The sequence below is a fragment of the Panthera leo genome, chromosome A1, assembly GCF_018350215.1.
Source record: "Panthera leo isolate Ple1 chromosome A1, P.leo_Ple1_pat1.1, whole genome shotgun sequence".
NCBI lineage: Eukaryota > Metazoa > Chordata > Mammalia > Carnivora > Felidae > Panthera > Panthera leo.
Window position 1 is genome coordinate 89,292,318 of NC_056679.1, and position 72,089 is coordinate 89,364,406.

Sequence of the window (72,089 nt, forward strand, 5' to 3'; positions counted from 1 at the left end):
CAGGACCTGGGTGCTTCAGGGAGTGCTTCCAGTGTGTGCTGTATGGACTCTGATCTTGTGTTTTGGTAGCTCTATCCTTCTGGCCAGTCATCTGCAGAGAATCTCTTTGCCTACTGTGGGCAGTGTTTTGTCCCTGGCCTGAATGTAGTGAGTTTTAGCTAGGTATGTTCTTGTCTGCTTATGAAATGAGACTTGTCAGTACTGCCACCAGAACTGAGGCCCTACCAAACTCTCTGATCAGTAGATGTGGCGTGGGCATAGGTTTGTGGTGGTCTTCTGGGACTGAGGAAAGCATGACTGAGAAAGGGCTCCCATTGGAGCACAGGGTGTTGGGGCTTGGTGTAAGCACATTATGCAGCCAGTGCTATCAGTGCACTGCTTCCCACAGGTGGTTCTATGTTGAGTGGTGGGGGAGGAAAATGGTGCTGGCCAGCTCCTTTGTTCCTGGAGAAGCATCTCCATGAATACTTCATTTCAGGGACATTCTCTGAAGAGAGCAAATAATCTCTCCCCTATGTGCCCAGGAATTCTTCAGATCACTTTTCTGTGTTTTCTTCCCTGATGTTGTTTGCCTGTCTTCTCTCCAGGAGCAGTGTAATGCCCTCAATACTTTATCCCAGCCAAGCCCATTGACCTTTAAAACTCCATGCTTTAAGCCATGATGGTTGCAAGAATTCACATATTCAACCCCTCTCATTTTCCAAGCCAGTGGCTTTCGGAAATGTTATCCTCGTGCATTCCCCTGATTGCTTCTCTCTCTCTCTTTCTCTGTAACCACAGCTGCAAACACTGTGATCCAAACACAGGTGATTTTCCAAACACCTGTGATCCATTTCTCCCCCAAACCACATCCCCATACTTCTTACCTTCTTCAAAATGGCCTCTTCTCTCCCTTTAGTTGAGAAGTTTGTTCTGTCAGCTTTCAGGTTGATTTCTAGGATGTTAAGGATGATTTGATAGTTATCTAGTTGTGTTCATGGAACGAGGCAAGCCTAGTGTCCACTTTGCTGCATCTCCCCTTCTCCTAAATCAGTATTTGTGTCTTTCCTGATTATGCTAAATGTTGTTACTTTGGAGGTATTTTGTTTTAAATGTCCTTTAAGCACAAAAAAATAGGAAGCGCCTGGGTGGCTTAGTCTGTTAAGTGTCTGGCTTCAGCTCAGGTCATGATCTCATGGTTTGTGAGTTCGAGCCCCACCCCCATACATCTCTGGGTTTTTTTGGTTTTGTTTTTAATTTTTTTAACGTTTATTTATTTTTGAGAGAGACAGAGAATGAGTTGGGGAGGGGCAGAGAGAGACACACACACAGAATCTGAAGCAGGTTTCAGGCTCTGAGCTGTCAGCACATAGCCCGACGCAGGGCTCAAACCCGTGAGCCATGAGATCACTATCTGAGCCAAAGTTGGCTGCCTAACCAACTGAGGCACCCAGGTGCCCCAAGCCCCCCATACATCTCTGTGATGACAGCTGGGAGCCTGGAGCCTGTTTTGGATTCTCTGTCTCCATGACATTGCAAACTGCAGGATTTCATTTTTTGATGATGAGTATATATGAATATTCTATATTCATATATATATACACACACATACACATTATTTATATTTACACACACATTATATACACATGTACCACATCTGCTTTATCCATTCATCAGTCTATGGACACTTGGGCCATCTCTATAGTTTGGCTAGTGTTGATAATGCTGCTACATACATTGGTGTGCATGTATCCCTTCAAGTCTGTATTTTTGTATCATTTGGGTAAATACCTAATAGTGCAATTGCTGGATCATTGGGTAGTTCTGTTTTTAGTTTTTTGAGGAACCTCCATACTGTTCTCCAAAGTCGCTGCACCAGTTTGCATTCCCACCAACAATACAAAAGTGTTTCCTTTTGTCTGCATCCTCGCCAACATCTGTTGTTTCTTGTGTTGTTAATTTTAGCCATTCTGACAGGTGTGAGGTTTTGCTTTGTTATTTCCCTGATAATGAATGATGGCATTTTTTTTTTCACGTGTCTGTTTACCATTTGGATGTCTTCTTTGGAAAAGTGTCTATTTATGTCTTTTGCCCATTTCTTAATGAGGTTGTTTGGTTTTGGGGTGTTGAGTTTGATAAGTTCTTTATAGAACTTTATAGAACTAACCCTTTATCAAATGTCATTTCAAACATCTTCTCACATTCGGAAGTCTGCTTTTTTTATTTTTTAAATGTTTTTTATTTATTTTTGAGAGAGAGGCAGAGATAGAGCAAAAGCAGGGAAGGGGCACAGAGAGAGAAAACGGGGCTTGAACTCATGAATCATGAGATCATGACTTGAGCTGAAGTTGGAGGCTTAACCAACTGAGCCACCCAGGTGCCCCTGAAGACTGCTTTTTAGTTTATTGACTATTTACTTCAATGTGCAGAAGGTCCCAATAGTTTATTTTTGCTTTTGTTTCCCTTGCCTCAGGAAACACGTCTAGAAAGAAGTTGCTGTGGTTGATGTCAAAGAGGTTACTGCCTGTATTCTCCTCTAGGATTTTGATGGTTTTCTGTCTCACATTTAGTTCTTTAATCCATTTCAAATTTATTTTTGTAAATGGTGTAAGAAAGTGGTCCAGTTTCATTCTTCTGCATGTCACTATACAGTTTCCTAACACCATTTGCTGAAGACATTGTCTTTTTTTTTCCATTGGATATTCTTTCCTGCTTTATCAAAGATGGGTTGGCCATATAGTTGTGGGTCCATTTCTGAGTTTTCTATTCTGTTCCATTGATCAATGGGTCTGTTTTTGTGCCAGTACCATACTATCTTGATGACTACAGCTTTGTAATATAACTGGAAATACGGAATCATGACACCTCCAGTTTTGTTTTTCTTTTTCATGATTGCTTTGTATATTCAGGGTCTTTGGTTCCACACAAATTTTAGGATTTTTTGATCTAGCTCTGTGAATAATGCTCGTGGTATTTGATATGGATTGCATTAAATGTGTAGATTGCTTTGGGTAATATAGACATTTTGACAAAGTTTTTTCTTCTACTCTATGAGAATGGAATGTTTTTCCATTTCTTTGTGTCCTCTTCATTATCTTTCATAAGTCTTCTATAGTTTTCAGAGTACAAATCTTTTACCTCTTTAGTTAGGTTTATTTTTAAGCATCTTATTGTTTTTAGTACAATTGTAAATGGGATTGATTCTTTAATTTCTTTTTCTATTGTTTCATTATTGGTTTACAGAAATACAACACATTTCTGCACATTGGTTTTATATCCTATGATTTTGCTGAATTCCTATATCAGTTCTAGCAGTTTTCTGGTAGTCTTTTGGTTTTTTACATAAAGTATCATGTCATCTGCAAATAGTGAAAAGTTGAATTCTTCCTTGACAATTTCTATGCTTATTTCTTTTTGTTGTCTGATTACTGAGGCTAAGACTTCCAGTACTATGTTAAATGGTAATGGTGAGAGTGAACATCCTTGTATTGTTCCTGACTGTAGGGGAAAGGCTCTCAGCTTTTCCCCATGAGGATGATATTAGCTGTCGGTCTTTCATTATGTCCTTTATGATGTTGAGATATGTTCTATCTATCCCTACTTTGTTGAGGATTTTTAACAAGAATGATGCTGTATTTTGTCAAATGTTATTTCTACATCTATTGACAAGATCATATGGTTCTTATCTTTTATTAATGTGATGTATCATGTTGAGTGAGTTGTGAATACTGAACCACCCCTGCAGCCCAAGAATAAATCCCATAATTCTTTTGTTTACTGTTGAATGATTTCCTATTATCTTTTTGAGAATTTCTGCATACAGATTCATCAGGGATGTTGGCCTCTAGTTCTATTTTCAGTTGGGTCTTTGGTTTAAATCAATTTACTCTTCAACTAGCTCCAGTCTGGACTTTATCCCAACTATGGCATTTTTAATTTTTTTTTCAAATTTTTTCAAACTCTAGTTGGTTAACATATAGTGTAATATTGGCTTCATAAAACTGTGCCATTTTGATATAGAAGTCAGATGGCTTCATCTTTTCGAAATTCATCATTCAACTCCACTCCACCCACCTCCATGAGAATTTCTACCCTTCCCCTTCTACCAGGGTCAAAAATTGGTACAAAGTACCTCTACTATCTTTCTGCCCAGCCCATGCTGCTAACCCTCAGTCCATGACAGAGGTTGGCTGTGGCCTGAAGAGATTCAAGACAGTGAGAGAGGCAAGGGGAAGACACTAAGCTTTGCCCAACTCTCATTCCATGGTACAGAAATCACAATAGGAGGAACCCTTTTGGTGTAAAAGCTGATGAATACCAAAACAAATTCACATTTAAATATAATTTTCCATGAGAAATAAAACCTTGTCACCATCTTGCAAAAGCACCACTCAGGATTTATCAAGAGTGATAACATTTCTGTTTAAGATGATTTCTGATTAGAGATGCCTGGATGGCTCAGTTGGTTGGGCATTGGACTTCAATTCAGTAGTTCATGAGTTTGAACCCCACTTTGAGCTCTCTTCTGTCAGTGCAGAGCCTGCTTGGGATCCTCTGTCTCTCTGTCCCTCTGTCTGTCTGTCTCTCTCTGTGTGTGTCTCTGCCCCTCCCCTGCTTGTGCTTTCTCTCTTTCAAAAATAAGTAAACATTTTAAAAAATAATAATAAAAAAAGAGGGACACCTGGGTGGCCCAGTCAGTTAAGCATCCAACTTCAGCTCAGGTCATATTCTCATGGTTCAAGCCCCGCATTGGGCTTTGTGCTGACAGCTCAGAGCCTGGAGCCTGCTTCAGATTCTGTGTCTCACTCTCTCTCTGCCCCTCTCCCACTTTCACTCTGTCTGTCTCTCTCTCAAAAATAAACATTAAAAAAGAAATTTAAATAAATAAAATAAAATAAAATAAAAAATAAAGATGCTTTCTGATTAACTAGGGTGTTATCTCAAATTCAACACTGGGTGAATAAAAGGAAATGAGTAACATATGAACATAAGCCAGCTTATTTGACTGTCGCTCAAGTAAAAAAAAAATCTTGATTTTCCAGTGCAAGCTAAGCCTGAAACTATGCTCCATGTATTATTGGCTGTTCTGAATTCACAGTCTTCTGTAAGCACCCTGGAAATAGACTCCAGGCACACTTAGAGGTCTTGTGGCACATACCCATTTCCATGTTATGTCTTCCTCTGTCTCATATTCCTAGCCTTAGAAACACCACCAAGAACTATAAAAGATAGGTTTGAAGATGTAAGTAATGTCTATAAGTTTGATATGAAGTTCATATCTGGAAGAGGGGAGGAGCTTGGGAAGATGGCCGAGACCCTGAGTTCACCCCACCCCAGGTTTTCAACCAGATATCATCCACATCCAAGTCAATAACTGAGAGAGTGATCTGAAGACTGGAGGAACAAACTCCACAACTCAATATAGAGAGGAAGCTGCACGTGAGAGCTTTAGGAAGGTCTGAAAGGTGGAGGAAGGCTGTCCACAGGAGGGAGAGAGCTCCGCCCATGGAGAGGGTAGAAAAATGGTTCCTCACACCAGGGAGCTCACCCAGGGAAGAGTAATCCCCATAATGTTTGGTTTTGAAAACCAGATAGGCTGAAATCCATGACTTTGTATAACCAGTGGGACTTGGAGTTTGGAGCATCAGAGGTCAGCACTCAGCACTGGGTGAGCTAGGAGGGCAAGTGATACCTGGGTCACTTCCCTTAAAGAGACAGCAGCTTGCACAGAGAGGCAACATAAAAACAGCAGTTTACATGACACCAGGCACAAATGGGAGACAAATCTGTTCATCTGATTTTGGAGAATGTTGAAGAACTTCACTGAAAATGATGGAGCAGAAAAGAACCATTTTTCTCCCCTGTCCCAGCATAAATACACAGCTACCAGCAGGAAGCAGAAATGCACATAAAGCTATTGCCTGGCCTGTTGGCAGTGCACCATGCCCACAAGTTAAGGACTAGCCCACTCCAAGATTGTTGGCCTCAGCCCTGGGTTCAGGCCAAATTTTGTTAAAGCTGCATATGCACCCTGAATAGCCACCCTGTGCACACCTTGTGCACACCCCACCCTCACACACCATCCCCAGCCACCAGGTGCCCAACTGCCACTGCACACTGTGCCCAGTCACTGTACCTCACCCAACTGCATGCCCCCAGCCACCATCATACTTCAGCCCTAGTCCTATCCAGCCATCTTCATGCACCTCACCTATTTGTGCCCAGCCTTGTGCCCCCAGCAGCCCTAGCACACAACACCCAGCCACCACAGCACTTCAGGGTATCTGGCATAGGACTAGTGACCCAGAACAAATTTTGATACCTAGGAATAAGCCTAACCAAAAAGGTAAAAGACCTGTATTCTGAAAACTATAAAGCACTGATGAAAAAAATGGAAGATGACACAAGGAAATGGAAAGACATTCAGTTCTCATGGATTGGAAGAACAAATATTGTTAAAATGTCTATACTACCCAAAGCCATCTACACATTTAAGGCAATCCCTATCAAAATACCAACAGCATTTTTTGCAATCCTAAAATTGGTATGGAATCACAGAAGACTTCAAATAGGTAAAGCAGTCTTGAAAGGAAAAGTAAAATTGGAGGTATCATGATTCCAGGCTTCAAGTTATGTTATAAAGATGTAGTAATGAAAACAGTATGGTACTGTCACAAAATAGGTTTTTAGATCAAGGGAACAGAATAGAAAACCCAGAAATGAACCCACAATTTTATGGTCAGTTAATCTTCAACAAAGCAGGAAAGAATATCCAATGGAAAAAAAAAAAAACGTTTTCAACAAATAGTTTTGGGAAAACTGGACAGCAACATGTAAAAGAATGAAAGTGGACCACTTTCTTACACCATACCCAAAAATAAATTTAAAATAGATTAAATACCTAAATGTGAGACAGGAAACCATCAAAATCCTAGAGGAGAACACAGGCAGTAACCTCTTTGATATCGGTGACAGCAACTTCTTTCTAGATATGTCTCCTGAGTCAAGGGAAACAAAAGCAAAAACAAACTATTGGGACTTCACCAAAATACAAAACTTCTGCACAGCAAAGGAAACAATCAGCAAAACTAAAAGACAATCTACAGAATGGGAGATCATATTTCAAATGACATATCTTATAAAGGGTTAGTATCCAAAATACATTTAAAAACTAACACAACCCAACACCCCAAAACCAAATAATCCAATTAAAAACTGGGCAGAAAAATATACGTTTCTCCAAAGAGGACATCCAAATGGCCAACAGACACCTGAGAAGATGCTCAACATCACTCATCATCAGGGAAATGCAAACTAAAACTACGATGAGATATCATCTCACACCTGTCAAAATGGCTAAAGGCAACAACACAAGAAACAACAGATGTTGGTGAGGATGTGGAGAAAGGAGAACCCTCCTCCACTGTTGGTGGGAATGCAAACTGGTGCAGCTACTCTGGAAAAACATTAAAGAGTTTCCTCAAAAAGTTAAAAATAGAACTACCTTATGATCCAACAATTACATGACTAGGTATTTAACCAACGAATACAAGAACGCTCTACCCCTATTTTATAGCAGCATTATTTACAATAGCCAAGATACAGAAGCAACATGTGTCCATCAATTGAGTAATGCATAAAGAAGATACAGTAGAAAATTATTCATCCATAAAAACGAATGAAATCTTGGGGTGCCTGGGTGGCTCAGTCGGTTGAGCGGCTGACTTCGGCTCAGGTCATGATCTTGCGGTCCGTGAGTTCGAGCCCCGCGTCGGGCTCTGTGCTGACAGCTCAGAGCCTGGAGCCTGTTTCGGATTCTGTGTCTCCCTCTCTCTGACCCTCCCCCGTTCATGCTCTGTCTCTCTCTGTCTCAAAAATAAATAAACATTAAAAAAAATTTAAAAACGAATGAAATCTTTACATTTGCAATAACATGGATAGAGCTAGAGAGCACAATGGTATGTGAAATAATTGGAGAAGACATGCCGTATGTTTCACTCATATGTGGAATTTAAGAAACAAAACAAATGAGAAAAGGGGGGAAATGAGAGAAAGAGAGAGAGAGAAAGAGAACTCAAAAAAAAAAAAAAGACTCTTAATGAGAACTGGCGGTTACCAGAGGAGAGGTGGGGCGGACAGGTTAAATAAGTGGTGGGTATTACGAAGTGCACTTGTCATGATGAATACAGAATGATGTATGGAAATGTTGAAGCACTATATTGTATGTCTGAAACTAATATGACATTATGTCAACCAAGTAGAATTAAAATAAAAACTTAAAAATATATTTTAAGTTCATATCCACAATATTTTCTTTTCTCAAATGTAGGATTATTCAGATTATAATCATTCTTCAGGTCTTTCAATTTAAAACAACTGCGGAGAATGAGTGATTCTACCAAAATTTTATCTTGTTATTTTGTTATTTTCTTTCTCTAGTGGAAATATAAGGAAGGCAAAGGTAGTAGAAAAGTTTTTGCTAGGTCCCACCTAACTCTTTCCATGTTTCTTCCCGTTAAAGAATTTATCACATCCTTACCCCACAGCTGAGTCAGTGCTATACGGATACAGGAGATCTCAAGAACAACATTCCTTCAACCATGAGATGTCCTTCTCAGTTTTCACTTCTCAGTACCTTCCTACTGGGTCAGGGTTGAAATATATGACACAGTAAAACTCACAGGAGCAGAAAATTCTATTGGGGCACAGAACTCTAAAGAGGTTTCCTAGAGCTGTCTTTGAGTTCAGGACAGAGATAGGAATCTGAGAGTCATCTTAGTGGACCTCATGGAGAGGTTGGGCATATGTCAGACCCCTTCTTTTGCTGTCAGGAATTCTGCTCTGCATACCATCCTCTTCTCTTCTTTCTCCTGCCCACTGTTTAGTGCTATCTTCTAAGTCAACTGTGAAGCCATCCATGGGTGCACCTCCAGCTCCCATCCAACTTTCACTTTATCTTTTTCCCAAAGCTCAAACATTCTGTGTGGAGCAGAGCAGCCAAGTGGCTTTAGCTGAGGAGCATGTGTCCCTTCCACACCTATCCCCACAAGATCGCTCTCCTCATTGACACCACCTGTCTGGACCTATGGGCATTTGTGTTTGCAACCCCTGCATTAAACTTGTCTTAGGGGTCTTCAGGAAAGACAAGCAACAAAGCCTCTCAGTGCCCACATTGTATTTTGACTGCATGTACATGAACATATTTAGCAAATTTGACTTTAACTTACTAGCATTCCTTCATCTCCATGTGCCATAGGTTAGGTTTCCTGGAATCAGACGGAAACAGGTTTTGCATGCAGGTTTATTGGAGAGTGCTTTGAGGATTGAACTACATAGTCGGGGAAAGGAGTTAAGGAAGCCAAATTGGATACAGGGAGAAGTAGCCTGTGTTGCTTCAGATCTTACAGGGAGCTCTGGAAAGGGGATGGCCCTTCAGAGTCAAACTAAGGCAAGAGGAACCAAACGTTTATATCCTACATTGGCCAGTCATGGGATTCAGGCAGACTTCCAAAGAGAAGCACATTGAGCAAGGTGTTTTCTTCAGCTGTTGGTAATTCCTGGCAAGGAAAATAGCTGAAACCTGTTACTTGCTGACACTGAGATATATGCTTTGTGTCTTCTATTCTTTGTAACCACATCGACCCAGCCCTCCTTCCACACTATCCACACTCAACATGGACATGATGAACTGAATTGATGTATTAATCTGATTAACTCTGGTAAAAGAATGACTTTTATTTTCAGTATGGCACATTTGTTTCTCTTCCAATAAAACTACAGAGGCTAATCCAAGTTCCCAGGCCCCAGAACCCCCATCTGCAGGTGCTAATGTCAACCTAGGCCTGACCCCCACCACAGGGACACCTCCCAAGGAGTTTTCTGAGTGCCTCAGCCACTTCCTTGTTCCTCAGGCTGTATATGAGTGGATTGAGCATAGGGGTGATCATGGTGTAGAAGGCCGAGACCACCTTGTCCTGCTTGGAGGAGTGGTAGGCCTGGGGTCGCATGTAGGTGATCATAGCAGCCCCATAGAAGAGGGAGACCACTGCCATGTGAGAGGAGCAGGTAGCAAAGGCCTTCTGCCGACCTTCAGCAGAACGCATATGGAGCACAGCCGCCAGGATCTGCAGGTAGGAAGCAGAGATGACAGAGAAGGGCAGGAGCAGCATTAGGATGCAACAGACATAGATCATGGTCTCATAGAGGGAGGTGTCAGCACAGGCCAGCTTCAGTATGGCAGGGACCTCACAGAAGAAGTGATCAACCTCCTGGGAGCCACAGTAGGGGAAGTGCAGGGTGAAGATGGCCTGGATAAGTCCATCCACCAGGCCAAAGAGCCAGGACACTGTCACCATGAGCCAGCAGACACGGCGGCTCATGACCACTGAGTACCTCAGTGGGTTGCTGATGGCTACATAGCGGTCATAGGCCATGAAGGCCAGCAGAAAGCACTCATCCCCCAAGAGAGTGAGGAAGAAGAGGATCTGAAGCCCACAGCCTGTGAAGGAGATGGCGCCATGGCCCAGGAGGAAGTCAGTGGCCATCCGTGGCACAATGGTAGAGATGAGCATGAGATCCATGAGTGACAGCCAGCTGAGGAAGAAGTACATGGGGTTGTGCAGGCGAGAATCGACATTGATGAGGAGGATCATGAGCCCATTTCCAGAGAGGGCCACCAGGAACATGACCATGATGATGGAAAAGAGGAAGAAGTGCAGTGGTGACTGGGTGAAAAGGCCCAGGAGGATGAAGTGGGAGATGAGAGTCTGGTTTCCCACCCAGGCCATTGTTCCTGCAGAGGGACGTGCCAAAGTCTTGAGATCTGGAAGCAGGAGGTGTATGTTTAGTGCTACAATATTGAGACATCAAAACTTTGCCCAATGTGCTGTCCTCTTTAAATGTTACTGAGTTTAGAATAAACTCTTTAAATTTCTGTTTAAAAAGAAAAAGAATCTCTAACAAAGATACAGGATTTCACTGTGGAAAATAGTATGGAGTTTTGTCAATAGTTAAAAACAGAACTACCATATGATCCAGTAATCACATTATTGTGTATTTACCCAAAAATTACATGCACACGTATGTTTTTAGTATCATTATTTACAATAACTAAATTATGGAAGCAGCCCAAGTATTCATTGATTGATAAATAAAGAAGTGATATATACGAAGTGGTTTATATATAAATATTATTCAACCATAAAAAAGAATGAAATCTTGCCCTTTGCAATGACATTGATGGATCTAGAGAGTATTATGCTAAGTGAAATAAGTCAGAGAAAGACAAAAACCATATGATTTCACTCATGTGGAAATTCAGAAACAAAACAAATGAACAAAGGAAAAAAAGAGAGACAAATTAAGAAACAGATTCTTAACTATAAAGAACAAACTGATGTTTACCAGAGGGGATGTGGATGTGGGGATGGGTTAAATAGGTGATGGGGATTAAGAAGTGCACTTGTCATGATGAGCACTGGGTGATATATAGAAGTATTGAATCATTACATTGTACACCTGAACATAATATAACAATGTATGTTAAGTATACTGGAATTAAGATACAATTTTTTAAAAACAGGAAAAACTTTTAAGGAAAGAAGCAAGCTGTTGCTAATGACATTGTTTTAACTCCTAGGACTTTCTTCACATAACTGAGAAGCAAATTTAGAGCTATTTATTGCTGAAGTGATCATTGCTTCTGTCTCTGCTAGGAATTGGTTGTTCTTCAGTCTTTATAGTTGCCTCTCCTACAAAGGCCAGCTTCACTTAAGGATTTGCTTTTTCAGGAAAAAGTACTAAAACAACAAGGGCATCTGTCAACTTTGTGAACTGAGCACTTATGCAAAATTTTGAACCTCAGCTTCCTTATCCCAGATAAGGTTAACAGTATCATATAGAGTTATATTAAAGATTCAAGGTGATAACATAAGCAATGCCTAGTAGTTTAGAAGTGACAAAAGCTGGCATTACTTGACCATTTCTTATGTGCCAGGTCTTAAAATGAACACTCTGCCACATCCTCACATTTAATCCACATAACTGCCCTAGAAGCTTCATCATTATCCTCTTAAGTAGGAAAACTGAGATAGAGAGGGTTTTTATTTTCAAGATGTAAAATCTTAAAGTATTTTCTAAGAAACTTTGTAAATGTGGGGCGCCTAGGTGGCTCAGTCGGTTAAGTGTCCAACTTCAGTGTAGGTCATGATCTCGCAGTCCATGAGTTCAAGCCCCGCGTCGGGCTCTGTGCTGACAGCTCAGAGCCTAAAGTCTGCTTTGGATTCGTGTCTCCCTCTCTCTCTCTGCCCCTCCCCTGCTCGCACTGTCTCTCTCTCTCTCTCAAAAATAAGTAAACATTTAAAAATTAAAAGAAAAGAATACGAGCAACAACTATACATAAATTACTAAAGGACACAGAGTATGATAACAATAATTACCTTGGAGAAAGGGTTAGAATTGGGTGGGGATTAGGGTCAAAAAAAGGACTCTAGTTTGACCTGCAATATTTCAATTTTTGACAAGAATTTCTTTGTGTATTCCTTGAATGTAAGCGAAGATTGTCATATAAGCAGGTAAGTAATGTATCTGGCATATCTTGTCTTTTTAAGCTTGCTTTGTAGCATAATATTTTAAAAACTTGTACAAGAAACAACTAGGGATTTTTCAAGTAAAAGTAAGAAATTCATAGTTAACTTTTTTTACAGAGAAAGTAACACTGTATACTATTCTTGATGTCACATCTAGGGTGTTGTATGGGATCTCTGTTGTCAGAGCTACCTGGCCATACACACTACAGTCATACACTTAGAGCAGATTGAGAGTCCTGTCTTAGGGCATGCCAGTATGCCTCACAGAGTGACAGCACAGAATGCAGTGAGTCATGAGAGAAAGGATGAGGAGTTAAAGGGAGAGCAACAGTAACAGTAGACCAAAGGAAGACGGGAGAGATGAAAGGAGTAATGAGAAAATGTCAAGCTAAAGGAGACAAGATACAGGAGAAAAATACAGAAAATGTTAGACCATCAGAAATGTTATCTCCCAGAAGAGACCAAAAAAAATAAGAAAACAGAGACAATGTAATAGAGGGCAGGGAACATAGACTTAGTGAGAAAGAGAGAACACAGATGCTAAGAGGGAAGGATCAGGGGGAAAGCAAAAACACAAGTGGGATGAGGAACAGAAACAGAAGGAGCACCTAAGTGAAGTGGGAAGCCAGGCATAGGGGCAGAACTCTCCTATTAATGCCACAATGAGCTCTCTGACTTCTGGGACTCTGGGGGCTGTGAGAGCCCAGCATCATGGACTTTTTCATCCTGTTGGGAAAGTGGAGCATACCACTTTGCCTGCAACCTTTCTGCCTCTCATTGAAGTCCTTCCCCATCAAAGTCTTCTCATAGCAGCTCCTGGCCCTTCAGGCAGAAACAGGTGCTTCCAATATGAGCAGAGTCAATAGTCATGGCCTGACACTTCCTAGTCTCCTCCACTGAGATGCAAATTTCTCTCTGTAAAGTCTTACCAAGAGGCCATAATACATATTGTTTCAGTTGGGCAATGTTGGGGATATTTAATAGTAAGAAGGCAGTCCTGCACCCCTCAGATCAGACATGTCAAAGCCCTACGCTATGTGTAAGAGACTCATAAAGAGGTTCACTGGGAATTGTGTTGGGGAGATCTGCATCAGAAAGTAGTCAGATTCATGACACAGCTATGAAATGAAAGGAAACTGCAGGTAGGACAGGGAGCAAAAACACCAAAGCATGTTTGTAAAAATAGCAGGCCACTGAGTTCCTTCAAGAAGAAGGGGTATAGGAGAAAATATCCAAACAGAAAAATATATACAAGGTGCGGAGGAGCAGCAAGCAGAAACTTTTCCCCAAGAGTTAGAAATATAGGCATTTGTAGGTGGGTCAGCAGGAGACGACTTCAACACTCTCATCCAAATCTAATAGCCAGATGTCATCAGGAAAATATAGCTTTCCCAGTGCCCTAGAGGGAACCATTGTCACATCCTCTCTAGACTTGCAAAGACAAAACAGTCCCCACCCTTCCTAAAACCTGTTGGAAGACCCTGAGGAATTCACTTCCTCTCCTGGGTGACAGTCTCCCAAGCAGTAATATGACAGGTTAGATGAAACAACCCTCAGGTCATCTCTAGTTCTACCCACAGAATAAAGAATTAGGAGGCAAAAAAAAAAAATCAAGAAACAAATTCTAACCACACAAGAGGTCTCTACTTCAAGAGAAGTAGTAAGCAGGTGAATGGCAAAGGTAGTGGTGGGGTGAACAAACATTTTAAGCATTTGATAACAGAAAGAGGAAATACAAGACACATAGAGGAAGAATCTTACCTTGAAATGATGTAATCAATGACGCCAGGAAGGATCTGGGAGTGAGGAGGGCAGATCAGGAGTCTGGAGTCCTATGTCCTTGGAAAACAGACTTCACCAAGGGATGGCTGCCCTAATCAGTTGCGTCTGCAGCAGAGTCTCTCCCTGGAAGCCAGGGGACCTCCATGTCCTTGGAAGGAAATGTAACTAAAATTGAAGCAGAAGGGAGTTAAGGTAGAGAAGAAAATTTCCAGAAGAAAGACTTGTGTGGTCAGAACTCCTCTAGAATCTCCTCCTATTCTGAGAAAATGAAGTTAACTGAGGTGCTTGGGCCACTCTCCATCCACAGGAAGGAAATGCCTGATGCCTTCTAGAGGGCTGTGGAAAAGTTTTGAAAAAATGCATTAAGACTGGTAAAAATGGGAATAAAATGGGTTCTGAAAGAAAGAATACAAAAAAATATAGAAGACTAAGCTTCATGCTAAAACCCTGGCAGAATTTTTGGCGTTAAGAAAAAGATTTCCAGAACAATTATAATACAGAGAGATCATATAACCCTCATCCATAGGAGCAGGAGGGAGAGGTCTGGACCAGGAAGGGAAGAGACAATGGGGACTAGCAAGGAGCCTCTCACCTTTGCAAGAGACCCTTTGCTGAGCCAGGTCGAGTGCCAAGCTAATAGGTTTTATTCCCTCACTCCTCACTGCTACCCATTGTTCTCCCCTTTTCTGTGACTAAGGAAAATTGCTTCTATTTTCACAAATCCTTGGAGATTCATCTTCTGTCATATCTCTGTCCCTAGTCTCTGGCAATTAAACTTCACAAGGAAGGGAGCTTCCTGCAAAGTTCTCTGCTCATCTCAGCTACACCAACAAACAAAATCTCTCCCAGGAGAAGGAGAGGAAAATTGGGGAAGGTTTTCTACGGGTCAACCTAATTGGCTCTTCTTCCATTCCAAAAAGGAATGGAAAACATTGGTTTTTGTTCTGTGTTATGTCCCACTTTAAAAATGTCCACTAAATACTGTATGTAAGCAAAGGGAATTTTCCAGAGATTTCCAGAGTGTCACTCCTCTACATTTTTCTGCCTCCTCCCAATACCTCAGCCTAACGATAAGGCAATCATCAAAGATCACATTGACTCTTCTGATCTCAGAGCTCAATTACACTGGAATTCAAAGCAGTCAAGGATTCAACAAACACTCTGCTAAGAGTTCATCTGTCCCTGACACTGACCACCTCCTACTACTCTCCTGTCAGCTCCTACCCACTTGACTTCTCTTCTACTAAGAAATTCACACAAATAAAGGTAGCATAGCACAGACACTTGACCTTGAAGTCAGACAGAGCTGGGTGGGAATCTTATGTAGGCTTGACCTTGGGCAAGGGACTAATCTGAACCCCAGTTTCCTCATGTGTAACCAGAATGATGATGTTTACTACAAAATATTTGTTGTGAGCATTAAATTGAATAAAATATCTAAAGTGTTCTCCCTATTTCAGGTTCTAAGAATAGTAGTTACTAGTGTCACTGCCCTCCCATCTCTCTAAAGCTCAAAAGCAGATAAAAAAAAAAAGACTTTACAAAAATAGATAAAGCTCACTAAACAAATAACTAAAGCCTAAAGACTGATTAATTAATTAATAAATTAATTAACTATATATAAAGCAAAAAAAATTCTAAGATAGAGGAAATCTGATTTATAAGATTACCACATAATATTCAAAATGTTCAGGGTTTTGTGAAAAACTATAAAGCACAAAAAGGAATTAAAAAGTGTAAGAAAAAAGTCAACAGTTAATTATAGGTCAATTCAGAGTATCAGGTGTAAGGAGCAAAAGAAAAAATAAGTATATGGCAATGAGAAAGAATGAAATCTTGCCATTTGCAGCAATGTGGATGGAACTGGAGAGTATTATGCTAAGTGAAGTAAGTCAGTCAGAGAAAGACAGATATATGTTTTCACTCATATGTGGAACTTAGACTTAACAGAAGGAGGAAGGGAAGGGAAAAAAATAGTTACAGAGAGGGAGGGAAGCAACCAGTAAGAGACTCTTAAATACATAGAACAAACTGAGGGTTGATTGGGGAGGAGTGTGGGGGAGGGGGGAAATGGGTGATGGGCACTGAGGAGGGCAATTGGGATGAGCACTGGGTGTTGTGTGTAATCAGTGAATCATGGGAACCTACCCCCAAAACCAAGAACACACTGTATACACTGTATGTTAGCCAGCTTGACAATAAATTATATTTTAAAAAAGAAGTAAGTATAATGAATACAGCCTAAGAGAACTGTGGGATACTATCAAGTATAGCAACATAGGTATCTGAAAATTTAAGAAAGACACAACAGGTTCAATAAGGATATTTTAAAAGATAATTGTTGCTCTCAAAGAAGTGCTGAAGCCAAAGGATTTTGAACCCCAGAGTCTGGGAGGAAAAGAGAATGAATCTACCAGGAAGAAAATGGGACACCTTGAGAAAAGATTGGTGGGTGATTGCGAACTGGGGGAGATAAAAACAGGCCACATAGGCATGGAGGGGAGGGATCCCCTTCTGTGGAGAGACAAAGGAAAGAGAAAGAGCAGCTTAGGAAGTGTAGGACCGTATCTGGACAGGAGAAAGACCTCGGACTGGGACTGAGAGGGATCCTATCTCTAACTGCAGGGCTTTCTTTGGACTGGGGCTGGCTCCCTGTTCACGCATCTGGGGAAGACAGGAGCCTGCCCTGGGTTAGGTGCTAGGTCAGGGGCACAGTCCACAGTGAGAAAAAGCAGTCCCCTCCCTGGAGGGCTGGGTGATAGTACAAAGCCTCCACCACCCCCAGGCTCAGTGGCTGGGCCAAAGGCTCATTCCGCAGTAGGAGAAAGTGGCCCTCTCCCTGGAGTGCTGTGGGACAGAACAAAGCCTGCCTGCGTCCACCACCCTGGGGCTCAGTGGCTGGTTGAGGGTGCAGTCTGCAGTAGAAGAAAGTGATCCCCTCCCTGGAGGGCAGAGGAACAGAACAAAGCCTGCCTGTGTCCAACACCCCCAGGCTCAGTGACAAGGTCAAGGGTGCAGTCTGCAGTAGGAGAAGGTGGCCCCCTCCCTGGAGTGCTGTGGGAAAAGAGAAAGCCTGCCTGCGTCTGTCACCCCCAGGGCTCAGTGGGGAGGTGGGCAGGGCAGTCCACAGTAGGAGAAGGCAGTCCTCCCTGAAGAGTAGCAGCATGGACAAAGCCAGCCAGGACCACATACTGGACCACACTGAGAGGCACTTCCCCAGTGTCAGAGTGCATGGAGCAGGACTTTGAATCCTAGCCAAGCACAGGGTCAGGGGAGTTGGCAGAGAAGGACCATGCCATCTGTGCCTGAGGCACAGTGAGGACGACTCAAATAGAGTCCACTGAGTCCAGGTCTGGGTCCGGTCCATGGAGAAGAGACTGGGGGATCGCCATTCCCCACCCCTCCGACCAAGACAGGGCCTCTGGGATCAGTCCCAGGGCCCATAGTGAAGGTGGGACCAGACTACACAAAACCACACACCTCCACACCTGGTAACTGCATATCTACTGGAGCTGAATAGACCCTGCTTAACCTCTAGACCAGCGCTGCAGCATTGCCTGGATTAACTCTGGGTCAATTCTGGATATATAGATATATTCTCCCCATTTCTCCTCCTTATCTTTTCCATCTTCCAGGCGGGTTACTCTGGTTATTGGTTTGTTTAAACAGACATATTGAATCCATTCTCTTCATACATGTTCTACACCTCCTTCTTTACTTTCCTTCCTCTCTCTGGAATAATCAAGCCGTATAGTTTTGGGTAACTTTATTTTCTTTTCTTCCTCCATGCCTCCTTCTTTATTTTCTTTTCTCTCTCTCTCTCTCTTCTCTCCCTGGATTAAGCCTTTTAGTCCCTCTGCCTAGTCAATGTTTATTTTTTCTTCTTCCACGTTCCTGTCATTCCTCTCTTTGTATGTACTCTTCCATCAGCACCACCTCCACCCTGTTCTTTACCTGTAGTCAGTGTTTTTTGTTTTTTGTTTTTAGCTTTCCTTTTTTTTTTATTTTTTATTTTTTAAAATTTACATCCAAATTAGCATATAGTGAAACAATGATTTCAGGAGTAGATTCCTTAATGCCCCTTACCCATTTAGCCCATCCCCCCTCCCACAACCCCTCCAACAACCCTCAGTTTGTTCTCCATATTTATGAGTCTTTTTTGTTTTGTCCCCCTCTCTGTTTTCATATTATTTTTGTTTCCCTTCCCTTATGCTTATCTGTTTTGTCTCTGAAAGTCCTCATATGAGTGAGTCATAGTTTTTTGCTTTTCTTAATTTTTTTTTGTTTTCTTTGGGTGCTATGTGTTTTTGTCTGCTTGTTTTACTTTACAGAGCTACTCCAAGGAACAAATCAAAGCACACCTGGTGGTGGGTCTAAACTATCACTATGAGTAGGGAAATAAAATAACCAAAATCACAACAGAGAGCAAATAACACTCTCCAAAAGAAACTCTTGAAGGGCCAGGCCCTGGTCAGTATATGACACCCCTTTAATATAGCAGTGCTCAAAGGGGCAGAACACACAACAAGTTTTAAAACTCATAAGGGACAGAAAACTAGAAAATTATGAAATGGAAGAATTCTCAAAAAAAAAATTCCCGGAAGCTAACTAATTGATCAAAACTGATTTAAGCAATGTAACTGAACAGGAATTTAGAGTAATAGCCATAAAATTAATTGCTGGGCTTGAAAGAAGCATAGAGGAGAGCAGAGAATATTGCTACAGACAAGAAGGGACTAAACAATAGTCATCATTAATTTTAAAAAGCTATAAATGAGGTGCAAAATAAAGTGAAGGGAGCAACAGCACGGATTGAACAGGCAGAGGGGAGAATAGGTGAGTTACAAGACAAAATTATGGAAAAAGAGGAAGCTGAGAAAAAGAGAGATAAAAAAATTCAGGAGTATGAGGGGAGAATTAGAGAACTAAGTGATGCAATAAAAGGGAACAATATCTGTATCATAGGAATTCCAGAAGAAGAGAGAGAGAAAGGGGCTGAAGGTGCACTTGAACAAATCATGGCTGAGAACTTCCCCGATCTGGGCAAAGAAACAGACATTCAAGTCCAACAGGCACAGAGAACTCCCTTCAGATGTAACTTGAATCGATCATCTGCACAACATATCACGGTGAAACTGGCAAAATACAAGAATAAAGAGAGAATTCTGAAAGCAGCTAGGAATAAACGGGCCTTAACATACAAAGGTAGACACATAAGGGTAGTAGCGGATCTATCTACTGAAAGTTGGCAGGCCATAAAAATGGCAGAAAATCTTCAATGTGATGAAGAGGAAAAATATGCAGCCAAGAATACTTTATCCAGCAAGCCTGTCACTCAGAATAGAAGGAGAATAAAGGTTTTCCCAAACAAAAATTGAAGGAATTCATCACCACTAAACCAGCCCTACAAGAGACCCTAAGGGGGACTATGTGAGTGAAATGTTGCAAGGACCACAAGGTACCAGTGACAACACTACAAGCATGAAAGGCACAGTTAACACAATGATTCTAAACCCATATCTTTCATAATAACACTGAATATGAATGGACTAAATACTCCAACCAAAAGACATAGGGTATCAGAATAGATATAAAGAAAAATAAGACCTATCTATTTGCTGTCTACAAGAGATTCATTGTAGACCTGAGGACACCTTCAGACTTAAAGTGAGGGGATGGAGAACTATCTATCAAGCCACTGGGAGTCACAAGAAACTGAGGTAGCCATACTTATATCAGACAAACTAGACTTTAAATTAAAGGCTGTAACAAGAGATGAAGAAGGGCATAATAATTATAGAGTCTATCCATCAGGAAGAGCTAAAAAATTGTCAATGTCTATGTGCCAAATACGGGAGCCCCCAAATATATAAAACAATTAATCACAAACATAAGCAACCCTATTGATATGAATGGGGTAATTGCAGGGGACTTTAATACTCCACTTACAACAATGGATAGATCATCTAGACACAGGATCAATAAAGAAACAAGGGCCCTCAATGATACATTGGACCAGATGGACTTGACAGATATATTTAGAACTCTGCATCCCAAAGCAGCAGAATATACTTCTTCTTGAGTGGACATGGACATTCTCCAAGATAGGTCACATAATGGGTCACAAACCAGCCCTCCATAAATATAAAAGAATTGAGATCATACCATGCACACTTTCAGATCACAATGCTGTGAAACTTGAAATCAACCACAGGGAAAAGTCTGGAAAACCTCCAAGAGCATGGAGGTTAAATAACATCCTACTATGAAACAGATGGGTCAACCAGGCAATTAGGGAAGTATTAAAAAATATATGGAAACAAATGAAAATGAAAATACAACAATCCAAACGCTTTGGGATGCAGCAAAGGCAGTCCTGAGAGGAAAATACATTGCAATCCAGGCCTATCTCAAGAAACAAGAAAAATCCCAAATACAAAATCTAACAGCACACCTAAAGGAACTGGAAGCAGAACATCAAAGACACCCCAAACCCAGCAGAAGAAAGCATATAATGAAGATCAGAGCAAAAATAAACACTATACAATTTAAAAAAAAAAACAAAAACAAAAAACAGTAGAGCAGACCAATGAAACCAAGAGGTGGTTTTTTGAAAAAATAAACAAAATTGGGGCACCTGGGTGGCTCAGTCGGTTAAGCCTCTGACTTCAGCTCATGTCACGATGTCACAGTTCATGAGTTCGAGCCCTGCGTCAGGCTCTGTACTGACAGCTCAGAGCCTGGAGCCTGCTTCAGTTTCTGTGTCTCCCTCCCTCTCTGCCCCTCCCCTCCTTGTGTTCTCTCTCTCTCTCTCTCTCTCTCTCTCTCTCTCTCAAAAATAAATGGACATTAAAAATTTTTTTAAATAAAAAAATAAACAAAATTGATACACCTCTGGTCAGTCTTCTCCAAAAGAAAAGAGAGAGGACCTAAATAGATAAAATCATGGATGAAAATGGATTTATCACAACCAATCCCTGAGAAATACAAGCAATTATCAGGGAATACTGTGAGAAATTATATGCCAACAAACTGGACAACCTGGAAGAAATGGACAGATTCCTAAACACCCACACACTACCAAAACTCAAACAGGAAGAAATAGAAAATTTGAACAGACCCATAACTAGTGAAGAAATTGAATCAGTTATCAAAAATCTCCCAACAAATAATAGTCCTGGACCAGATGTCGTCCCTGGGGAATTCTACCAGACATTTAAAGCAGAGTTAATACCTATCCTTCTCAAGCTGTTATAAAAAATAGAAAGGGAAGGAAAACTTCCAGACTCATTTTATGAAGCCAGCATTACTTTGATTCCCAAACCAGACAAAGGCCCAGCAAAAAAGAGAACTACAGGCCAATATCCCTGATGAATATGGAAGCAAAAATTCTCAATAAGATACTAGCGAATCGAATTCAACAGCATATAAAAAGAATTATTCACCATGATCAAGTGGGATTCACTCCTTGGCTGCAGGGCTAGTTCAACATTCACAAACCAATCACTGTGATACATCACATTAATAAAAGATAGGATAAGAACCATATAATACTGTCACTAGATGCAGAAAAAGCATTTGACAAAATACAGCGTCCTTTCTTAATAAAATCCCTTGAGAAAGTTGGAACATACAGAAACCTCATAGAAGCCATTTATGAAAAGCCCACAGCTAATATCATCCTCAATGGGGAAAAACTGAGAGCTTTCCCCCTGAGATATGGAGCACGACAGGGATGTCCACTCTTGCCACTGTTGTTTAACATAGTGTTGGAAGTTCTAGCATCAGCAATCAGACAACAAAATGAAATCAAAGGCATCAAATTTGGCAAAGATGAAGTCAAGCTTTCGCTTTTTGCAGATGACATGTTACTCTACATGGAAAACCCGACAGACTCCACCAAAAGTCTGCTAGAACTGCTACATGAATTCAGCAAAGTTGCAGGATACAAAATCAATGTACAGAAATCAGTTGCATTCTTATACACTAATAATGAAGCAAAAGAAAGACAAATAAAGAAACTGATCCCATTCACAATTGCACCAAGAAGCAGAAAATACCTAGGAATAAACCTAACCAAAGTTGTAAAAGATCTGTATGCTGAAAACTATAGAAAGCTTATGAAGGAAATTGAAGAAGATATAAAGAAATGGAAAAACATTCCGTGCTCATGGGTTGGAAGAATAAATTTGTCAAAAGGTCAATACTACTCAAAGCTATATACACATTCAATGCAATCCCAATCAAAATTGCACCAGCATTCTTCTCGAAGCTAAAACAAGCAATCCTAAAATTCATATGGAACCACAAAAGGCCCTGAATAGCCAAAGTAATTTTGAAGAAGAAGACCAAAGCGGGAGGCATCACAATCCCAGACTTTAGCCTCTACTACAAAGCTGTAATCATCAAGACAGCATGGTATTGGCACAAAAACAGACACATAGACCAATGGAATAGAATAGAAACCCCAGAACTAGACCCACAAACGTATGGCCAACTCATCTTTGACAAAGAAGGAAAGAATATCCAATAGAAAAAAGACAGTCTCTTTAACAAATGGTGCTGGGAGAACTGGACAGCAACATGCAGAAGGATGAAACTAGACCACTTTCTCACACCATTCACAAAAATAAACTCAAAATGGATGAAGGACCTGACTGTGAGACAGGAAACCATCAAAACCCTAGAGGAGAATACAGGAAAAGACCTCTCTGGCCTCACCGCAGCAATTTCTTACTTGACACATCCCCAAAGGCAAGGGAATTAAAAGCAAAAATGAACTATTGGGACCTCATGAAGATAAAAAGCTTCTTCACAGCAAAGGAAACAACCAACAAAACTAAAAGGCAACCAATGGAATGGGAAAAGATATTTGCAAATGACATATAGGACAAAGGGCTAGTATCCAAAATCTATAAAGAGCTCACCAAACTCCACACCCGAAAAACAAATAACCCAGTGAAGAAATGGGCAGAAAACATGAATAGACACTTTTCCAAAGAAGACATCCGGATGGCCAACAGACACATGAAAAGATGCTCAACGTCGCTCCTCATCAGGGAAATACAAATCAAAACCACACTCAGATATCACCTCACGCCAGTCAGAGTGGCCAAAATGAACAAATCAGGAGACTATAGATGCTGGAGAGGATGTGGAGAAACGGGAACCCTCTTGCACTGTTGGTGGGAATGCAAACTGGTGCAGCCGCTCTGGAAAACAGTGTGGAGGTTCCTCAAAAGATTAAAAATAGACCTACCCTATGACCCAGCAATAGCACTGCTAGGAATTTACCCAAGGGATACAGGAGTACTGATGCATAGGGGCACTTGTACCCCGATGTTTATAGCAGCACTCTCAACAATAGCCAAATTATGTAAAGAGCCTAAATGTCCATCAACTGATGAATGGATAAAGAAATTGTGGTTTATATACACAATGGAGTACTACAGGGCAATGAGAAAGAATGAAATATGGCCCTTTGTAGCAACGTGGATGGAACTGGAGAGTGTGATGTTAAGTGAAATAAGCCATACAGAGAAAGACAGATACCATATGTTTTCACTCTTATGTGGATCCTGAGAAACTTAACAGAAACCCATGGGGGAGGGGAAGGAAAAAAAAAAGAGGTTAGAGTAGGAGAGAGCCAAAGCATAAGAGAGTCTTAAAAACTGAGAACAAAAAATAAGAAAACAAAAACAATGTAGTAGAGGACAGGGAAAATATGGTGAGAAAGAGAGAACACAGATGCTAAGAGGGAAGGGTCAAGGGAAAGGAAACAACACGAATGGGATGAGGAACAGAAACAGAAGGAGCACCTGAGTGAAGTGGGAAGCCAGCCATAGGGACAGAGTTCTCCTATTATCAATGCCACAGTGAGATCTCTGACTTCTGGGACTCTGGGGGCTGTGAGAGCCCAGCATCACAGACTCTTTTATCCTGATGGGAAAGATAGTGGAATAGACCACGTTGCCTGAAAACCCCTCTAGCACTCTTTGGAAGTCCTGCCATGTCAAGGTCTTCCCATAGCAGTCCCTGGCCTTTTAGTAACCAGAAACATCTTCCCCCAACTTTAACAGGACAACAGTCATGGCCTGACCCTTTCCAGCTTCCTCTCTCACCATTGGACATGTTCAAGAACCTTGCCTGTCCCAAGTGACAAGGGTTCCATGTAATAAACTGCAAGGCTAAACTCAGAATATCCAAACATCTCAGGCTTGTCCAAACTTTCCTCTCCAAATTAATATGCCAAATCTCACTCATGTCTCTACCAGCTAGACCCTATGCTTGCATTCACATCAACCCATCTGCCTGGAATGACTTCATTCATTCAACAGATATTTTTTGAGCACTTACTATGTGCCAGCCACTATGCTACATGCTAGGAATAGAGTGAACAAGGAGACACAGTCTCCTCCTGGGAGCTGACACTCTTGCTGACCCTTTCCCCCCACCTCTGAAATCTGCACTCTTCCATCAATTCCCTCTCCATCTGCGATCACTCCTCTTTCTTATAGTGCTTGGTGTTTAGAATCCGTAAGTTGCTGATTGATCAAGTATTGTCTTGTTGATCAACAGAACATCAAAGGTTACTAGTGTGGGGATCTATAAACTCTGAAATGTATGAAAACCTGGTGCTTATGTGTGTAGTTCTGGTCCAAAATTGTTATTACATTTCCCTAAAAAGTGAAAAGACCCTACTTTTTATTGTTGAATTGAAGTTATTTATCTAGTCGTGGTATTTACATTTTCAAGATGAATTTCACAATGTTATGGTATGTTTACTAAGCACAAAGACCTTGAGTGTGATTCCTGTGTGCTCCACATATTACCTATGCACACCTGATTGGAGATTGTCATTTGTTTGATGGAATTGAAGGAGGCTCCTGGATCCTGAAGGATAACTGGAATATCCAAGGCTGAGTAGAAACTGATTATATATTCAGGGATAAGGACAAGGCAAACCCTGAGGCAGAGAGAAGAAAGCAGCGTTGATGGAGGAGGCAAGCTGAGCACATTGGCTGAGCAGCAGACTCACAGAGGAAAGCAGTGGAGGAAGACTTGTCCTGAACAACAGGTTGAGGAGTTGGGACTTTATACATCACTAGGTCATAGTTAAGAGCTAGGATCCAGCCAATTAATAGCTTTGGGCAAGTGCTCACTGAAGCTTTCATCTCATCTGCAAAATGAGGATAAGAATAATTACCTTCTATAGTTGTTATAAAGATTAAAAGGACTCATGTGCTAAAAAACACCAGACATTTGCACAGTTCACCCAGAAAAAGCTAAGCAAATGGTGGCCATTGTTGCTGCTGATTGAAGAAACTGGTCTAAGGCTGTTCACAGGATGGTGGAGAGATGGAGGGACCTAAGAAGGGTCTCTAAAAGACATAAAAAGAAACTTTGATGGTACAAACAGAGGGGGGACACCAGCTGCGTAATATTGGACAGGTTCCTTAATCATTCTGAACCCCAGTTTCATCATGTATAGTGGCTGTGAAGATAAGATAATGAATGTAAAAGCCCCTATTCTAGTGTCTGGCACATTGTAAGTATCTAATACAAAGTGACAGCTATTAAGAAGTATACAATCTCCAGCACTTAGTACGCTCTGTACAAATGTGGTAGAAAGATAAAGGAGGAGGGAAGTTTTTTAAAAAGTACATTGCATTGGAAATCAGAATTTTCAAGTTGAAAGGGAAATTGGATGCTTATTACTCTCTTATCAGATGCATTTATTGATTTTCAATGTGTTTTCATAAATTGACCAGATAAACTAATCTTTACAAATGAAAAAGACACCAATCAATGTAATCTAAGACCTTGCTGCCAATTGAGATGCACATTTCTCCTGACAAACTACCAAGGGAGTACAACACAAATAGTTTTAGTTGGGCAACAGTGAGAGATATTAGGGCAGGAAAGTCCTTCTATGTCCCCCATATCAGACTTGCCAGAGCCCTAGACTATGCATGAGAGACTCTTGCAGAGCTGTGCAGAAGAATTTCATCAAGGAGCCCATCAGTAGAAAGGGGAAAAGTCAAACTCAGGGCAACTTTCTCAAAGAGAAATGAAACTGTGGAATTGGAAGAGAAGGGAACAAATACCAAAAACCAAAGCATGCTTTTCAAAATAATGGCAGATCCCTAACTGTCCTTCAAGAAGAAGGGGTATAGGAGAAAATATCCAAATGGAAAAATATATACAAGGTGTGGAGAAGAAGCAAGGAGAAACATTTTCCCAAGAGTTAGAAACATGGGTCAGCAAGAGCCAACTTCACCACTCTCATTCAAAATCTAACAGCCAGATGTCATCAGGAAAGTTAGCTTTCCCAATACCCTAGGGGGCCCATTTCAGAAGATCTATCCATTGTCACATCCTCTCTAAACTTTAAAAGACAAAACAGTCCCCATCTTTCTTAAAACCTCTGGTGAGACGCTGAGGAATTCACTTCCTCTTCTGGGTCTCAGTCTCTCAAGCAGTAACATGACAGGTTGGATGAAACAACTCTCAGGTCATCCCTTGAACTAGTCACAGAATAAATAATTAGGAGGTAAAAACCCATGCCAGAAACAAAATCTAACCACACAAGAGGTCTCTACCTCAGTAGAAATAGTAAGGAGGTGAATGGCAAAAGTAGTTGTAGGGTGAACAAACATTTTAAGCATTTGATAACAGAAGGAGAAATACAAGACACATAAAGGAAGAATCTTACCTTAAAGCATGTAATCAATAACATCAGGAAGGGCCTGGAAGTGAGGAGGGAGGGTCAGGAGTCTTGACCCCTTTGTCCTTGGAAAACAGACTTCACCAAGGGAGGGCTGCTCTAATCAGTTGGGTCTGCAACAGGATCTCTTTCAGTGCAGGGAAGCCAGTGAGCCTCCATCTCCTTAGAAGGAAATGGAGCTTAAATGGAAAAAGGAAGGACCTTCTGTTAGAGGAACAAAGTTTCAAAAAAAAAAAAAAGACTTATGTAGTCAGAATTCCTCTAGAATCTCTCCTGTTCTGTAAAATTGGGAGTTGACTGAGGTGCTTGGGGCACTCCCCATTCACAGGTAGGAAATTCTTGATGCCTTCCATGAGGACTGTGGAAAGGTTTTAAGGAAATGCATTAGGATTGGTTAAAATGGGAAGAAAATGGGTTCTGAAAAAAGGGACACACATGCGCATGCGCGCGCGCGCGCACGCACACACACACACACACACACACACACACAGCACATACAAAACCTAGAAGAGTAAGCTTCATCCTAAAACCTTGTTGGAATCATTAGTGGTTAAGAAAAAGTCTTCCAGAAACAACAATTGTAGCACAGAGAGATCATATATCTTATTCAAAAGGAAGGCAAGGTGGCCTTCCTTGCCACCTTTCTAGGACTCAGGAAAAACCCTCTCGCTCATGGATGAAACCCCTCACTGGACCAGGGACAACATTTGAGTGAAAGGTTTATTCCCTCACTTCTCACTGCTACCCATTGTTCTTCCCCTCTGCTGTGACTAGGGAAATTTGCTTCTATTTTCACAAATCCTTGGAGACCCCTCCTCTGTCACATCTCTTTCCCTAGTCTCTGGCAATTAAACCTCCTAGGGAAGGCAGCCTCCTGCGAAGTTCTCTGCTCACCTCAGCTACACCAACAAACAAACTCTCTCCCAGGAGAAGGAGGAGGGGAAAACGGGGGAGGGTTTCTATGGTTCAACCTGGGAAGAATTGACTCTCCCTCCATTCCATAAAAAGAATAGGAAACATTGGCTTTTGTTCTGTGTTCTGTGTTGTGTGTTTTGTTCTGTGTTATGTCCCACTTGGAAATATCCACTAAATACTGTATGTAAGCAAAGGGAATTTTCCAGAGACTTCAAGAGTGTCACTCCTCTACATCTTTCTGCCACCTCCCAATACCTCAGCCTAATGAGGAAGCAACCATCCAAGGTCCCATTGACGCTTCTTATCTCAGAGCTCAATTCCACTGGAATTCAAAGAAGTCTTCAAGAGGTCAAGGGTTCAACAAACACCCTGCCATGACCAAGAGTTCATCTTTCTCTGACATTGACCACCTCCTACTACTCTCCTGTCAGCTCCTACCCACTTGACTTTCTCTCCTATTAAGAAATTCACACAAATAAAGGTAGCATAGCACAGACACTTGACCTTGAAGTCAGACAGAGCTGGGTGGGAATCTTTTACAGATTTGACATTGGGCAAGGGATTAATCTGAACTGTTTTCTCATGTGTGAAATGATAATGTTGATGTTAACTACAAATATTCCTTGTGAGCATTAATTGAATAAAATATCTGAAGTGTTCTCCCTGTTTACAGGTTCTAAGAATTGTAGTTACTAGTGTCACTGCCCTCCCATCTCTCTTAAGCCCAAAAGCAGATACAAAATACAGACTTTAAAAAAATCGTTAATAAATATCGCTAAATGAATAACTGAATCCAATAGCAAGCAACAAAACAAATGCTGAGGACAGGGAAGAATCTGATTTACAGAGTTACCACACTATAACATTCTAAATGTCCAGTTTTCTGTGTAAAATTACAAAGCATAAAAATAAAGGGCATAATCCATTCACAGAAAAAACGAGCTAAAACTGTCCTTGAGATAGCATAGATATTAGATTTACTAGACAAAAATTTAAATAAACTGACAAATATTCTCAAAGAGCTAATGGGGAGGAGTCTGGATATATGAGTAGGAAGATGGTGACAAAGTAGGTGAACCCTACTCTCACCTCATCTCACAAATACAACTAGATAACTATCAAATCATCCTAAATACCACAGAAATTAATTAACCTGAAGACTGACAGAACAAACTCCAAAACTAAAGGGAAAGAAAAAGCCACTTTGAAGAAGATAGGGAGTATGGAGACATGGTTTAGGAAAGAAATGAATCATGGGTGCTACAGAGGGGAGGGAGCCATTATCACAAAGAAGGGCAAAAGAGAGAGGAGCACACAAGGGAATGCATGAAGAGAACATATCCCCAAAGATGATGGCTTAGAAAACAAGGGTCAGGGCGCATGGGTGGCTCAGTTAGTTGAGTCTCATACTATTGATTTTGGTTCAGGTCCTGATCCCAGGGTTGTGGGATTGAACCCCTCATCAGGCTCCCCACTGACTATGGAACCTGCCTAAGATTCTGTCTCCTTCTTCCCTCTCCCCAGCTCATGTACTCTCTATCTCAAAAAAAAAAAAAAAAAAAAAAAAAAGGAAAGAAAAAAAGAAAAGAAAATGAGAAGGGCTGAATTTCATGAATTATTGTAACCAGCAGAGCTTGAAGACTGTTGATTTAAAGGTCAGCAGGCTTGGCTGGGATAGAGCTCTGAGGGCACTGCCATACTCCTAGAGAAAAAAAGGCAAATAACCTGGAGGAAGATGGCATGGAAACATCTTTTTTTTAGTTTATTTACTTATTTTAAGAGAGTGAGAGAGAGCACATATGCACAAGTATGCATGCGCAAGCTAGGGAAGGTAGCAAGAGATAGAGAGAATCCCAAGCAGGCTCTGCACTGTCAGCACAGAGCCCCATACAGGATTTGAACTCATGAACTGTAAGATCATGACCTGAGGTGAAGTCAGACACTTAACCAACTGAACCACCTAGGCGTCCTGGAAACACCAATCTTAAGAAAGCCTAGGGTACACAGGGAGAGATTTTTGCTCTTCCTGGAGCCTTCCATAAGTGGCAATGTTCATGGAGAACCCATTCTGGGAACCAAGGAGCTAGCTGACACCATTTACTTCCCTGCCCATCACCAAAAAAAAGAGAGCCACCTGTGGAAAACAGCACAGTACCAACAATGGCTGCATAACTTGCTTACATGAAGCCCCACACCCCTGCACTCTGGTGGGACTTCCCTTCCCAGTCATGTTTGCCTCAGTCCCAGCACAGCAGTACCTTCCTCCAGAAAGACCAGCACATGTTCTGCCCACACCACATCTCCCAACCAAAGGGTTCTTCTGGGCTTCTGTTCTAGTGGAAGTAGTATCAGGTCTCATGTAACAAGCATATCCGAGCACACCTAACTGAAACATGCCACATTCAGGCCAGGAACCAAACACTGCTTGTCAAGGAGAGCCTGTGCAGATGACTGGCATGAAGGATAGGGCAGCCAGAACACAACAGCAGACCACATGCAACGCACACTGGAGGCACTCCCTGAAGCCCAGGCCTTGGGCACTACATGACCTCTTCTTCATAAAGCCATTACATTCAGGAGCAGCAGACATAACCGGCTTTTCTAAAACAGAGAAGAAGGGAGAGACCTAGACAACTTGCTAAGACAGAGCAATTTATCCAAATGAGAGAACAAGATAAGACCATGGCCAGATATCTAAGCAAAATAGATATAAGTAGCATATCTGATGGGGAATTGAAGCAACAATCATAAATATACTCCCTGGGCTTGAGAAAAGAATAGAAGACATCAATGAGACTCTTACCACAGAGATAAAAGAAGTTAAAAAAATCAATCAGACATGAAGAGTGCAATAAACAAGGTTGGAAACAAGCATGATGCAATGAAGAGCAGGCTGGAGGAAGCAGACGAACAAATTACTGACTGAAAAGACAAATTAATGGGAAATGATGAAGCTGAATAAAAGAAAGAATTATAAAATGTGAGAATAGATTTAAGTAATTCAGTGACTCCATAAAACATAATAACTTGCATATTACGGAAGTCCCAGAAGAGGAAGGGAGACAAAAGGGGACAATTTATTTGAAGAAATAATAGCTGAAAACTTCCCTAATCTGGGGACGGAGACAGAAATGCAGATCCAGGAGGCACAAAGAATTCCCAAAATCAACAAAAGCAGGACAACACAAAGACGTATAGTAATTACATTTGCAAAATGTGGTCATAAAGAAAAAAATACTGGGAGACTCTCGGAAGATGGCAGCGTAGGAGGACACTGGGCTCACCTTGTCCTTCTGATTGCTTAGATTCCACCCATATCTGCCTAAATAACCCAGAAAACCACCAAAGACTAGCAGAATGGACTCTCCAGAGCCAAGCATAGACGAGAGGCCCATGGAAGATGATAGGAAAGGTGGAGAGGCGGTGCGTGCTACACGGACTGGTGGGAGGGAGCCGGGTTGGTGGAAGGGCAGCCCACTCAGCAAGGCAGAGCCCCCAAAGTCTGGCTTGCAAAAGCAGAGGGGCCAGACTCCGTGAGTTCTGACAGCCAGTGGGACAAACATCTGGAACGTTAAAAGTAAACAGCTCTGCTCTTGGAGAGTGGGGAGAGCGAGAGGACACTGGGAGGGAAGTTGTTGAGCCCCAGAAGACAGAGCTCAGTTTGGAGGGGGAACAAAGGTGCTGGCCAGCGCCATCTCCCTCTCCCATCCCCCAGCCAAAATTCCAAACAGAACCAGTTCCTGTCACTGAACTTGCTTACACCGCGCAAACACCCAATGCTGTGTTTCTGTGGATCCATCCCTCTGATGGGACTACCTCCCTCCTGGTGCTGCATGGCCCCTCCCAAAGGGGACCGCCCACAGCAAAGCGAGCTAAGCCTGCCCCTCCTGCCCCTGTGCACCTTGCGGACCCACCCCGGCTAATACACCAGATCCCATTGAAGCAACACCACAAGCCTAGCAATGTGCAAGTAGCCAAGACAGGGGCCACACCACTCCACAGTGAGTCCTGTCCCTGGGAGAGGGGAAGATAAGGTACACACCAGTCTGACTGTGGCCCCAGCGGTGGCCTGGGAGCAGACATCAGGGCTGACTGTGGCCCCACCCACCAACACAACTTACTCCAGACAGCACAGGGGAAGTGCCCTGCAGTTTAGAGCCACCACAGGGAATACCCAAAATGATGAAATGGAAAAAATCTCCTCAAAAGAAACTGCAGGAAGTAACAACCGCTAATATATTAATCAAAAATAATTTAAGCAATATAACAGAATAAGAATTTAAGAATAATAGTCATAAAATTAATCGTTGGGCTTGAAAAAGCACAGAAGACAGCAGAGAATCTATTGCTACAGATATCAAGGGACTAAGATAGTCATAAGGAGCTTAAAAAATGCTATAAATGAGGTGCAAAATAAAATGGAGGCAGCCATAGCATGGATTGAAGAGGCAGAGGAGAGAATAGGTGAAGTAGAAGATAAAATTATAGAAAAAGAGGAAGCTGAGAAAAAGAGAGATTAAAGAAATCTAGGAGTATGAGGGGAGAAGTAGAGAACTAAGTGATGCAATCAAAGGAACAATATCCATATCATAGGAATTCCAGAAGAAGAAGAGAGAGAGAAAAGGGCTGAAGGTGTACTTGAACAAATCATAGCTGAGAACTTCCCTGATCTGGGGAAGGAAAAAGACATTGAAATCCAAGAGGCACAGAGAACTCTCTTCAGACATAACTTGAATTGATCTTCTGTATGACATATCATAGTGAAACTGGAAAAATACAAGGATAAAGAGAGAATTCTGAAAGCAGCTAGGGATAAATACACTCTAATTTGCAAAGGTAGACCCATAAGAGGAGTCACAGACCTATCTACTGAAAGTTGGCAGGCCAGAAAGTAATGGCAGGAAATCTTCAATGTGATGAACAGAAAAAATATGCAGCCGACAACCCTTTATCCAGCAAGCCTGTCATTCAGAATAGAAGGAGAGATAAAGGTCTTCCCAAACAAACAAAAACTGAAGGAATTCATCACCAAGAAACCAGCCCTACAAGAGATCCTAAGGGGTACTCTGTGAGTGAAATGTTGCAAAGACAACAAAGTACCAGAGACATTGCTACGAGCATGAAACCTACAGCCATCACAATGACTCTAAACCCATATCTTTCTATAATAACACTGAATGTAAATGAACTAAATGCTCCAACCTAAAGACATATGTTATCAGAATGGATTAAAAAAAACAAGACCCATCTATTTTCTGTCTACAAGAGACTCATTTTAGACCTGAGGACACCTTCAGATTGAAAGTGAGGATATGGAGAACTATCTATCATGCTACTGGAAGTCACAAGAAAGCTGGAGTAGCCATACTTATATCAGACAAACTAGACTTTAAATTAAAGGCTGTAACAAGAGATGAAGAAGGGCATCATATAATAATTACAGGGTCTATCCATCAAGAAGAGCTAATAATTATCAATGTCTATGCACCAACTACAGGAGCCCCCAAATATATAAAACAATTAATCACAAAAATAAGCAACCTTATTGAGAAGATTGTGATAACTGCAGGGGACTTTAATACTCCACGTACAACAATGGATAGATCATCTAGACACAGGATCAATAAAGAAACAAGGGCCCTGGATGATACATTGGATCAGATGGACTTGACAGATATATTTAGAACTCTGCATCCCAAAGCAACAGAATATACTTTCTTCTCGAGTGCACATGGAACATTCTCCAAGATAGATCACATACTGGGTCACAAAACAGCCCTTCATAAGTATACAAGAATTGAGATCATACCATGCATACTTCCAGACCACAATGCTATGAAGCTTGAAATCAACCACAGGAAAAAGTCTGGAAAACCTCCAAAAGCATGGAGGTTAAAGAACACCCTACTAAAGAATGAGTGGGTCAACCAGGCAATTAGAGAAGAAATTTAAAAATACATGGAAACAAATGAAAATGAAAATAAAACAATCCAAACGCTTTGGGATGTAGCGAAGGCAGTCCTGAGAGGAAAATACATTGCAATCCAGGCCTATCTCAAGAAACAAGAAAAATCCCAAATACAAACTCTAACAGCACACCTAAAGGAAATATAAGCAGAGTAACAAAGACACCCCAAACCCAGCAGAAGAAGAGAAATAATAAAATCAGAGCAGAAATAAACAATATAGAATCTAAAAAAAAAAAACAAAACAAAACAAAAAACAGTACAACAGATCAAAGAAACCAAGAGTTGTTTTTTTGAAAAAAATAAACAAAATTGATAAACCTCTAGCCAGGCTTCTCAAAAAGAAAAGGGAGATGACCGAAAGAGATAAAATCATGAATGAAAACGGAACTTTTACAACCATTCCCTCAGAAATAAAAGCAATTATCAGGGAATAGTATAAAAAATTATATGCCAACAAACTGGACAACATGGAAGAAATGGACAAGTTCCTAAGCACCCATGCACTTCCAAAACTCAAAAAGGAAGAAATAGAAAACTTGAACACACCCATAACCAATGAAGAAATTGAATCAGTTATCAAAAATCTCCCAACCAATAAGAGTCCAGGACCAGATGGCTTCCCTGGGGAATTCTACCAGACATTTAAAGCAGAGATAATACCTAACCTTCTCAAGCTGTTCTAAAAAATGGAAAGGGAAAGAAAAATTCCAGACTTATTCTATGAAGCCAGCATTATTTTGATTCCTAAACCAGACAGAGACCCAGCAAAAAAAGAGAACGACACGCCAATATCCGTGATGAATACGGATGCAAAAATTCGCAATAAGATACTAGCAAATCAAATTCAACAGCATATAAAAAGAATTATACACCATGAACAAGTGGGATTCATTCCTGGGCTACAGGGATGGTTCAACATTTGCAAATTAAACAATGTGATATATCACTTTAATAAAAGGAAAGAAAAGAACCATATGATCTGGTCTATCGATGCAGAAAAAGCATTTGACAAAATTCAGCATCCTTTCTTATAAAAATCCTCAAGAAAGTCGGGATAGAAAGAACATACTTAAACATCATAAAATCCATTTATGAAAAGCCCACAGCTACTATCATCCTCAGTAGGAAAAAACTGAGAGCTTTCCTCGTGACATCAGGAACAGAGCAGGGATGTCCACTCTCACCACTGTTGTTTAACATAGTGTTGGAAGTTCTAGCATCAGCAATCAGACAACAAAAGGAAATCAAAGGCATCAAAATTGGCAAAGATGAAGTCAAGCTTTTGCTTTTTGCAGATGACATGATATTATACATGGAAAATCCGATAGACTCCACCAAAAGTCTGCTAGAACTGATACGTGAATTCAGTAAAGTCGCAGGATACAAAATCAATGTACAGAAATCAGTTGCATTCTTATACACTAATAATGAAGCAAAAGAAAGACAAATAAAGAAACTGATCCCATTCACAATTGCACCAAGAATCATAAAATACCTAGGAATAAACCTAACAAAAGATGTAAAAGATCTGTATGCTGAAAACTATAGAAAGCTTATGAAGGAAATTGAAGAAGTGCAAAGAAATGGAAAAACATTCCATGTTCATGGATTGGAAGAATAAATATTGTCAAAATGTCAATGCTACCCAAAGCTATCTACACATTCAATGCAATCCCAATCAAAATTGCACCAGCATTCTTCTCGAAGCTAGAACAAGCAATCCTAAAATTCATATGGAACCACAAAAGTCCCCGAATAGCCAAAGTAATTTTGAAGAAGAAGACCAAAGCGGGAGGCATCACAATCCCAGACTTTAGCCTCTACTACAAAGCTGTCATCATCAAGACAGCATGGTATTGGCACAAAAACAGACACATAGACCAATGGAATAGAATAGAAACCCCAGAACTAGACTCACAAAAGTATAGCCAACTAATCTTTGACAAAGCAGGAAAGAACATCCAATGGAAAAAAGACAGTCTCTTTAACAAATGGTGCTGGGAGAACTGGACAGCAACATGCAGAAGATTGAAACTAGACCACTTACTCACACCATTCACAAAAATAAACTCAAAATGGATGAAGGACCTGACTGTGAGACAGGAAACCATCAAAACCCTAGAGAAGAAAGCAGGAAAAGACCTCTCTGACCTCAGCCGTAGCAATTTCTTACTTGACACATCTCCAAAGGCAAGGGAATTAAAAGCAAAAATGAACTATTGGGACCTCATGAAGATAAAAAGCTTCTTCACAGCAAAGGAAACAACCAACAAAACTAAAAGGCAACTAACGGAATGGGAAAAGATATTTGCAAATGACATATAGGACAAAGGGCTAGTATCCAAAATCTATAAGGAGCTCACCAAACTCCACACCCGAAAAACAGATAACCCAGTGAAGAAATGGGCAGCTAACATGAACAGACACTTCTCTAAAGAAGACATTCGGATGGCCAACAGACACATGAAAAGATGCTCAACGTTGCTCCTCATCAGGGAAATACAAATCAAAACCACACTCAGATATCACTTCGCACCAAAGTGGCCAAAATGAACAAATCAGGAGACTATAGATGCTGGTGAGGATGTGTAGAAATGGGAACCCTCTTGCACTGTTGGTGGGAATGCAAACTGGTGCAGCCACTCTGGAAAACAGTGTGGAGATTCCTCAGAAAATTAAAAATAGACCTACCCTATGACCCAGCCATAGCACTGCTAGGAATTTACCCAAGGGATACAGGAGTACTGATGCATAGGGGCACTTGTACCCCAATGCTTATAGCAGAACTCTCAACAATAGCCAAATTGTGGAAAGAGCCTAAATGTCCATCAACTGATGAATGGATAAAGAAATTGTGGTTTATATACACAATGGAATACTACATGGCAATGAGAAAGAATGAAATATGGCCCTTTGTAGCAACATGGATGGAACTGGAGAGTGTGATGCTAAGTGAAATAAGCCATACAGAGAAAGACAGATACCATATGGTTTCATTCTTATGTGAATCCTGAGAAACTTAACAGAAACCCATGGGGGAGGGAAAGGAAAAAGAAAAGAGTTTAGAGTGGGAGAGAGCCAAAGCATAAGAGACTCTTAAAAACTGAAAACAAACTGAGGGTTGATGGGGGGTGGGAGGGAGGGGAGGGTGGGTGATGGGTATTGAAGAGGGCATCTTTTGGGATGAGCACTGGGTGTTGTATGGAAACCAATTTGACAATAAATTTCATTAAAAAAAAAGTCAATACTACCCAAAGCTATCTACACATTCAATGCAATCCCAATCAAAATTGCACCAGCATTCTTCTTGAAGCTAGAACAAGCAATCCTCAAATTTGTATGGAACCCTGAAGACCCCAAATAGCCAAAGTAATTTTGAAGAAGACCAAAGCAGGAGGCATCACAATCCCAGACTTTAGCCTCCAGTGCCAAGCTGTAATCATCAAGACAGCATGGTATTGGCACAAAAACAGACACAGAGACGAGTGGAATAGAATAGAAAACCCAGAATTAGACCCACAAAAGTATGGCCAACTAATCTTTGACAAAGCAGGAAAGAACATCCAATAGAAAAAAAGTCTCTTTAACAAATGGTGCTGGGAGAATTGGACAGCAACATGCAGAAGGATGAAACTAGACCACTTTCTTACACCATTCACAAAAATAAACTCAAAATGGATAAAGGACCTGAATGTGAGACAGGAAACCATCAAAACCTTAGAGGGAAAGCAGGAAAAAACCTCTCTGACCTCAGCTGCAGAAATTTCTTACTTGACACATGCCCAAAGGCAAGGCAATTAAAAGCAAAAATGAACTATTGGGACCTCACAAAGATAAAAAGCTTCTGCACTGCAAAGGAAACAATCAAAAAAACTAAAAGACAACCAACAGAATGGGAAAAGATATTTGTAAATGACATATTGTACAAAGGGCTACTATCCAAAATCTATAAAGAGCTCACCAAGCTCCACACCTGAAAAATAAATAACCCAGTGAAGAAATGGGCAGAAAACATGAATAGACACTTCTCTAAAGAAGACATCTGGATGGCCAACAGACACATGAAAAGATGCTCAATTGTCGCTCCTCATCAGGGAAATACAAATCAAAACCACACTCAGATACCACCTCATGCTGGTCGAGTGGCTAAAATGAATAAATCAGGAGACTATAGATGCTGGAGAGGATGTGGAGAAACTGGAACCCTCTTGTACTGTTGGTGGGAATGCAAACTGGTGCAGCCACTCTGGAAAACAGTGTGGAGGTTCCTCAAAAAATTAACAATAGATTTACCCTATGACCCAGGAATAGCACTGCTAGGAAATTACCCAAGGGATACAGGAGTGCTGATACATAGGATCACTTTTATCCCAATGTTTATGGCAGCACTTTCAACAATAACCAAATTATGGAAAGAGCCTAAATGTCCATCAACTGATGAATGGATAAAGAAATTCTGGTTTAGGGGCGCCTGGGTGGCTCAGTCAGTTAAGCGTCTGACTTCAGCTCAGGTCATGATCTCCTGGTTCATTGTTTCGAGCATCAGGCTGTGTGCTGACAGCTTGGAGCCTGGAGCCTGCTTCGGATTCTGTGTCTCCCTCTCTCCCTGCCCCTCCCCTGCTTGCTCTGTTTCTCTCTCTCAAAAATAAACATTTAAAAAAAATTTTAAAAAAGAAATTCTGGTTTATATACACAACGGAATACTACATGGCAATGAGAAAGAATGAAATATGGCCTTTGGTAGCAAGGTGGATGGAACTGGAGAATGTTATGTTAAGTGAAATAAGTCATACAGAGAAAGACAGATACCATATGTTTTCACTCTTATGTGGATCCTGAGAAACTTAACAGAAGACCATGGAGGAGGGGAAGAAAAAAAAAAAGAAGTTAGAGAGGGAGGGAGCCAAAACATGAGACTCTTAAAAACTGAGAACAAACTGAAGGTTGATGGGGGGGGGGGGTGCAAGGGAGGGGAGGGTGGGTGATGGGTATTGAGGAGGACACCTGTTGGGAGGAGCACTGAGTGTTGTATGGAAACCAATTTGACAATAAATTTGATATTTAAAAAAAAAGAAAGTGAGAGGGTGAAGAAACGTTTATCATGCAAATGGATATCAAAGAAAGCCAAAGTAGCAATACTTGTCTTGGACAAAAAAGACTTTAAAACAAAGACTGGGGGCACCTGGGTGGCTCAGTTGGTTGAGCATTTGACTTCAGCACAGGTCATGATCTCACGGTTTGTGAGTTTGAGCCCCGCATGGGGATCTGCGCTGAACACTTGCTCAGAGCCTGGAGCCTGCTTCAGATTCTGTGCCTCGTCCTCTCCCTCTCCCCCACTCATGCTTTGTCTCACTTTGTCTCTCAAAAATCAATAAATGTAAAATTAAAAAAAATTTTAAAACAAAGACTGTAACAAGAGACAAAGAAGGGCACTGCATGATCATCATGGAGATAATCCAACAAGAAGATATAACAATTTTAAATATTTATTCCTCAAACATGGAAGCATCCAAATAAATAAAACAATTAATAAATTATGACAAGCGGGACGCCTGGGTGGCTCAGTCGGTTAAGCGGCTGACTTCGGCTCAGGTCATGATCTCGCAGTCCGTGAGTTCGAGCTCCGCGTCGGGCTCTGTGCTGACAGCTCAGAGCCTGGATCCTGTTTCAGATTCTGTGTCTCCCTCTCTCTGACCCTCCCCGTTCATGCTCTGTCTCTTTCTGTCTCAAAAATAAATAAACGTTAAAAAAAAAAATATGACAAGCACTGGGTATTGCATATATATGTGATGAATCACTGAATTCTACTCCTGAAACCAATATTGCAGTGTATGTTATCTAACCAGAATTTAAATAAAAATTAAAAAAATAATAATAATAAACATGAAGGAACTAATTGGCAGTAATACAATAATAGTAGGGGAGTTTAATACCCCACTTACATCAATGGACATATCATCAAAACAGAAAATAAACAAGTAAACAATGGCCTTTTTAAAAAATATAATTGTCAATTTAGCTAACATACAGTGTATGCAGTGTGCTCTTGGCTTCAGGAGTAGATTCCCATGGTTCATCGCTTACAACACTCGGTACTCTCCCAGCAAGTGCCCTCCTCAATGCCTATCACCTATTTTCCCCTCCCCCATGGTCAATGGAGCTTTTCCTGTATGGTCAAGAATAAGACAGGGATGACCACTCTCACCAGTATTATTTAACATAGTCCTGGATGTTCTAACCACAGCAATCAGACAACAAAAAGAAATATAAGGAATCCAAACTATTAAGGAATTAATAAAACTTTTATTGTTTGCAGATCACGTGATACTCTACATAGAAAACTCAAAAGACTCACCCCCCCCCAAAAAAAAAAAAACTGCTAAAAGCGACACACAAATCCAGTAAATTTGCAGGATACAAAGTCAATGTACAGAAATATCTTGCATCTCTATACAACAATAATGAAGCAAGAGAAAGAGAAATTAAGGAATAAATCCGACTTATAATTGAACCAAAAAACCATAAGATACCTAGGAATAAATCTAACCAAAGGGGTAAAACACCTTTACTCTGAATAGCATAAAACACTGATGAAAGGAACTGAAGATGACACAAAGAAATTTAAATACATTTCATGCTCATAGATTGGGAGAACAAATATTGTTAAAATGACTATATTACCCAAAGAAATCTACACATTTAATGCAATCCCCTATCAAAATACTAACAATGCTTTTCAAGGATCTATAACAACAAGGAGGATAGGTTAAATAGGTGATGAGGATTAAGGAATGCACTTGTGATCAGGACTGACTGTGGTATGTAGGTGTTGAATCACTATATTGTATACATGAAACTAATATTACACAGCATGTTAACTAAAAGGAATTTATATTAAAAGCTATTAAAAGAGAAACTAGTTACATATTGTTATGTTGATGTTGCTTATTAACAGAAATTCAAAAACTGGTAAAATGGTCTGGAAGTTGAATAGACAAAAGAGTAGACAGTACCAATTGTTAAGCTACTGCCTCAGTTCCAAACACACACTCTACATTCCAAACTGTGATGCTGCTGCTGCCTTGTCACCAAGGTGTGAATTTGGATACGGCAGTAAGGATTCTAGAAGTCTGTAAGCCAGGACGAGGGAAAAAACTTCTTCATGATTTTCAGTTTTCCTTTCAAGATTTTCCCAGTAGTGTGTCTTCATCATTCATTCTTCATCTTGGTGTTGGCTCCACTTTGCAAATTTTATTTCACGATCACAGAACCAGTCTCACCGTGTCCCTTAGAGAAACCTGCTCTAGCTGAGCAGCACCTAAGCCTTAGTAATCTGGGGACAGAGACTCCTGTGAACTAGGATACCAGAACTAACTTTATGTCACCTACTTGTCAGAAGTCTGGGACCCCGCTCTGCAAGCTCCTCTTCTTCCTTTGGACTCTGGAGGAACTCCATAAGTTGGATCAGGGCAGCCTTCTCTGAGGTACAGGAGACATCTGCATAGGGTCCCTTCTGAGGTATGAATACCCGCTAGTGAGTGCCCACTCCTCTGAGGTTTGGGCTCCAAGTTGCCAAGTTTTAAAATCCTTACCTTACCTTTCCCTTTACATCCCAGGTCAAGGAATTGTGGAAAAATTTCCTTCTATAATCCTTAACATTATCGTTTTGCCACTTCAGTTCTCAAATATCTAGTTAACAACTTTTTGTATTATGTTTTCTCTGGTAAAATAACCAATGTGGTTTTATTCCTGACTAGACACTGACTGATATACAAATTTTAAAATAATGGCTTAAATTCTGTATTTATTTCTGTTCTGATGTTCATCTTTTTAAAGAAATATAGTTTTACTGCTGCCGCACTTGAAGTATAGAAATAATCACAGCTACCACAGCGCACTTAACATGAGAATAGTGCTTTAAAAATGCTTCCATGCATATTATCTCATTTGATATCTTCTTCTTGCATTCATTCAATAAGATTTTATTGAACCACTGCTATTTATAATAGATTCATATACTGGAAAACTGTAGGTATATATTTACATTTCCTAAAGGAAGCTTCATAAGGCCTCTAATGCAGCATGGCAGAAGGCTAGGAACCATACATGAAGAATCATAGAGACTCAATTTCTGCCATCTAGGAAGTTTCCACTTAAAATATCCATATTTGTCAAGTTGAATCATCAATTAAATAGTATAGAAGGTATGCAAAGGGAAGAGAACAGTGCCTAGCAATTAAAACACTCAATGAAACACAGTTATAAACAAGAAGAATGAAGAAATAGGTACATTTAATTCAAAACTTTATAAATGATTAATAATGGCAATAATATCAATGCATTGCTTCTTCATGAGGCTTTAGATTTACAGATACTGATCCCTGTGAGGTAGCACAGGTCTCATGATTCTCTTCTACTGATGAGGAAACAGACACTCACAAGGGGTGAATGACTTACCAATGTTATGCAACCAAGAGGAGGCAACACCAGGCACTAGATCCCCTCTATTCAGTGCTGGCTGCCAATCCTGCAATGGTTCAGACCTTTCCTCAGGGCTTCCATCACGTCCTGATTCCTCAAGCTATAAATGAGGGGGTTGAGCATAGAAGTAAGGACCGTGTAGAAGATAGAGACAACCTTGTCATGACTAGGGGCCCGGTAGCGCCGAGGCCTCAGGTAGATGAACATGGCTGCCCTGTAGAAGAGGGAGACAGCTGCTAGGTGGGAGGAACAGGTGACCAGGGCCTTTTTACGGGCCTGAGCAGAGTGCATGCGGAGCACAGCCCTCAGGCCGTGAGCATAGGAGGCCACTATGATGGAAAAGGGAAGGAGCAGCATGAAGACACAGAAGCAAAGAGCAGAGTGTCAAAAAGGGTTGTGTCCATACAGGCCGGTTTTAATAAAGCTGGTACCTCACAGAAGAAGTAATCCACATTCCTTGAACCACAGTAAGGTAAGCTGCCACCATCTGGATAATTCCATCTAGTATCCCAAAGGCCCAGGAACTCCCAGAAATCTGGAGACAGACTCTCTGACTCATGAGGACAGGATAGTGAAGTGAGTGGCTGATTGCCACATAACAATCATAGGCCATGAGTCCCAGCAAAATTCCCTCAGATCCCACAAGAGAGACAAAAAAACCCAATTTGTATGCCACAACCCACAAAGGAGATGGACTTCCTGCCAGAGAGAAAAGTTGACCGCCATCTTTGGCATGATATTACAGATCAAAATAAGATCCATAAGGGAGAGCTGACTGAGGAAGAAGTACATGGGTGTGTGAAGCCGAGGATCTATGTAGATGAGGAAGATGAGGAGGACATTCCCACAGAGGGCCACAGTGAAGACTACCATAACCACAGAGAAGAGGACACCAGTCTGGCTATGGGAAAAGATGCCCAAGAGGGTGAAGCCATCTATAGATGATCGATTCAACCATATCCCCATGGCTCAGTTGTTCACAATCACCTGAGAACATGAACAGAGAAATTCTGGGTTTGAGTGACATGTCTTTGTGCATCTCTGATTTCTTCTTCAGTCAGTTGTATCTTTTTGAATTTATCGAAGCTCAAAAACATGTCCTTTGAGACATAAAAGAGGGCGCTCTTTCATATTCCCATAACACAGATTATATGACCTTTGCCAGCTCATAGAATTGGATCACATATCTACATTTGTATGTATCCATACCAAAAATAATAGGAAAGTTAAATTACTTTATGTGCCATAAGACTATTGGACAGTCCTTCTCTTTCAGGAAAAGATTGGTTTCATCCATAAGACAGGATTCTTCTTAGCTGGGATTACACAGCCTCAGTAAACTCTCTGTAACAGGACTTGGACCATTTCATGTCCAAGAGATAATTTATGTGTTAACAATAAGAGCAGTTAATGGAGACTTGAGATGTTCTTTGTTTTGCTCAGGAGTAATATCTTGGAATCATTTTTCATTTAGTTGGAAATCCATTTCTTTAGTTCCTAGATCTAAATCATCACAAAAGCCTCTTGGCTCTACATTCAGAATACTCAGATCCAGTTATTTCCTATCACCTCAATTGCAAGTGCCCTGGTCCAAGCCACTATCCTCTCTCAGATGGAAAATTATAGGCTCCTCCCCAGTTTCCTGGCTTCTGCCCTTGAATCCTTTGAGTCTATTCTCTTAACACTTTACACGAGTTTGTTAAAATATATCACACAAGAGGCTTCTGGGTGGCTCAGTCGATTAAGCGACCGACTTTGGCTCAGGTCATAATCTCACAGTTCATGCATTCAAGTCCCACATTGGGATCTGTGCTGACAGGTCAAGCCTGGAACCTGATTCAGACTCTGTGTCTCCCTGTCCCTGTGCCCCTTCCTTGCTCATACTCTCTCTCTCCATCTCTCAAAAATAAGTAAATGTTGAAAAAATTAAAAAATAAATGAAAATTTTCACACATTGTAAATCTCCTGCTGATAGTATGTCATGACTACCCAAATTACTCCAAATAAAATCAAAATCCTTGTAGTAGTAAGGCCCTATGTATATCTCACACACACACACACACACACACACACACACACACACACCACTACTTCTGACCTTATCTCCTACCACGCCCCCTTTGCTCACTGTTTTCCTTGAATTTCCTCAAACTGGACACACTCCCAACTTTGGGATTTTGCATTTTCTTCTCTTTGTAATGTTTTTCCCCAAATTTCTTTTTTTTTTTTTTATTTATTTATTTATTTATTTTTTATTTTTTATTTTTTTATTTATTTATTTTTTTTTCTTTTTTAATATATGAAATTTACTGTCAAATTGGTTTCCATACAACACCCAGTGCTCATCCCAAAAGGTGCCCTCCTCAATACCCATCACCCAACCTCCCCTCCCTCCCACCCTGCCCTCCCTCCCACCCCCCATCAACCCTCAGTTTGTTCTCAGTCCTCAACAGTCTCTAATGCTTTGGCTCTCTCCCACTCTAACCTCTTTTTTTTTTTTTTTTTCCTTCCCCTCCCCCATGGGTTTCTGTTATGTTTCTCAGGATCCACATAAGAGTGAAACCATATGGTATCTGTCTTTCTCTGTATGGCTTATTTCACTTAGCATCACACTCTCCAGTTCCATCCATGTTGCTACAAAAGGCCATATTTCATTTTTTCTCATTGCCACGTAGTATTCCATTGTGTATATAAACCACAATTTCTTTATCCATTCATCAGTCGATGGACATTTAGGCTCTTTCCATAATTTGGCTATTGCTGAGAGTGCCGCTATAAACATTGGGGTACAGGTGCCCCTATGCATCAGTACTCCTGTATCCCTTGGATAAATTCCTAGCAGTGCTATTGCTGGGTCATAGGGTAGGTCTATTTTTAATTTTCTGAGGAACCTCCACACTGCTTTCCAGAGCGGCTGCACCAATTTGCATTCCCACCAACAGTGCAAGAGGGTTCCTGTTTCTCCACATCCTCTCCAGCATCTATAGTCTCCTGATTTCTTCATTTTGGCCACTCTGACTGGCGTGAGGTGGTATCTGAGTGTGGTTTTGATTTGTATTTCCCTGATAAGGAGCGACGTTGAACATCTTTTCATGTGCCTGTTGGCCATCCGGATGTCTTCTTTAGAGAAGTGTCTATTCATGTTTTCTGCCCATTTCTTCACTGGGTTATTTGTTTTTCGGGTGTGGAGTTTGATGAGCTCTTTATAGATTTTGGATACTAGCCCTTTGTCCGATGTGTCATTTGCAAATATCTTTTCCCATTCCGTTGGTTGCCTTTTAGTTTTGTTGGTTGTTTCCTTTGCTGTGCAGAAGCTTTTTATCTTCATAAGGTCCCAGTAATTCACTTTTGCTTTTAATTCCCTTGCCTTTGGGGATGTGCCGAGTAAGAGATCGCTACGGCTGAGGTCAGAGAGGTCTTTTCCTGCTTTCTCCTCTAAGGTTTTGATGGTTTCCTGTCTCACATTCAGGTCCTTTATCCATTTTGAGTTTATTTTTGTGAATGGTGTGAGAAAGTGGTCTAGTTTCAACCTTCTGCATGTTGCTGTCCAGTTCTCCCAGCACCATTTGTTAAAGAGACTGTCTTTTTTTCCATTGGATGTTCTTTCCTGCTTTGTCAAAGATGAGTTGGCCATACGTTTGTGGGTCTAGTTCTGGGGTTTCTATTCTATTCCATTGGTCTATGTGTCTGTTTTTATGCCAATACCATGCTGTCTTGATGATGACAGCTTTGTAGTAGAGGCTAAAGTCTGGGATTGTGATGCCTCCTGCTTTGGTCTTCTTCTTCAAAATTACTTTGGCTATTCGGGGCCTTTTGTGGTTCCATATGAATTTTAGGATTGCTTGTTCTAGTTTCGAGAAGAATGCTGGTGCAATTTTGATTGGGATTGCATTGAATGTGTAGATAGCTTTGGGTAGTATTGACATTTTGACAATATTTATTCTTCCAATCCATGAGCAGGGAATGTCTTTCCATTTCTTTATATCTTCTTCAATTACCTGCATAAGCTTTCTATAGTTTTCAGCATACAGATCTTTTACATCTTTGGTTAGATTTATTCCTAGGTATTTTATGCTTCTTGGTGCAATTGTGAATGGGATCAGTTTCTTCATTTGTCTTTCTGTTGCTTCATTGTTAGTGTATAAGAATGCAACTGATTTCTGCACATTGATTTTGTATCCTGCAACTTTGCTGAATTCATGTATCAGTTCTAGCAGACTTTTGGTGGAGTCTATCGGATTTTCCATGTATAATATCATGTCATCTGCAAAAAGCGAAAGCTTGACTTCATCTTTGCCAATTTTGATGCCTTTGATTTCCTTTTGTTGTCTGATTGCTGATGCTAGAACTTCCAGCACTATATTAAACAACAGTGGTGACAGTGGGCATCCCTGTCGTGTTCCTGATCTCAGGGAAAAAGCTCTCAGTTTTTCCCCGTTGAGGATGATGTTAGCTGTGGGCTTTTCATAAATGGCCTTTATGATCTTTAAGTATGTTCCTTCTATCCCGACTTTCTCAAGCGTTTTTATTAAGAAAGGGTGCTGGATTTTGTCAAAGGCCTTTTCTGCATCGATTGACAGGATCATATGGTTCTTCTCTTTTTTTTTGTTAATGTGATGTATCACGTTGATCGATTTGCGAATGTTGAACCAGCCCTGCATCCCAGGAATGAATCCCACTTGATCATGGTGAATAATTCTTTTTATATGCTGTTGAATTCGATTTGCTAGTATCTTATTAAGAATTTTTGCATCCATATTCATCAGGGATATTGGCCTGTAGTTCTCTTTTTTTACTGGGTCTCTGTCTGGTTTAGGAATCAAAGTAATACTGGCTTCATAGAATGAGTCTGGAAGTTTTCCTTCCCTTTCTATTTCTTGGAATAGCTTGAGAAGGATAGGTATTATCTCTGCTTTAAATGTCTGGTAGAACTCCCCTGGGAAGCCATCTGGTCCTGGACTCTTATTTGTTGGGAGATTTTTGATAACCGATTCAATTTCTTCGCTGGTTATGGGTCTGTTCAAGCTTTCTATTTCCTCCTGATTGAGTTTTGGAAGAGTGTGGGTGTTTAGAAATTTGTCCATTTCTTCCAGGTTGTCCAATTTGCTGGCATATAATTTTTCATAGTATTCCCTGATAATTGTTTGTATCTCTGAGGGATTGGTTGTAATCATTCCATTTTCATTCATGATTTTATCTATTTGGGTCATCTCCCTTTTCTTTTTGAGAAGCCTGGCTAGAGGTTTGTCAATTTTGTTTATTTTTTCAAAAAACCAACTCTTGGTTTCGTTGATCTGCTCTACAGTTTTTTTAGATTCTATATTGTTTATTTCTGCTCTGATCTTTATGATTTCTCTTCTTCTGCTGGGTTTAGGCTGCCTTTGCTGTTCTGCTTCTATTTCCTTTAGGTGTGCTGTTAGATTTTGTATTTGGGATTTTTCTTGTTTCTTGAGATAGGCCTGGATTGCAATGTATTTTCCTCTCAGGACTGCCTTCGCTGCATCCCAAAGCGTTTGGATTGTTGTATTTTCATTTTCGTTTGTTTCCATATATGTTTTAATTTCTTCTCTAATTGCCTGGTTGACCCACTCATTCGTTAGTAGGGTGTTCTTTAACCTCCATGCTTTTGGAGGTTTTCCAGACTTTTTCCTGTGGTTGATTTCAAGCTTCATAGCATTATGGTCTGAAAGTATGCATGGTATAATTTCAATTCTTGTAAACTTATGAAGGGCTGTTTTGTGACCCAGTATATGATCTATCTTGGAGAATGTTCCATGTGCACTCGAGAAGAAAGTATATTCTGTTGCTTTGGGATGCAGAGTTCTAAATATATCTGTCAAGTCCATCTGATCCAATGTATCATTCAGGGCCCTTGTTTCTTTATTGACTGTGTGTCTAGATGATCTATCCATTTCTGTAAGTGGGGTGTTAAAGTCCCCTGCAATGACCACATTCTTATCAATAAGGTTGCTTATGTTTATGAGTAATTGTTTTATATATCTGGGGGCTCGGGTATTTGGCGCATAGACATTTATAATAGTTAGCTCTTCCTGGTGGATAGACCCTGTGATTATTATATAATGCCCTTCTTCATCTCTTGTTACAGCCTTTAATTTAAAGTCTAGTTTGTCTGATATAAGTATGGCTACTCCAGCTTTCTTTTGGCTTCCAGGAGCATGATAAATAGTTCTCCATCCCCTCACTCTCAATCTAAAGGTGTCCTCAGATCTAAAATGAGTCTCTTGTAGACAGCAAATAGATGGGTCTTGTTTTTTTATCCATTCTGATACCCTATGTCTTTTGGTTGGCGCATTTAATCCATTTACATTCAGTGTTATTATAGAAAGATATGGGTTTAGAGTCATTGTGATGTCTGTATGTTTTATGCTTGTAGTGATGTCTCTGGTACTTTGTCTCACAGGATCCCCCTTAGGATCTCTTGTAGGGCTGGTTTCGTGGTGACAAATTCCTTCAGTTTTTGTTTGTTTGGGAAGACCTTTATCTCTCCTTCTATTCTAAATGACAGACTTGCTGGATAAAGGATTCTCGGCTGCATATTTTTTCTGTTTAGCACACTGTAGATATCGTGCCAAGCCTTTCTGGCCTGCCAAGTTTCAAAGGAGAGATCAGTCACGAGTCTTATAGGTCTCCCTTTATATGTGAGGGCACGTTTATCCCTTGCTGCTTTCAGAATTTTCTCTTTATCCTTGTATTTTGCCAGTTTCACTATGATATGTCGTGCAGAAGATCGATTCAAGTTACGTCTGAAGGGAGTTCTCTGTGCCTCTTGGATTTCAATGCCTTTTTCCTTCCCCAGTTCAGGGAAGTTCTCAGCTATAATTTGTTCAAGTACCCCTTCAGCACCCTTCCCTCTCTCTTCCTCCTCTGGGATACCAATTATGCGTATATTATTTCTTTTTAGTGTATCACTTAGTTCTCTAATTTTCCCCTCATACTCCTGGATTTTTTTATCTCTCTTTCTTTCAGCTTCCTCTTTCTCCATAACTTTATCTTCTAGTTCACCTATTCTCTCCTCTGCCTCTTCAAGCCGAGCCATTGTGGATTCCATTTTGTTTTGCAATTCGTTTAAAGCGTTTTTCAACTCCTCGTGACTGCTCCTTAGTCCCTCGATCTTTGTGGCAAGAGATTCTCTGCTGTCCTGTATACTGTTTTCAAGCCCAGCGATTAATTTTATGACTATTATTCTAAATTCACTTTCTGTTATATTATTTAAATCCTTTTTGATCAGTTCATTAGCTGTTGTTATTTCCTGGAGATTCTTCTGAGGGGAATTCTTCCGTTTGGTCATTTTGGAGAGTCCCTGGCGTGGTGAGGACCTGCAGTGCACTTCCCCTGTGCTGTGGTGTATAACTGGAGTTAGTGGGCGGGGCCGCAGTCCGACCCGATGTCTGCCCCCAGCCCACTGCTGGGGCCACAGTCAGACTGGTGTGTGCCTTCTCTTCCCCTCTCCTAGGGGCGGGATTCACTGTGGGGTGGCGTGTCCCGTCTGGGCTACTTGCACACTGCCAGGCTTGTGTTGCTGGGGATCTGGCGTATTAGCTGGGGTGGGTAGGCAAGGTGCACGGGGGCTGGAGGGGCAGGCTTAGCTCGCCTCTCCTTAGGTGATCCACTTCAGGAGGAGCCCTGTGGCAGCGGGAGGGAGTCAGATCCGCTGCCAGAGGTTTGGCTCCGCAGAAGCACAGAGTTGGGTGTTTGCGCGGAGCGAGCAAGTTCTCTGGCAGGAACTGGTTCCCTTTGGGATTTTGGCTGGGGGATGGGCGGGGGAGATGGCGCTGGCGCCTTTGTTCCCCGCCAAGCTGAGCTCTGCCGTCCGGGGGCTCAGCAGCTCTCCCTCCCTTTGTCCTCCAGCCTTCCCGCTTTCCGAGCAGAGCTGTTAACTTATGACCTCCCAGACGCTAAGTCGCGCTTGCTGTCGGAACACAGTCTGTCCGGCCCCTCCGCTTTTGCCAGCCAGACTCGGGGGCTCTGCTTGGCCGGCGAGCCGCCCCTCCGCCCCGGCTCCCTCCCGCCAGTCCGTGGAGCGCGCACCGCCTCGCCGCCCTTCCTACCCTCTTCCGTGGGCCTCTAGTCTGCGCTTGACTCCGGAGACTCCCTTCTGCTAATCCTCTGGCGGTTTTCTGGGTTCTTTAGGCAGGTGTAGGTGGAATCTAAGTGATCGGCAGGATGCGCTGTGAGCCCCGCGTCCTCCTACGCCGCCATCTTCCGGAACCCCTCCTGAACTGGAGAACCAGACAGGGATGTGGTCTTCTTACAGCAACAATCTGGAAGCATCGCTCTTGGCTCGTTTTGCTACTCTGGGCACCCGAACCAAAAATATATTTGTGGCAAATCCCAGAAGAGCTTCAATGAACACGGGTTCCATAAAGACTCTAAAGGAACAGCTGCTCCTTGCTCTGCCTCTCTTAAGGGTTCTCACAGAAGAATACAAGGCCCTCTCCCTGGTGCAGGGTGGCAGACAGTTTAGAGCGGCTCTCTGGGGCTGCCCTGCAGGTTCGTCCCCATAGCCAGGGCAGGCATCACTCTTTCCCCAAATTTCTATCTCTCACCTATTGCAGATCTTTACTCAAATGCTTACCTCTACAGAGATGTCTTCTGTGAAAGTCATAGTAAGACTAAAAACATCTTGGGGCCCCTGGGTGGCTCAGTCGGTGAGTGCCTGATTTTGGATCATATCATGATCTCATGGTTTGTAAATTTGAGCCCTGCATTGGGCTTGCAGCTGTGAGTGCAGATCCTCTATTTCCCTCTTTCTCTCTGCCCCTCCCTTGCTCTCTCATTCTCTAAAAAGTAAACATGGAAAAAAAAGACCAAAAACGTCTTGCATTCTCAAGACCTTCCCACTCTTGTTCTTTTCCCACAGCACTTACACCATTTAACACACATTGCTTACATTTTTTTACTTTTATGGTCTTTCTCATCCCACTGGAAGATAAGCACCACTTATTATTCAGCATGACATTGGTAGATCCCATATTGGCTTCCCAGGTCATAGTATAACATCAATATATATGTGTTGACTGAATAAATTAATATATGATGAAGCGATATATGACTGCAACCTTCATTTTATGAAAGCAGAAAGACTCCTCCTTTAATTGCAGGAGTCCTTGTTCTTGACCTGAATGTGCTACCTCACTGCCAGATTCCTTCCTCTGAGGAACAGTGAGTGACTTAGTAAGAAATATCCCGGGCATTTTTAAAAGATAAGAATTTTATAAAATGATAGCATCATCTATCAGATGTTTGTGTGGGGTGTATTCATGTCGACCTAAACTCCCTACAAAGAGGAAATGAGGCAACCCCACAGAATGCTCTGTGTGTAAAGACTCAGGGTATTTTTCTAAACTAGAATGTGCCTGCATAGAATCACTATTAGGGAGGTAGGCTGCGTGAGCTGTGTACCTACAGAAGGGATTATGCCCTGACTCATACCCACGAAGATGCACCCAGGAATCCTTACCTCCATCAACACCCAGGTGTGATGTTTGGGGAGGGGTGTTCTACAGGGGCAAACCAGTGTTCTTCTAGCCTTCAAATACCATCTAGGACAATCACCCCCTGACTGAACCTCCCAACTGAACAAACCAGGTTCCCCAGGCCACATCAGTAGTTCTTTCTGTGCTGAGGACAACCAGCCTTACCAACTGTGTGCAGAGGCACTCAGCCACACACAGTTTCAAAAAGACGCATTTCACACCTTTCCTTCCTCCCAACTCTTATAATACAATACTACATAGCTGATTAATGACATTTCTCTCCTTTTCTGGACAGCTCCCATGAACTCTGATTCTTACATTTACTTACACTCAACACCTCCACTACGATGTCCAATGGGCTGTTCCTACCTAAACTGACCAGACAGAACCCATGATCTGCATGGCAGAAATATCTGTTTTCCTCCCTTCCCAGCTTAATGAATTGCATGTCTGTCAATTGTCCATGACACAATATGTTGTGTCCTTAATTCCACTTTTTGTATATGCATCCCAACACAGGAAACTCTGCTGGCTTATCCTGAAAAATGTATTCACTCCTGGCCACATCTCACTCCTGCAGGCCCCAGCTGGCTACACTGTGAATTGCCCTTAACTGGATTTGCCTCCCCCTTCTATCCTTGTTCCCAACTTTAGTCTACTTGTCCATGGCATTAGAGTGAAGCCATCTCCATAAAATAAGACCAAATGCTTCAAGATTAAAGGAAGACTCATCTGGCTAGCTTTCCATCACCACCCAGACCTCCTTTTCTTTTGCTTTCCCTGAAATTCCCTCCATTCTGGTGTAACTGGTCTCCCTGCATTTTCTCTCATCTAGCAGGCAGAGCAGACACCAGTCTTAGGAGGAATTTGTACTTGCTCTAACTTCCTCACAGACAACTCTTCCCAGATATGCTCAACATTGTTCCCTCACCTTCTCCTCACCTACCCAACTATGACTTACTCAACACTTATTTGGAGTTGAAATCCTTCTTCCCTCCCCATTTCTTCCCTGCCCTTGTGTTTCTCAGAGTACTCAATACCATCAGGCATGCTACATTTAATTCAATGGATTTGTTTTCTGCTCTCCCAATGAGAACCTGTATCCTGATGCCATTTTTGCTCATGGGGGCATCTCCAGCTCCTAGAACAGTGATGCCATATATTATTTTCTTAGTAAATGTTGTTGAATGATTAACGGTAATATGCAAACAACTCAAGAAACTGTTCTAGCATCTCACATGTTCATTTTCTGCTCTCTAACTTCATATAGTTCATGGATGTTTACTTAATGGCTCCATTTCCTCTCTCAGAATTACACCATAAAAGAAGCCACTTTGTCTCTACAGTATAATTTTGGAGACAAGTTAACTGTCTGTCTTATATAAGTCCTTCTTCCTCCCCTTTACCTGCACCTCTTTCCACTCATCCTTTGTCTTTCTGCTTTAGATCACTCTTTAACCCAGAAACCCATCACTGAGCACCTTAATCCAAACAGAAGGATAGAGAAACAGATCAAAGGAAAAGGACTAGAGGAAATATCAGAGAGATACATAGCACTAGAAAGAATATTCTCAAGCCCCCCCAAAAAAACTGAAGGAGGCAGACAATAGGAAGAAGAGGAAATGCTGATAAACAAATAGAAATGGATAAATGACATAATCAGTAATAGAAACTGCAAGTAAAAGATAATGGGGTGATAGGGAAAAGACGCTCACTCACCTTTGAGTGGGATGCCAAGAAGAAAAAAAAATTCAGATGTCCTGTAGAGGAGTTTCTAACAACAAAATAATTTCTTCCTTGAATTTGTACTTACTAGGTCAGAGGGGAGAAGGAGGAGCCTTCCTGTTCTGTCCTTCTTCCTCAGCACCTCACCTACCTCTCAATCAGGCTGCCAATGCTCTTGTCACCCTCAGCCTTCCTTTGGCTCTCTAGCTCAGACAGTAAGGCTCAGACAACAGCCTCTTCTCAGCAAAAGGAGAAAGAAAGAAAGGAGACTTGGTCAAGGAGATGGTGGTGGGCAGGTGGAAACAGGATCAGCACCTGTGCATCCCAGCCCACCCACAGATGCTCATCCACCTTCCACAAACTGTCTCTAGACCGGGTTGCAGCTGTCACCAACTGCCCATGCAAGAACTTAACACTGAACCTGAGCAAGGAGGGTGAAGCTGATGAATCCCAGGGGAGCCCAGAAACTAGATCTCTGGAACAGTAGTTCCCAAGCCTACAATTAAAAAAACCCAAACAGGGAGCTTGAGGACAAGACCTGAGGAGGGCCAGTGTGAGGAAACCTGGTCAGGGGAGGGAAGCTGGCTCTTGGTGCTCTATCTTCAACCAAAGACATATCCCATACTTCCCCAGTGACTCTGAGAGACCTCAAAAGGTTTCCATCTGTGTCGGTCCCAGCAGTCTATCCCTGTATGATGGAAGTCACACCTGTTCTTTACAGACCCCATGAAGTCAGCCTACATCTATCGAGGGTCCATGATACACAGAACACTAGATGAGATATTGTACTTGAATCAAAGGTGGGGACTAAACACAATCTGGCCTTATGGATATTATAACCAAGTGGGAGGGAAAGAAGAGTACCCACATTCAGGAGAGTCAGATGGTGGCAAGGAGCTAGTTGTCATCCCAAAACTGTCTAATGTTTCCCTAAACTCAGTGCCCTTCACAGTTTGCTGTGGATAGCCCTGTGGTCTACAGATATTATGCCTGTCTTCCCAGTGTAATCATGGATAGCACTCTCTTGAACTCTGAAAAGTCTTCCAGTTTGGATGATAATTTTATATCTCCTCTGTTTTTGGCCTTATTACCATGGAAGCAGGTCAGTTTTCAAAATGGCCAGTTCATTGTAAACCAATTGGCCACATGACCAATTTATCTTTTATGTTTTAGCTCTTTTTGAAATTTATTTATTTATTTATTGAGAGAGAAAGCTGGGGACAGGCAGGGAGAGGGAGAGAGAAATCCCAAGCAGGCTCCACACTGTCAGTGCAGAGACTGAGGCGGGGTGCAAACCCATAAACCATGAGATCATGACCTGGGCCAACACCAAGAGTCAGACGCTCAACCATCTAAGCCACCTAGGCACCCTGAGCCTTTTTTTTTTTTTTAACTAAAGTAGGCTCTATGCACATTATGGAGCCCAATGTGGAGCTTGAATTCAAGACTGAGAGATCAAGATCTGAGATCAAGAGTCAGATACTCAACCAACTGAGTCAGGCAGGAGTCCTCAGTTTTATTTGACTGGTTTTTTTTTTTTTTAATTTTCACAATAACAACAAAAAAAAAGTGTTTTACCTGCCATACAAAACTCTTAGGGGCTTCAGTTGAAGACTGATGTACAGATAGGAGACATTGGGTCAGAGGGCTAGGATAAAGGGGATTGATGGGAGATTTCGTAAAATATAACGAGGTGGAGTTAGAGGCAACTAGAAAAAATAGGCCTTCCGCCAAACGTTCCAGGAACACCAACCTGGCTTTGAAAAAAACTCCCTACAGCCATATCACACTCTTCTGTTTCAGCTTCCTTTTCTACTTATTGTCTACTACCCACTGATCTCTCTGGTTCCCATAGATAACTGAAGAATTCCCATCTCCACATTCTCATTCAAGTTATTGTCCTATTGGAACTTACTTTGCCAGCTTTCTATTTCTTATTGAAACTTTATTCTATGAGGACTCATATAATGTTCATCGTTACTTTTCTCACCTTCCAAAATTTGATCCACATTCACTTCAGCCTCTGTCCCCTTTGGACTATTGCCTGTACAATTTGCAATTATATCTGTTATGTCATGTGAAATCTTTTATATTACCATTTATCTAACCTACATAGTGATTATGTGAAATGTGATGGCATACAAACAAAATAACTTTATTTTAAACTAGGACCACTTCACATCTGGAATCTTCTTGCCCATTTCTTAGTGGATGTCAGAACGATTGCAGAGCTTCAGGTATAAGATCAGCTTCAGGTGTAAGTCTCATCCCACTTAGCTAATCAAGACTGGCTTTCAGTAGGCTATGATCCAGTCTTATCCAAGTCACAACTTAAATATCCCATCTAATTCAAAACCTACCTGATCAACTATGCCTTGCTCAGTTCTGACAGGGCTTGAGACCCACCAGGGGGAAGAGGGCAAGAGTCATCCTTTTCACTATTTCTCCTGATTCTCTCATTTTGATAATAGGTTTTCCCTCTTCTTTCCATTGTTTTCTGGGGTTGAAAAAAAGGGTCATTAATGTGGGTCATTGTGGGCAATCTGTTGAGTATTATAAGTATTTTCTGTATTGAGATGTCCAAAGTCCAATGTGTGAAATATTTATCTATATATCTATATCTATATATCTATATCTATCTATGTCTATGTCTATGTCTATATCATCTATATCTTCTATTAATCTATATATTATCATCTATTAACTATGTACCTATCAATCATCTATAATCCCTGCATGTTGATAAATGTTGAATGATATACCTACTCTATGAGAACTCTGCAGTAATAGTTCCTGGACATTGATGGACACTGTCCAATTGACCCCTGTGACCCCCTCATTTCCTACCCTGGAATTTTACTTTCATCCTTTCACACCAACCACTCTCAAGAGAGTTTTCAAGAAGGCTTAAGATAGTGATTTGACAAAGCATCTACTTCACAAATATACAATCTAGTCATCTTGACCCTGCACTTTTGCTGCATTTTGTTCTTCCTTGCCAACATGAGCAGCCCCAGATTATCTCACAGCTTCAGAATTCTCCAAACACCAGTTTTACATTCACTTACATCCACAGTTATTCCTGGTTCTCCCTGGAGATCTCTGGCTTGACTCCATGGAATTAGTGACATCAGTGCCTATAGTTAGGGAACCTCCAACCAGGACTTTAAGTGCCAGTTGCAATTCCTCAGGGAGGGAAACTTTTAAATACCCTCTCATTTAGGAAACTAGGAGTTGGTTCTTTGAAAGAATTAATAAAATTGATGAAATCATAATCAGACTTATCAAAAAAACAGAGTGGCCCAAATAAATAAAATCCTCATGAATGAAAAAGAAGATATCACCACCAACGCCACAGAAATACAATTTTAAGACTCTTTTCTGAAAAACTATATACCAACAAACTGGGCAATCTGGAGGAAATTGACAAATTAGAACCATACAAACATACAAAACTGAAACAGGAAACAATATAAAATTGAATACACACATAAACAGCAAAGAAATTGAGTCAGCTATTAAAAATCTCCCAAAAGCAAAAGTCCAGGAACAGATGGCTTCCCAGGGGAATTCTACTAGACAGTTAAAGAAGAGTTAATGCCCATTCTTCTCAAACTGTTCCAAAAAATAGAAAAGGGAAGGAAACTTCCAAACTCATTCTATGAGAGCAGCATTACTTTGATTCCAAAACTAGACAAAGACCCCACTAAAAAAGAGAACCACAGGCCAATATCCATGATGAACATGGATGCAAAAATTCTCAACAAGATACTATCAAATCAAATCATTAAAAGAATTATTCACCACAATCAAATTGGACTTATTCCTAGGCTACAGGGTGGGTTCAGTACTCACAAATCAATCAACATGATACACCACATTAATAAAAGAAAGAACCATATGATCCTCTCAACGTGCAGGAAAAGCATTTGACAAAATACAGCATCCTTTCTTGATAAAAACCCTTAACAAAATAGGTATGGATGGAGCACACCTCAATATCATAAAGGCCATATACAAGAGACGCATGGCTAACACCATCTTCAGTGGGGAAAAACTGAGAGTTTTTCCTCTATGGTCAGGAAAATACAGAGATGTCCACTCTCCCTATTTCTATTTAACATAGTACTGGAAGTCTTAGCCTCAGCAATCAGACCAGAAAAATAAATAAAAGACATACAAATTGGCAAGGAAAAAGTAAAACTTTCACTTCGCACATGACATGATACTCTATATAGAAAATCCAAAAGACTCACCAAAAAAAGTTGCTAAAACTAATACATGAATTCAGCAGTTGCAGTATATAAAATCAACATAGAGAAATCTGTTGCATTTTTAGACGCCAATGATGAAGCAGCAGAAAAAGAAATAAAGGAATCGATCCCATCGACAATAAGGTACCTAAGAATAAACTTAACCAAAGAGATAACATGTCTGTACTCTGAAAACTATAGAACACTTATGAAAGAAATTAAAGAGGACAAAAATGGAAAAATATTCCATGCTCATGGATTGGAAGAACAAACATTGTTAAAATCTCTATTCTGCCCAAAGCAACCTACCCATTTAATGTAATCCCTATCAAAATACCACTAGCATTTTTCACCAAGCTATAAGAAACAATCCTAAAATTTTTATGGAACCAGAAAAGACCCTGAATAGCCAAAGAAATCCTAAAAAAGAAAAAGCTGGAGTCATCATGGTTCTGGACTTCAAGCTATATCACAAAGCAGTAGTCATCAAGACAGTGTGGTACTGGCACAAAACAGACACATAGGTCAATGGAACAGAATAGAAAACACAAAAATGGACCCATAACTATACAGACAACTAATCGTCAACAAAGCAGGAAAGAATATCCAATGGAAACAGTCTCTTCAACAAATGGTGCTGTGAAAACTGGATGGCAACAAGCACAAGAATGAAACTAGACTACTTTCTTACACCATACACACAACTAAATTCAAAGTGGGTGAAAGAGAGAGGACGGCCAACATGGCAGAGAAGGAGGGGGATCAGTACTTCCTGCGTCTCCCAAACAAAGAAGGGCTGGAACCAAAGGACTTTTACCCCAAGAATCTTGGAGGAAAAGAGACTGAGTCTACCAGGGAGAAACTGGGACAACTTGAGAGACCATAGGCGGGTGATTGTGAACTAGGGGAGATAAAACAGGTCGTGTAGGCATGGAGGGGAGGGACCCCCTTCTGCTGAGAGACCAAGGGAAAACAAAGAGCGGCTGGGGAAGTGTAGGACTGTATCTGAAGAAGAGAAAAAACCTCAGGCCAGTATCAGAGGGGGATCCCATCTCTAACTGCAAGTTAGAGGATCTCTAACTGAAGATCCCATCTTCTGACTGGGGCCAGCTGTCCTGTTCACACACCTGGGGAGGAGGGGAGCCACCCCTGGGCTCAGTGGTAGATCAGGAGCACAGACTTCAGCAGAAGAAACCAGTCCCTCCCCTGAAGGGCTGTGGCACAAGACAATACCAGCTGGGACCTCATATCGGGAAGTGATTCCCCAGTACTGGGACTCACGGAGTGGGAGTTTAAATCCCAGCCAAGCCCCTGGGGCAAAGGAGTCGACAGAGTGAGACAGCCTCGTCTGCACCAGCAGCACAGTGAGGACAGCTCCAAAGAAGTGATTTGGGGGGCTCCTGGGTGGCTCAGTCGGTTGGACGTCTGACTTCGGCTCAGGTCATGATCTCACAGTCTGTGGGTTCGAGCCCCGCATCGGGCTCCGTGCTGACAGCTCAGAGACTGGAGCCTGCTTCTGATTCTGTGTCTCCCTCTCTCTCTGCCCCTCCCCTGTTCATGCTCTGTCTCTCTCTGTTGCAAAAATAAATAAAAATATTTAAAAAAAATTTTTTTTAAAAGAAGTGATTTGGGACACAGGGTCGCTGCTTTCTCCCCACCACAACCAAGGCGGGGCCTCAGGGATCAGTCTGCGGGGCCCACAGTGGAGATGGGACCAACCTAAACCAAACCACGCCCATTCCCACTGGGTAACTGTATCTACTGGAGCAGGATAGACACTGGAACCATTCAGACCCCTCCTCCAGACCAATGCTGCTGCATTGCCTGGATTAATTCTAGGATAATTCTTTACATATAGGTATATTCTCCACCCCTCCCCCTTTTCTCCCTCTTATCTCTTCTCTCCTCTAGGCTGGTTACTCTGGTTATTGGTTTGTTTAAACACACATATTTAATCCATTCTCTTGATACATGTTCTACACCTCCTTCTTTACATTCCTTTCTGTCTTTCAGAAATAATCAAGCTCTATAGTTTCTCTGTCTGGGCAACTTTATCTTCTCCCCCCCCCCCCGCTTTATTCCTTATTTTCCTTTCTCTCTCTCTCTGGATTAAACCATTTAATCTTTCTGCCTAGTCAATGTTTATTTCTTCTTTGTCCCCACCCCTGTCATTTCTCTATTTGTATGTACTCTTCCATCAGCACCACCTCCACCCTGTTCTTTACTTGTAGCTGGTGTTTCTGTTTTTTGCTCTTGGATTGTTTTTGCTATTTTGTTGTTTGTTTTTGTTTGTTTGTTATATTTGTTTTTGTGTTTGTGGGTTTTTCTTTCCTATTTGTCTGTTTGTCTTGCTTTCCAAGGCTACTTCCAGGAACAAATGAAAGCACACCTGGTGGAGGGTCAAAAACATCAATACAAGTAGGGAAATAAAATAATCAAAATCAAAAAAACAGAGAGCAAGTACCTCTATCCAAAAAACACCTCCTGAAGGGCCAGGCCCTGGACAGTGTATGATCCCACTTTAATACAGCAGTGCTCACAGGTGCAGAGCACATAACAAGCTTTTAAAACACATAAGGGATAGAAAACTAGCCGAAATGATGAAACAGAAGAATGCTCCTCAGAAGAAATTCCAGGAAGCACTGACCATTGAAGAATTGATAAAAACAGATTTAAGCAACATAACTGAACAAGAATTTAGAATAATAGTCATAAAATTAATTGGTGGACTTGAAAAAAGGCATAGAAGACAGCAGAGAATCTATTGCTACAAAGATTGAGACACTAAAAAATAGTCATGATGAATTTAAAAATGCTATAAATGAGATGCAAAATAGAATGGAGGTGGGCACAGCACAGAAAGAAGAAGCAGAGAGGAGAATAGGAGAATTAGAAGATAAAATTATGGAAAAAGAGGAAGCTGAGAAAAATAGAGATAAAAAAATCCAGGATCACAGGGGAGACATAGAGAACTAAGTGATTCAGTCATATAGGACAATATCCATATCACAGAAATTCCACAAAAAGAAGAGAGAAAAAGGCTGAAGGTGTACTTGAACAAATCATAGCTGAGAACTTGCCCAATCTGGGGAAGGAAATAGGCATTGAAATCCAACAGGCACAGAGAACTCCCCTCAGACATAACTTGAATCAATCTTCTGCACAACATATCATAGTGAAACTGGCAAAATACAAAAATAAAGAGGGAATTCTGAAAGCGGCTAGGGATAAACGGACCTTCACATACAAAGATAGACACATAAAGGTAGCACCAGACCTATCTACTGAAACTTGGCAGGCCAGAAAGGAATGGCAGGAAATCTTCAATGTGATGAACAGGAAAAATATGCAGCCAAGAATCCTTTATCCAGCTAGACTATTATTCAGAAAAGGAGAGAAAAATGTGTTCCCAAACAAACAAAAACTGAAGGAATTCTTCACCACTAAACCATCCCTACAAGAGATCCTCAAGGGGACTCTGTGAGTGACATGTTGCAAGGACCACAAAGTACCAGAGACATCACTACAAGCATGAAACCTACAGATAACACAGTGACTCTAATCCCCTATCTTTCAACAATAACACTGAATAAAATGACTAAATGCTCCAATCAAAAGACAAAGTGTATAAGAATGGATAAAAAAACCAAGACTCATCTATTTTCTGTCTACAAAAGACTCATTTTAGACCTGAGGACACTTTCAGCTTGGAAGTGAGGGGATGGAGAACTATCTATCATGGCTACTGGAAGTCAAAAAAAAGCTGGAGTAGCCATATTTATATCAGACAAACTAGACTTTAAATTAAGGTTGTAACAAGAGATGAAGAAGGGCATTATACAATAATTACAGGGTCTATCCATCAGGAAGAGCTAAAAATTATAAATGTCTAAATTTGGGAGCACCCAAATATATATAACAATTAATCACAAACATAAAAAATCTTAATGATGCAATGGAAAGATCATCTAGACAGAAATTCAATAAGGAAACAATGGCCCTGAAGGATACATTGGACCAGATGGACTTGTAAGATATATTTGGAACTCTGCATCCCAAAGAAGCAGAATATACTTTCTTCTTGAGTGCACATGGAACATTCTCCAAGATAGATCACATACTGGGCTAGAAAACAGCCCTAAATAAATATAAAAGAATTGAGATCATGCCATGCACACTTTCAGATCACGATGCTATGAAACTTGAAATCAACCACAGGAAAAAGTCTGGAAAACCTTGAAAAGCATGAAGATTAGAAAACATCCTGCTAAAGAATGAATGGGTCAACCAGGCAATTAGAGAAGAAATTTAAAATATGTGGAAACAGGGAGGAGCCAAGATGGCAGAACAGTGTGGAAGCTTTTTGTGTGTCTCGTGTCCATGAAATACAGCCAGACCAACACTAAACCATACTACACACCTAGAAAACTGACTGGAGGATTAACACAACAATCTGCACAACCTGAACCACAGAATTCAGCAGGTATGCAGCACAGAGAGGTGAATTTGGGGAGCAAGAAGCCATGAAAGGTAGGGAACCGCTTTTATGGGTGGAGAGAGGACAGAGACTGGGGATGCAGGGAGAATATGGGAATAGCACTCCTCCCCAAAAGCAGCTGGAGAGAAAGTGGAAAATTGGAAACAGCTGCAGGGACTAAACTACAAAGGGAGAAAGAAGAAAGGAGAGGGTTTAAATTCCATTAAGACTGTAAACAAGGGGAGCGCAAAGGCTGCAACTCCGCAGCTCAATACCTGGCGGTGCTCTGGTGGGAAGGCAAATCCCCAGGAACAGAGTGGGGTCCGGGAGGTTCTCGGGCCACATGGGGAAAAGTGGTTCCACTGCTGGAAGGACATTTGGTAGAAACTGTTGAAGCCACCTAGTCCCAACAGACCCCAGAAGGCGGCTACATTCGCTTGTGCTGGGGCAAGGTCATTAAGGGAGAAGCCTGGTGCCAGATGTGTGTCATGATTTTCCATAATCCCTGAAATGCTGCTGCTATGCTGTCTTGTGAACTTTTTCTGGGGCAGGCTGGCACCTGGCTGCAGTCTCAGGGCACCGGCAACAAGGTTCAGCAGGCATTCCTGGGTGCAGCCGATGTATGGCCATTGCTCATTCAGCCATTGCTCAGTGAGACCCTCCTGCAGAGGGGTGGAACAGGTCAAAGCCACAGTCCTTCAGAAGTAAGGGGCCGGGGAAAACAGCCACATCTGAGACAAAACTTGGGAGAGAGGTACTGCCTGAGGCCTGGCCGTGGAGAGTGAAAAAGCGGGGAGTGGACAAGAGCTGAAGACAGAGGACGAGTGTGCGATTGCTGATCCGGGAGAACAGACTGGGTAGCTGTGTGGCGCCATTTTCACCGCTTCCTCGCATGCGCATATGCACCTACAAGCGCCACAACAATTCACCCCAGTAGGCTAGCAGCACCATCTAGTGGAGAGCGGAGCTGTTACACTGAGTCCCGCTGAACTGAGACAACTTCGCTCTTCAAGAACAGAAGTCTCACTGCCAGCTTAATTTATGGACTATAAAGAGCTATATAGACTGACTTCTAGGGGAAAACAAAGCAATTTCAATCCTACTTCAATCTGTTAGCAGGTTCATCTATTCAATTTTTCTTTCTTTTTTTCTTTTTCTCTTTTCGTTTCTTTTCTTTTTTCTTGAATTCAGAAAGAGAAAAACTTCATTTTTACTTTCAATTTCTACTAAAATGTTTATTTAATTTTTATTACTATAATTTTTGCTTTTATGTATTTTTTTTCAAATTCTATTATACTTCCATCATTTTATTTTAGTCTCCTACAGTGTATTAACTTTTTCAAATTTTCAAATGATTTTTTCTTTTTTTTCTTTTTTTTCTTTATCTTTTCTCTTTTTCATTTTTTTCTTAAATACAGAAAATGAAAAAATTCATATTTATTTTTAATTTTTATTAAAGATATTTTTCTTTAATTTTTTTCTTTCTACTATATTCTTTGGTGTGTATTTTTTCAAATTCTATTTTACCCCCATCATCTCATTTTAGGCTACTTCAGTGTATTCATTTTTTCAAATTCTCAAATGATTTCCTTTTTTTTTCTTCTCCCCCCCTTTTTTTAATCTAATCTGTCAAACCACTTTCAGCACCCAGACCAACAAACACCTAGGATCTAGCATCATCTATTCGATTTGTGTGTGTGTGTGTTTAACTTTTAATTTTAATATTTTTTTAATTTGATTTTTTTAATTTCAATTTTTCTACTTCGTTAATTCATTTTCTCCCTTCAAAATAAAAAAAGAAGGAATTCACCCCAAAAGAAAGAGCACGAAGAAATGACAGCCAGGAATTTAACCAACACAGATACAAGCAAGATGTCTGAACCAGAATTTAGAATCATGATAATAAGAATACTAGGTGGAGTGGGAAATAGATTAGAATCCCTTTCTGCAGGGATAAAAGAAGTAAAAAATAGCCAGAATGAAATTAAAAATACTATAACAGAGCTGCAATCACAGATGGATGCAGTGGCAGCAAGGATGGACAAGGCAGAACAGAGAATCAGTGATATAGAGGACAAACTTATAGAGAATAATGAAGCAGAAAAAAGAGGGAGATTAAGGCAAAAGAGCACGATTTAAGAATTAGAGAAATCAGTGATTCATTAAAAAGTAACATCAGAATCATAGGGGTCCCAGAAGAGGAAGAGAGAAAAATAGGGGTAGAAGGGTTATGTGAGCAAATCATAGCAGAAAACTTTCCTAACCTGGGGAAAGACACAGACATCAAAATCCAGGAAACACAGAGGACTCCCGTAAGATTCAACAAAAACCTGCCATCAACAAGTCATATCATAGTCAAATTCACAAAATACTCAGGGAAGGAGAGAATCATGAAAGCAGCAAAGAAAAAAAAGTCCCTAACATACAAGGGAAGACAGATCAGATTTGCAGCAGACCTATCTACAGAAACTTGGCAGGCCAGAAATGAGAGGTGGGATATATTCAATGTGCTGCATTGAAAAAATATGCAGCCAAGAATTCTTCATCCAGAAAGACTCTCATTCAAAATAGAAGCAGAGATAAAAAGTTTCCCAGACAAACAAAAATTAAAGGAGTTTGTGACCACTAAACCAGCTCTGCAAGAAATTTTAAGGGGGACTCTCTGAGGGGATAAAAGATGAAAATATAAATAAACAAATAAATAAATAAATAAATACCAAAAGCAACAAAGATTAGAAAGGACCAGAGAACACCACCAGAAACTCCAACTCTACAAGCGTCATAAGGACAATAAATTCATATCTTTCAGTACTCACTCTAAACGTCAATGGACTGAATGCTCCAATCAAAAGACATAGGGTAACAGAATGGATAAGAAAACAAGATCCATCTATATGCTGTTTACAAGAGACCCACTTTAGACCTAAAGACACCTTCATATTGAAAATGAGGGGATGGAAAACTATCTATCATGCTAATGGTCAACAAAAGAAAGCTGGAGTAGCCATACTTACATCAGACAATCTAGGCTTTATTTTGGGGGAGGGGGTCGTCTCATATTTTCATTATTTATTTGTTTATTTATTTTTAAATATGAAATTTATTGTCAAATTGGTTTCCATACAACATCCAGTGCTCATCTCAAAAGATGCCCTCCTCAACACCCATCACCCACCCTCCCCTCCCTCCCACCCCCATCAACCCTCAGTTTGTTCTCAGCAGACAATCTAGACTTTAAAATAAAGACTGTATCAAGAGATGCAGAAAGGCATTATATCATAATCAAGGGGTCTATCCACCAAGAAGACCTAACAATTGGAAACATTTATGCACTATATGTGGAGCACCCAAATATATAAATCAATTAATCACAAACATAAAGAAACTCATCGATAGTAATACCATAATAGTGGGAGACTTCAACACCCCACTCACAGCAATCGACAAATCATCTAATCAAAAAAATCAACAAGGAAACAATGCTTTGAAGGACACACTGGACCAGATGGACTTAACAGATATATTCAGAACATTTCATCCTGAAGGAGCAAGGTATACATTCTTCTCCAGTGCACATGGAACGTTCTCCGGGATAGACCATATACTGGGACACAAATTAGCCCTAAGTAAGTACAAAAACATCGAGATCATACCGTGCATATTTTCAGACCACAACACTATGAAACTCAAAATCGACCACACACACACACACACACACAAAAAAAAATTGGAAAGGTAACAAATACTTGGAGACTGAAGAACATCCTACTAAAGAATGAATGGGCTAACCACCAGTTAAAGAGGAAATTAAAAAGTATATGGAAGTCAATGAAAATGATAACACCACAACCCAAAACCTCTGGGATGCAGCAAAGGCGGTCATAAGAGGAAAGTATATAGCAATCCAGGCCTTCCTAAAGAAGGAAGAAAGATCTCAGATACACAACCTAACCTTATGCCTTAAGGAGCTGGACAAAAACAGCAAATAAAACCCAAAATCAGCAGAAGACAGGAAATAATAAAGATTAGAGCAGAAACCAATGCTATTGAAACCAAAAACAAACAAACAGTAGAACAGATCAATGAAACCAGAAGCTGGTTCTTTGAAAGAATTAACAAAATTGATAAACCACTAGCCAGTTTGATCAAAAAGAAAAAAAAAAGGACCCAAATAAATAAAATCAAGAATGAAAGAGGAGAGATCACAACCAACACAACAAAAATAAAAACAATAATAAGAGAATATTATGAGCAATTATATGGCAATAAAATGGGTAATATGGAAGAAATAGACAAATTCCTAGAAACATATACACTACCAAAACTGAAACAGGAAGAAATAGAAAATTTGAACATACCCATAACCAGTAAGAAAATCGAATTAGTAATCAAAAATCTGCCAAAAAAAAACAAGAGTCCAGAGCCAGATGGCTTTTCAGGGGAATTCTACTAAGCATTTAAGGAAGAGTTAACACCTATTCTCTTGAAACTCTTCCAAAAAAATAGAAATGGAAGGAAAACTTCCAAACTCTTTCTATGAAGCCAGCATTACCTTGATTCCAAAACCAAACAGAGACCACACTAAAAAGGAGAACTATAGATCTATTTCCCTGATGAACATGGATGCAAAAATCCTCAACAAGATATTAGCCAACCAGATCCAACAATACATTAAAAAAATTATTCACCACGACCAAGTGGGATTTATAACTGGAATGCAGGGCTGGTTATATATCGGCAAAACAATTAATGTGATTCATCACATCAATAAAAGAAAGGACAAGAACCATATGATCCTCTCAATAGATGCAGAGAAAGCATTTGACAAAATATAGCATCCTTTCTTGAAAAACCCTCAAGAAAGTAGGGATCGAAGGAGCATACCTCGAGATCATAAAAGCCATATATGAACTAGCCAATGATAATACCATCCTCAATGGGGAAAAAACTGAGAGCTTTCCCCCTAAGGTCAGAAACAAGACAGGGATGTCCACTCTCGCCACTGTTATTCAAAATAGTATTGGAAGTCTTAGCCTCTGCAATCAGACAACACAAAGAAATAAAAGGCATTCCAAATCGGCCAGGAGGAGGTCAAACTTTTACTCTTTGCAGATTACATGATACTCTGTATGGAAAACCCAAAAGATCCTACCAAAAAACTGCTAGGATTGATTCATGAACTCAGCAAGGTTGCAGGATATAAAATCAACGCACAGAAATCAGTTGCATTCCTATATACCAACAATGAAGTGACACAAAGAGAAATCAAGGAATCGATCCCATTTACAGTTGCACAAAAAAACATAAAATACCTAGGAGTAGATCTAACCAAAGAGGTGAAAAATCTATACGCTGAAAACTATAGAAATCTTATGAAAGAAATTGAAGAAGACACAAAAAAAATAGAAAAAGATTCATTGGTCCTGGATAGGAAGAACAAATATTGTTAAAATGTCAAAATACCCAAAGCAATTTACATATTCAATGCAATCCCTATCAAAGTAACACCAGCATTCATCACAGAGCTAGAACAAATAATCTTAAATTTTGTATGGAACCAGAAAAGACCCCGAATAGCCAGTGTAATATTGAATAAGACCTAAGCAGGAGGCATCACAAACACAGACTTCAAGCTATACAACAGAGCTGTAATCATCAAGACCGTATGGTACTGGCACAAGAGCAGACACTCAGATCAATGGAACAGAATAGAGAATCCAGAAATGGACCCACAAACGTATGGCCACAATCTTTGACAAAGCAGGAAAGAATATCTAGCGGAATAAAGACGGTCTCTTCAGCAACTTGTGCTGGGAAACCTGGACTGTGACATGCAGAAAAATGAACCTGGACCACTTTCTTACACCATACACAAAAATAAATTCAAAATGGATGAAACACCTCAATGTAAGACAGAAGCCATCAAAATCCTTGAGGAGAAAGCAGGCAAAAACTGCTTTGATTTTGGCCGCAGCAACTTCTTACTCAACATGTCTCCAGAGGCAAAGGAAACAAAAGCAAAAATAAACTACTGGGACCTCATCAAAATAAAAATCTTCTGCACAGCGAAGGAAACAATCAGCAAAACTAAAAGACAACCGACCGAATGGGAGAAGATATTCGCAAATGACATATCAGATAAAGGGTTAGTATCCAATCTATAAAGAACTTATCAAACTCAACACCCAAAAACCAAATAACCCAGTGAAGAAATGGGCAAAAGACATGAATAGACACTTCTCCAAAGAAGACATCCAGATGGCCAACCAACACATGAAAAAATGCTCAACATCACTCATCATCAGGGAAATACAAATCAAAACAACAATGAGATACCACCTTACTCCTATCAGAATGGCTAACATGAACAACTCAGACAACAAGAGATGTTGGTGAGGATGCGGAGAAAAAGGATCTCTTTTGTACTGCTGGTGGAAATGCAAGCTGGTACAGCCACTCTGGAAAACAGTATGGAGGTTCCTCAAAAAGCTAAAAATAGAAATACCCTACGACCCAGCAATTGCACTACTAGGCATTTACCCATGGGATACAAGTGTGCAGTTTTGAAGGGACACATGCATCCCCATGTTGTAGCAGCACTATCAACAATAGCCAAAGTATGGAAAGAGCCCAAATGTCCACCAATGGATGAATGGATAAAGAAGATGTGGTATATATATATATATATATATATATATATATATATATATATACACACACACACAATGGAGTACTACTCGGCAATCAAAAAGAATGAAATCTTGCCATTTGCAACTACGTGGATGGAACTAGAGGGTATTATGCTAAGTGAAATTAGTCAGAGAAAGACAAAAATCATATGACTTCACTCATATGAGGACTTTAAGAGAAAAAACAGATGAACATAAGGGAAGGGAAACAAAAATAATATTAAAAAAAGGAGGGGGACAAAACAGAAGAGACTCATAAATATAGAGAACAAACTGAGGGTTACTAAGGGGTTGTGGGAGGGGGAGGGGCTAAATGGGTAGGGGTATTAAGGAATCTACTCTTGAAATCATTGTTTCACTATATGCTAACTAATTTGGATGTAATTTTAAAAAATAAAAAAATTAAATTAAAAAAATGTGGAAACAAATGAAAACGAAAATACAACACACAAACCCTTTGGGATGTGGCAAAGGCAGTCCTAAAAGGAAAATACATTACAATCCTGGCCTATCTCAAGAAACAAGAAAATTCCCAAACACAAAATCTAACAGCACACCTAAAGTAACTAGAATCAGAACAGCAAAGACACCCCAAACCCAGCAGAAGAAGAGAAATAATAAAGATCAGAGCAGAAATAAACAATATAGAATCCAAAAAACAGTAGAACAGATCAAACAAACCAAGAGTTGATTTTTTGAAAAAATAAACAAAATTGATAAGCTTCTAGCCAGGCTTCTCCAAAAGAAAAGAGAGAAGACCCAAATACGTAAAATCACGAAGGAAAATGGATTTATTACAACCAATCCTTAGAAATACGAGCAAGTATCAGGGAATACTATGAAAAATTATATGCCAACAAAATGGAAAACCTGGAAGAAATAGACAAATTCCTAAACACCCACACACTACCAAAACTCAAATGGGAAGAAAGAGGAAATTTGAACAGACCCATAACTAGTGAAGACATTGAATCAGTCATCAAAAATCTACCAAAAAATAAAAGTCCTGGATCAGATGGCTTCCCTGGGGAATTCTACCAGACATTTAAAGCAGAGATACTACCTATCCTTCTCAAGCTGTTCCAAAAAATAGAAATGGAAGGAAAACTTCTGGACTCATTTATGAAGTCAGCATTACTTTGATTCCCAAACCAGACAGAGACCCAGCAAAAAAAGAGAACTACAGGCCAATATCCCTGATGAATATGGACACAAAAATTCTCAATAAGATACTAACAAATCAAATTCAATAGCATTTACAAAGAATTATTCACCATGATCAAGTGGGATTCACTCCTTGGCTGCAAGGCTAGTTCAATATTTGCAAATCAGTCAATGTGATACATCACGTTAGTAAAAGATGGGATGAAAACCATATAATACTGTCACTAGATGCAGAAAAAGCATTTGACAAAATACAGCATCCTTTCTTAATAAAATCCCTTGAGAAAGTTGGGATAGAAGGAACTTACATAAACCTCATAGAGGCCATTTATGAAAAGCCCACAGCTACTATCATCATCAATAGGGAAAAACTGAGAGCTTTCCCCCTGAGATCAGGAACACAGCAGGGATGTCCACCCTCACCACTGTTGTTTAGCATAGGGTTGGAAGTTCTAGCATCAGCAATCAGACAACAAAAGGAAATCAAAGGCATCAAAATTGGCAAAGATGAAGTCAAGCATTCACTTTTTGCAGATGACATATTATACATGGAAATTCCAATACACTCCACCAAAAGTCTGCTAGAACTGATATGTGAATTCAGCAAAGTCGCAGGATACAAAATCAATGTACAGAAATCAGTAGCATTCTTATACACTAATAAAGAAGCAACTGAAAGACAAATAAAGAAACTGATCCCATTCACAATTGCACCAAGAATCATAAAATACCTGGGAATAAACCTAACCAAAGATGTAAAAGATCTGTATGCTGAAAATTATAGAAAGCTTATGAAGGAAATTGAAGAAGATATTAAAAAATGGAAAAACATTCCGTGCTCATGGATTGGAAGAATAAATACTATTAAAATGTCAATACTACCCAAAGCTATCTACACATTCAATGCAATTCCAACCAAAATTGCACCAGCATTCTTCTTGAAGCTAGAACAAGCAATCCGAAAATTGGTTGGAACCACAAAAGACCCTGAATAGCCAAAGTAATTTTGAAGAAGAAGACCAAAGCGGGAGGCATCACAATCCCAGACTTTAGCCTCCACTACAAAGCTGTAATCATCAAGACAGCATGGTATTGGCACAAAAACAGACACATAGACCAATGGAATAGAATAGAAACCCCAGAACTAGACCCAAAAAAGTATGGCCAACTCATCTTTGACAAAGAAGGAAAGAATATCCGATGGAAAAAAAGTCTCTTTAACAAATGGTGCTGGGAGAACTGGACAGCAACATGCAGAAGGATGAAACTAGACCACTTTCTTACACCATACACAAAAATAAACTCAAAATGGATAAAGGACCGCAATTGAGTCAGGAAACCATCAAACCCTAGAGGAGAAAGCAGGAAAAAACCTCTCTGACCTCACTGCAGCAATTTCTTACTTGACACATCCCCAAAAACAAGGGAATTAAAAGCAAAAATGAACTATTGGGACGTCATGAAGATAAAAGTTTCTGCACTGCAAAGGAAACAATCAACAAAACTAAAAGACAACCAACGGAATGGGAAAAGATATTTGCTAGTGACATATTGGACAAAGGGCTAGTATCCAAAATCTATACAGAACTCACCAAACTCCACACCTGAAAAACAAATAATCCAGTGAAGAAATGGGCAGAAGACAGGAATAGACACTCCTCTAAAGAAGACATCCGGATGGCCAACAGGCACATGAAAAGATGCTCAATGTCGCTCCTCATCAGGGAAATACAAATCAAAACCACACTGAGATACCACCTCACGCCAGTCAGAGTGGCCAAAATGAACAAATCAGGAGACTATAGAAGCTGGTGTGGATGTGGAGAAACGGGAACCCTCTTGCC

At 40.7% G+C, this 72,089-nt stretch overlaps 1 protein-coding gene and 1 pseudogene across 1 annotated transcript; both read right to left on the reverse strand.

The window, feature by feature from the left end:
• Nucleotides 1–9,815: 9,815 nt before the first annotated feature.
• On the reverse strand, nt 9,816–10,766 carry LOC122229881 (olfactory receptor 56-like). Its single transcript, XM_042955425.1, has one exon. It carries the CDS (start codon nt 10,764–10,766, stop codon nt 9,816–9,818), a length of 951 nt encoding a protein of 316 aa, XP_042811359.1.
• Nucleotides 10,767–42,467: 31,701 nt separating this feature from the next.
• On the reverse strand, nt 42,468–43,406 carry LOC122199996 (annotated as a pseudogene).
• Nucleotides 43,407–72,089: the final 28,683 nt, after the last annotated feature.

What these genes read in the sequence shown, in the direction of transcription:
- LOC122229881 (XM_042955425.1), bottom strand. Translation starts at nt 10,766, where the DNA reads ATGGCCTGGGTGGGAAACCAGACTCTCATCTCCCACTTCATCCTCCTG.